This window comes from Eurytemora carolleeae, unplaced genomic scaffold (genome assembly GCF_000591075.1).
Source record: "Eurytemora carolleeae unplaced genomic scaffold, Eaff_2.0 scaffold821, whole genome shotgun sequence".
Classification (NCBI taxonomy): domain Eukaryota; kingdom Metazoa; phylum Arthropoda; class Copepoda; order Calanoida; family Temoridae; genus Eurytemora; species Eurytemora carolleeae.
The window spans coordinates 86,185-158,273 of record NW_019396708.1 but is presented as its reverse complement, the minus strand read 5'-3'; the positions used below and the strand labels follow the sequence as shown (position 1 = coordinate 158,273).

Here is a 72,089-nt window from a genome sequence, read left to right as displayed (position 1 = left end):
AAGTTACCCATGCTCCGTCAAAGGCTGTGTAAAATAAGTTTGCTGCGCCTTAGAAACGCAGTAGGATTGGTTAAGCCTCAAAGCATGATGACTAGAAACAGTCAAAAAATTCCCGCCGAAACATTTGTCAGACGGTTTACTGTACGCTTTTCATGGCGTCCGAGTGTTCCCTCCCTCGCGTACTGTAAAAGTGTTTCCATAAATAACCTCATCACTAAACCTTTTCCTTGAGACAATACTGATTCTTTCAAGTCTCTTTAGTCTTTTAAGATGAACGATCAATGATAGCTGAAATTCATCCTTTCCCAATTTTGAAAATTGGCGAACAACTTCTTTCTCTTTGAATAGCAATATTCAAAACAAAAAAGCATAAGATGCAAGAATTTTCCAATGAAAGAACGCAATGGAATTGAATGTTGGAATGCAGTTGCTTTTTAGGGTTCATACAATAAGTATTTTAGGAACAATGAATGTCTGACAGATGTGCTTTAAGCCAGATCAATCTTTATAGGAGATAATAACTATCTTTATAAGATCTATGATCCAAAAGAACACCCGTGAAAGAAAATCAAAGAAAAATTCCCAAAAAAGTACAATTTACGTTTTTGGTATTTAAAAAATAATCTTAGAGATATTAGATATCACGTAATTTAAAATACACGGGGTAACAAATGTTCAATATCTTAAGATTCAAGACAAGGATGAATGATAGAGATATCAGGAAAAGGGTAGGACGGGGGATGGGAGTGTCCAGAGCTTATTTGAGTGAGAGTGAAGGTTGGAGAGAGGGGATGGTTTTAACATTATTTAAATGCAATTCCACTTCACGGAGCTGAGCAATTATAGATACATCAACTTCATGAATGACACTCTAACCCACCCATAGAAATACCCCATAGAAATACAAGGAGGAAATGGGGGGGGGGCTCAATACTGGAAAGGTATGGACAATTCTTCTTCTGCAATTGTTTTAAATACCCCCCCCCCCCCTCCCCTTATCCTTATCATAGAAGGAGTATTAGTAACTAGCTATATATACTAATACCCAAATATCTATTTATGCAATTGTTTTCATTTTTTTTAAGTTCGTTTTTTAAAAACGGTCGTTTTCAAAACGATCGTTTTTCAAAATGAGCGTTTTTATAAAGCTCATAGTTTCGTTAACGATCGTTAACGACGTCCCTTCGTTAACGATCTTTAATGACGACCCTTTGTTAACAATCGTTAACGACGACCCTTCGTTAACAATTGTTAACGACGACCCTTCGTTAACGAAGAGAGGGAGAGGAAACCGCCCTGAAGAGCATCGGTACTTATCATTGAGCAGTTTGAAAGCAAGCAACAAGAAGTTTTAGCTCCGCCACAACTTTTTACCTTCATATAAGACGGCATTCGATAAAGCTGCATGTACTTTTTTCAAAAACGAAAGTTTTTATAAAGTTCGTCGTTTCGTTAACGATTGTTAACGACAACCCTTTGTTAAAGATCGTTAATGACGCTCCTTCGTTAATGATCTTTAACATATTTATCAACGCAAATTTCTTTTTAAACAATCGTTTTTTCAAAAACGATTGTTTTTCAAAAACATTCGTTTGAAAAAATATAGCCGATCGTTTCTATAAAATCGACCGTTTTCCAAATGACCGCTCTATTCGTTTTCTAACAGTTCAAAACGAGTGGGTCGTTTTTAAAAACAATAGTTTTTCTCTAAAACGAAACGATCATTTTTGAAAACGATCAAAAAACGAAACATAAAACGATCGTTTAACGTTTTCAAAAACGAATAACAACCCTACTTGTGTTATCATGCGGGACAATATGTTTTTGGCCGGGATTTTTACTTTTTTCGTTTGTTTAAAGTTTCAATTCAAGATTTTTAATCACTCGAACGTAGTGAGTGCTTAAAAATATATTAAAAATATCAGCTAGATCAAAATATTTTTTTTCCCTCTTTCATCATTGTTCTTTGACAATTTAACAGGTATCCATTCTCCTTTTGTTCGTTCAACAAATTCAAAGCTCTTTAATTGCAATGCATATAATTTTTTTTCTTTCTCCGTTCTCCTTTTTGTAAATATTTTTTATCATGTTGTAACATTAACTGCTTTTTCTACCCCCCCCCCCTCTCCCTCCCCACCCCCATTCTTATTTCCTTTATTCGGTATGAACAGTGAATCAATGTTTTCGTGTGATGCCTGAATAATTGTTTAGACTGACCTACCCATCGGCATCCTGGCGGCATTTTAGATTCAATAAATTATTTAAAGTATGCACTATCCCACAGTAGCAAGGACTAAACACAGCTACTCTCCAACAGTAGCAAAGACTAAACACATCTATGATTACCATAGTAACAAATACGTCACACTGCTACTATCCCACAGAAGCAAAGACTTAAACACTGCTATTATCCCACAATAGGAAGGACTAAACCTTGTTACTATCCCCCCAGTAGTAATGAGTACACCCAGCTACTATCCCACAGAAAAAGAACTAAACACTGCTACTATTATAGTATATGAATAAAAATCAATAAAGCAATGCACTGAGTTTCTCAAATATTCAACGCGTCGGTTTTTCTTACAATATATTTATATACAAAAGATACAAACTTTAAATCGAACGATACTAATACAAACGAGATATTATGAATCTAATCAGATCTATCAAACAGGAGACATTTTACATTTTCATTTTCATCGTCTCACTTACACAAATTAAATATTGTTAATCAAATTAGTTTCGTCAAATAGGGGAATTCTTCAAGGGAACCTTAATTCAAGGGAGCTGAATCACAACTGTCTGTCCCCCTTCGATTTCGCTCCATCCTAGGATCGCATTTAACCCTAGCTACCACGGGGTTGTTCCGCCCCCTCCCCAACGCTTGGGTCTTCAAGATAACGGAAAATTCGGCGTCGCTTGGGTTATTTATAGAATCCAAATGCAAACTCAAATAAATCCGTTAGGATTCAAAATAGGATTCTAAAGTCCAACCGTAGGGTTAAAGATGGGGGGGGGGGGGAAAGGGGGCATGATTCCCCTTGGTAGCTATGATCTCAGCGATCCAAAACATCCTTGAATTGCTGATCGTAAAAGATCAACAAAACTCGCCCACTGTTACACTATAACATAGCACCAAAAACATAACACTGCTATTATTCCACAATAGAAAGGAAAAAAACACTAATATTATCCCACAGAAGAAAGAACTAAACACTGCTACTGTACCATAGCACCAAATACGTATCACAGCTTCTATCCCACAATAACAAGTACTAAGCCCTAATATTATCCCACAGTGGCAAGGACTGAACAGTAAACACTGCTACTATCCAACAGTATAGCAAGGGCTCAAAATTGCTTCTATCCCACCGGCCGTAGCTTAGCATGGAATTAACACGGTAGCAGTGACCACCGTCGTTATCTATATTTGTGCTTTGCTCGTTTGTCATGTCTGTTTGTTTGTCTATTTGTATCCGATAAACGTTGAAACATCTGAACCGATTAGGCCCTTACAAGATCCCAGGGAAGTTTTATGGATGCTCAGAATTTTAAAAAAAATTGTCTCCAAAAATAAAAAATTTGGTAAAATTTTGAAAAATCCAAGAAAAAACAATATGAATCTGGGAATTTGTTGGTTTTTGTTTTTGTTTTATATTGTACAAAGAAAAGATGCTCACTGAAAGTTAAAAGCCTAGTTTCTAAATATTTCTGTTATATTTTAAAATCATGCAGGCTCTCAATGTTTAAAATTTCGCATGCATACTTTTATGAAACTCATTTTGTTATGATTTACAATAGAAGCAGTTGGTCAAACAGACTTAATACAATACAAAACATATGTTTACATTTGTGTTCTAACCCCTATTTTTATCTTGGGTCAAACCATCATAAAAGGTTAGTTAGGCCAAGTTAGGCCATGCATCTCTTGGTTCAGTAGGCTCGGTAGCAGATNGGTTAAGAATGGAGAGAGAGGAATGGGGTTAAGGTCAAGATATAAACTCATATTTATCTAAACCATGTCAGATTATAGAAGGAGCACACAACAAACATACATATAGCAAAAAATATCAACTTTCAAGGGGTTATTGAATGTTTGTTATTAAGTAGATTTTTTAAATGGTTATGAATATAATGAATTAACAAAATCTTAATTAAATGCACCCTTTTTTGCTCTTTTTCCACTATCGATTTGATAATGTTTTTTTTTACTCACGTCGTCTTTGTTTTTTTACTCACGTCGTCTTTTTTTTTACTCACGTCGTCTTTGTTTGCTTTTTAACAGGTTTTGTGTCTTAGAACCAGCAATTGGAGAAACACCAGAAATTGAAGACCATCTTTGTACAGCAAATAAAATTGAAAAATAATTAATACATATATTATATATATTTTCATATATAGCTGTATGCAACTATTCTATTTAAACTGCCAAGATTTGCCGAGAGATATATGTGTTAGATACATATCTATAGTAATCTATAATTAGGCTCCCCTCCCCTTCCATCACTCCCTTACCCCTCTGACCATGGACCTAAGAATTCCTGGGGCTAAAGACAATCAATTAAGGTTTGCCTCGTGTGTGCCTGGGCCTATATAAATAAATGTATATAATATGTGTGCTAGCCCCCTATCATTGCTGCAGATTAACAAGGGTCAACCAAAATTAATACAAATAAGTAGCAATATGCGTTGTACGAGTTGTACACTACCATAACAATTTATAATTTGAAAAATATCCTTTTGAGTCTTTAATAATTAGTAATAATCAGTTATGTTTTTGGTGAATGATACCGGAATTTATATATATACATACATGATACAAATGTATATTTTACAAAAAAATGTTCTTGACCTTTGCAAAAAAAGGTGTTTTGTAACTTGGTTTAATGTAAAAAAAAAACAACAAGAAATGTGTCCATTTTTGATACTTTCTGCAATTGTATTTTTTAATATTTTGGTGCACCCTATTACAGCTAAAGTTCTACAATTATTAACCAGCCAAGGTCAGTTTAAAATGAACTCAAACATATATAATATATCATTGTTCAACTATGAGGGGTCCATTGTATATGTGTGTCATATCTGCCTATTTAATACAATTATTTACCAGCTAATTTGACGGTGTGTAACCTTTCTAGATCTTGATATTTTTATTATAACCATGGGTATTAAAGTTTTAAAGCTGAAATAAAAACTTTAGTAATAAGTAATAATTTACAAAACTATATTTAAAGAAGTTGCAAATTTTCGTGTGAGAAAGTTCAGTTCCAATTGCCCTAAATATCTCTGTTGAATCTTCGTTTAAAATGATTGTGATCAACATTATTGAGATGTTTATTTTCAGCATTACTCAGTTCTCTTTTTTATCCCCAAGAAAATATTGTCTTGGATTTAAAGATATTATATACTTGAAAAAGATAACTGAGTGTTAGAAGTGTTAGAAATGGGTCAAGTGTTAGTTTTGGAACTAATATCCCCTGTGCTTATCTGTGCATATTATTATATATTTTCATTCCGTAGATATCAAATCAAAGATTGAGAATTGAACAAATTGAAATGCATTGTAATGATTTTAAAAAATGAATGGAAGGCGGCCATTCCATGTTTACGGACGTAAAAACAGCTCCAATGTGTAGTTAGTATATTTTAGTTGCTTCGCTGCATGTTTTGCCAGGGTAAGTGTACATTGCAAATTATAGTAATTTTCTAAAAATCTCGAAAATGCTAGGGAGATTAGCCATCACTCTTACAGTTATATTGTCAGCTAGTTTATCTGTTTTTTTTTTGTTTTCATAGTTTCAATATCTAGATTTCAAATTGAAGATAATCTAACAGAGATTGCTGTAACTTGTTTAAGCTTACCTTGTATTTTAAATACATGTATATTGTATATGCCAATGCATTTTCAAAGCAGGTTAGTTAGGAACGAATCCAATAAAACACAAAACATAATGTAGCTTTAAAGGGAGTGTTCGCGAAAAATGAATGGGGGTATAGGCTTAATGCGATAAAAAAGCGCTTTTGATCGCTACTAATCTTACTTCTATCAGTTGCGTCTGTAAGGAGAAAATTGTTAAAGACGTTTCATACCGAAGAACGCAGCGCCCATACAAATTCGGAAAGATGCAACATTCAACTCGGATCGTAAAAAATCAATTTAATTCCCAACAAATCATTCAGATATTACAAACAATAGTCATCGGTTATTTTTCGACGCATTCATACATAGTTAATATTTCATAATATTTTTGATTTTGTTTTTTAGATTTATTTTCGCTGGCGCTGGATTTTCGAACATTCCTGGAAAATATGAAAATGTCGTCTTCATTATCAAAAATCCTCGAAACAGGAAAAAATGTAACTCTCAGATCATGAAAAATACAAAATATTATGATATATCAACTATTTACGAATGCGTCGAAAAATAATCGATGACTATTGTTTGTAATATCTGAATGATTTGTTGGGAATTAATAAATTTTTACGATCCGAGTTGAATGTTGCATCTTTCCAAATTTGAATAAACACTACGTTCTTCGGTGTGAGTCGTTTTTAACAATTTTCTCCTTATAGACGCAACAGATAGAAGTAAGATTAGTAGCGATCAAAAGCGCTTTTTTATCGCATTAAGCCTATACCCCCTTTCATTTTTCGCGAACACTCCCTTTAATAATAAATCGTTCCCCTAAAAATACCCGGTTCTTTGATGAAACTCTGAAGTTTTCAGATTTGCTTAAACTGGTTTTCTCTGTTGGTTCTTTATCTACCAACCCCAGCAAATATTTATGTTAATTAAACTTTCACTTGATTCAAGATTTCAGGCTGAAGGAGGTTAGAGAAATTGGGGGAAGGGTGGTGCAGTGGTGAGAGGAACCATATACATATTTTATTCATCACTTATATTTGTCTAAAGCAAAATTAATTACATTAATCAATAAAAAAGTTTACAATTTAATAATAGTACTCTTTTCTCTGGATATTGCATTTTATGATTGGCAGTGTTTGCCAAAAAACAGGTGCAATACAAGACTTTTAGCATGAGTTTAGTTTAGTTATTCAGAGGTGGTTTTCAGAAATGGAGTTTTTTGGTTCCAGTCTAGCGTTTTTCGTTTTCTATAAATGTGGAATCATGACAGCACTGCAAGGCTTGATAGATTTTCGCACATTGCTTTGAAACTAACACTGGGTTCGCAGAACTTATGCAGTTTAATTCTTTAGATTTGCTTTATTTGATGGTGAGATATATCCTCTTGAGCCGATTAATATAAATTAATTTAGTGATATATTTATTAAGATTGTTGTGCCTCCAAGTATATGTTTTGTTGGTTTAGTGCAAACTTGCAGCAATTCAAAATATGGTTTGTAGTTTCTTGCCTTCTACCTTGCAATTAAGCGCCTGTCTGTAAGCATAGTTTAAAGAGATCTGATGAAGATTTTCCCCATTGTAGAAGGTTAATTTGTGTTGGCAGGGTGTCCAAACAAGAGTTGAGAAGAAATTTCAGTTTACATTTCTTCAGATTGAACATGTAAGATTTCCAGATCATGTCAGATTTTTATAAGCATTGCCAGGCAGAGAAAATATAAGTAATGTTTGTAGATCCAGACTTTATATTCATCCCGAATAAGAAGTGCATTTATATTAATGAGTTTTGTTTCAAATTCACTCTTGATTTAATCAAATGCATCACTAAGTTTACCAGTTGGAAATACTGCTCTTCTTAAAATATTTTTGGAATTTCAGTTTCACCCATAGTAAAGTATATTTTGCTAGGTAGACCTGATCTGATGGAAAATGATCTACATTTTGCTGGTTTTAACCCTATTCCTGCTGGGGGTGGGGGTCAATTTGATCCCCCCCTGTAGTTTTTTTACATAACTCAGAAAGTATTGGTCTGAGGCTGTTGAAATTTTCTGACTTTTCTTACATACCCAAAGCCCTCCCTTTAGGCCTAAAACCGGGCTTTAATACTAACTGCCTGAGTCCTCAGGCACACTGCCTGAATGACTGCTTTTTCCTGTAACAAACTAAATCTTTGTTTTGACCCACTTCCACTTGTCAGATTTTGATAAAATTTAGCTTTTTGGAAAGCCTTTGACATAAGGAAACGAATTGCACAAGTTTTGCGAAAACAAATTGCAAATTTTTTGCATATTTGAAATGGCATGGTCAAGGGCTTTTCAAAAATGTATAATTTTTCATTTTTTGGACAAATTTTTTTTTGCAAACATTTTTACTTTATAACTGGATTTTGCGATAAAAATTTAATTTTTGTAAATTTGCAAATTTTTTTCCAGATTCTAAAAGTAGAGCACAAGAGCTCTCCGATGATGTATCATTTGTTATATTTGGACATCAAACATGGGATTTAGAGGGGGGAGTCAAATTGACCCCCCCCCCCCCCAGCATATCCTGGTTTTCAAGTACCCCAGGAGAGATAGAATCTCATTCCCATACATTCAATCTTGAATTTTATTTCATTTTGAATTTTTGATGTTTTCTCAGGTCCATTTAGAGGCAGGGAAAGTAAAGTATGTAAAAAAAATGTTAAATTAGTTTTAAATTTGAAATGAAAGAAAACACGTTGAGTCGTAAAGTGTAAGTGCACTGAGAGTGTTGGTTTGAACCTAAACTTTCAGTAACTCATGAGATTGTTTTATGTTGGAATAAAGCTACCCTTAATTGGTGCAAGATTAACAACGGGATGCATGCATGAGCTAGTATTAATAACCTAAGAGAATTTAACCCTTGCTAGCAAGATTTATTGAGATCAAGAAATCAATTTTCTGGTTAAATATTTCTATATATAGATTTCATTCAGATTCTATGTAATTGTATGTAATTGTAAATAGGGGAAGAATTCACACGCGAATTTTTGATTTTAAAACATGCTGCATCAGAATATAATACTGTAAAAGGGTGTCCATGTAATTGTTGATAACTTAAATATTCTGTATTTTCAACAAATATGTTTAATTATTTGCGTGCAGTTTCCACTGTTTTGTTTAATGTATAGAAATACAAATATATACACGATTTTTCCTTTGTAAATATGTCTGGAGATATTTTCAATCAGAACTGAAAGATATAGACTGGAGTACGTATATGTTACGTTCTATCATGCATTCTAACTACGCCAAGGTGCTTGAATTTCTTTTCCAACAATCATATTCCTTGCATTTTTGGTTTCCACCCGCTTTCCCGGTTTCCTTCATGTTTGGTATTCAATATTGATATAAGTAATTGGGATCAGTCTAATATTGGCATAAATCTGTGTTATTGTAGGCGTAAGTATGGGTTTGTGAAATTCCTCTTCTACCATCTTCCCCCTCTCGCTTTTTTTAAACTCAATTTTGAGTTACCTATTAAACATAACTTCATCCTCTTCAACCCTTCCTCTCATCAAACTAATTTTAATGTTTTCCCATCTCTTACAATTTTATACACTACCAGTCCTGACCCCTCCCTTCTATCTACTCAAATGCCCCCCCCCCCCCCCCATCCAATATCTTCCCTTTAATCTTCCCCTCCCACTTCCCAACACACTATCTCAACTGCTCAAAGTTTTGGCCCGCCCTGGCCTGAAGCAGGCAACTCTTGTATTTTAACAAAATTGCTTAAATTTGATTTAATTACATTCACCAGACCCGTCTTCAGTACTGTAGCAAGTTAGTGCATTAAAGTTACTTTTTTTTGTCAGAAATAACAGATTTTAAAAGATGTAATCTAGTTTCGATCGTCATTCGTCCACATTAAAATCGGCATGTTCAAGAATTTCAATACAAAGTTAGAATATTTCAAATTTCTTTTCAAACGCTAGCAAAGGGAAAAATTAATAAACACAATTTATTGTTTACCAAACTCATTTTACTCGGGTTTTGACTTTTGAATAATTTCAAAACAAAGAGATTGCAACAACCTGAACAACCAACTTAAATACCAACTAGTCAACTGTTTCTTAACATGTAATTATGTGCCTCGTGAACCATATCTGTTTCACTATAAAAGTTTACAATGCGCCCAATTATCTCACCAACCCCTATGTGACCAATAAGATTATCTGAGTCGGCAGTAAACACAGATTGTAAGAATAATCCTAAACCGGATTTGCCCAGCTGGAAGCCTGGAACACAAACTTTATGCCAAATATAAACCGTCTGCTTTAATGCACTAAAATATTTAGGAGGGTCCATTCAAGAGTAGGAAGAAAATAGAGTGATTCTTAACCAGATATTACATGCTTTGGATTTGTTTTAGCTTCTATTCAATGTTTCCGTAAACATAAATTGATACAACTGTTTTCCACAAACCAAGAAATATACACTAGGTTCTTGATTATTATTTAAGAAATACAAAATAAGTTTTTCAAATAAGCTATTTAAGATATAAGTTTCAAATAAAAAAATTTCAAAAATAATAGATATATATTCTTCAAGGCAGGAAAATAACTCGTTTGAACTCAATGTATCATCTCTGGTCTCTACTTGATAACCCAAAGGGGCCACAGCCTCACATTATTTCAAAAATGTGTTGCTAGGAAAAATCCTTACTCACCAAAGACCAATACTTCATCTTGGAAAATCGCTTTCTCACGTCAGAACCCTTCTTCATTTATTAATTTTACAAACGCAACAAAAAATAATGTACAAATTTAACTTATAAATTCTTTTGTTTTAAATTTTTACTTTATTTGTGTGTTCACATTTGCCATATGCCGGGGGGTAAAATCTAATATGTTCTAACCTTATTTGTTATCAATATATCTGTTGGGCCAAAAAATATGAAAATGGGATGTGAGGAGGGAGAGGGGGAAGAATTTCTTGTCTGAGTATTAACTCAAAAATTGTATTCGCCTGTCTTATATTAGAAAGGCGGGGATAATTAGGCGGAGATCTGAGGTGGAGGGGTAGAGGGGGGTGGTCTACAAATTATGTGAGGGGAGGCCGGTTCAGAGATGCTTTGTTGCGGGAGGGGGGGGGGGAGGGATTGACATGTATTAAGTTATATAACAGATTTTTCAGAATTTCGTGTGATTTAAAATGCAGGAAGTTAGAGTTAATATAACTGTTACCCATTTTACGGTTATCAATGCATTAATGCGCCTTTCTGTAAAGCGTTGTTAAACTAAGTCAAGACCCAGGTACTTGAAAAAAAATTGTTTCCTGCGTTTGATTTCTAGGTGTTATGTGCAGTGGTCATTTATCTATTTTATATTCACTACGTTTCTAACAAATGTTACGCAATAAGAAATATTTTATCCCTGTAATGTACAAAGTATACGGACATATTTCCCTGGGTCTTATCAGTTTAGATAACTTAAGAGCTTAGACAAGCTTTAACCTACTTTGTTTGGATTTAGTTAAGAAAGTAAATCAAGCTAAAGCATTGTAAAATTTAGGCAGATAATCCAGGGAATAGGATAAACAAATATGAAGAGATGGAAAGATTATGCTTACTAGAATATCGTTTTTAGGAAACCATCTTTGCATCGAAACTAAGTTTCCCATGCAAAAGGCAACCGACTAAAATATATTTGTAACCCAGCTAAGAACATTACTGTGGTTCTAAAGAGTTACCCAAAGGGTTTATGATACTACTTTTATACATAGAAGACTAGATTGGGAACCAAGCTTTGCCTGGAAACTGAACCCTCTCAAGTAAAAACTGTTTAATTGTTAACCCATACTAAAAATATTCCTGTGGTTCTAACGTGTTTCCTAATATTTTGAGGCAAAACGATCAAAGAAGTTCCTGAGTAATGATCGGACACAAAAACAGACTGACAACCGTGACAAACAGAGATAACTACTTTTTATTTTAAGATACGAGTTATCATGATGGTTTTAATATTTAATGTAATAAACCTTGCACATGCATGAAAACAATTAACATATTTACAAGTTGCTGTTTAAAAAAAAACAGACAAAACCAGACAGAATATAGACACAAACTTTGCATAAATAGATAAAGAATAGTAAGATAAGGGATACAATTGGCTGAAACGTAAATAAATTAAATTGAAAGAAAGTGTACGCGCCGAATTTTTAAACAACTAAACCATGGTATAATGGTCTGAAAGGATTAGATTAAGAGGAATTGAAAATAAAAAAACTACCACACCATCGTAAATGAAGTTTATTTTAAAAGTCTGATCTGATCATGAACAGTATGGCTAATCGCGTGTTAATAGAAAAACTTGAGATCAAAAATGTATCGGCACTTGGTATGCCTATACTTTCAGTTTTATTGATTCAAGATGAGTAGACTGCAGGAGAGAAGCTTTAAACTCGAAGGGGAAACGTCAGATACTTTTATATTATGGTTTATGTTTTATAGGGATTTTACGTGCATAAACAATCATACACAGCATACATGATATAAACCATACACAGCATACATGATATAAACCATACACAGCATACATGATATAAACCATAATAGAAAGTTTGAGGGGTGGTTCAGGCAGTCAGGGAGAAAAGAGAGAGAGGATGTATATTTAATTAGATATATAATTTAAAGCTTTCTTTGTGTAAAATCCAACACTTTTTGACACATATATTAGTTAATTGTATAAAGACGACTAAACAATCGAATACAAATGCATGTTTTAGAGCTAAGGATAGCTTTAAAATCCATAGCATAAAGGGTTTCTGTTAGAGGGAAAAATATCTTTTTAAAATCCATGAAAGCTTGATATCACGTTCTTGTTTCTGATAATACTAAAAAAAAATTCCATGAAGAATAAAAAGATATATTCACTTTAATTGTGTTGATTACTTGTAAAAGAAAACATGGAATATTTTCGTGTTCAAAGAATTTCCTCCGAAAAATATTATCTGTGCTGGCTGCACTGGAATATAGTTTAAGATTAGGTAGATTTAGATAGTGAGGTTAGGTGATACAGGATAGATAAAGAAATATACAGAGAGATAGAGGGTATACATACTCAACCATCTTTTATGATTTTAATAATAAAAATATATTTACTAAAAAAAGAATTTATAGATATTCCGATGTGTTACATTATAATTGAATTTTCAAAACCCCATTTGCTCCAAAATTCTGAAAAATATTTGAAATTGTAGAGGTTCTCGTGTTAGGCTCCGACCTGCCTAAAGCATACTGCCCACTTTGGTTTAGTTAGTTTAGTTCAATTCCTACACTGGGTGTTGTAGCAACCTGGATAGCGTGTTAAACCAGACTTTAGAGTTATCAAATCTCATACAAACCAAAAACTCACTTTGATTTTAGCTCAGCATTTGTTTTCAGTTACACTTAATAGTGGGATAAAACTCATGTAGAAAGTGATGCTTTTGAGTGAAATCATTTGTCCCTAGATCCACAAATCCAAAAAGCATAAAAGTGACCTGGGGTTTAAAAAATAACGTGACAAAGTAACAAAAAAGTGACTTTGACGCAGAAGAAATGAGTGGCTGAGCGATGATATCTTCTCTCAAGCATTTTGGTAATTTTTTTTTCTTTTCCATCCTATGACTTGAACTGTACAGTGTACACCCCCTCCCAGTTCCTTCGATCCCTCCCCTCGAGCTCGACAGGGTGCCTCCGACAACAGGAAATGGACATATTGCCCTTCACAGTTTAATTTATAGTCTCATAAATTGGTTTTGCGATCCATGACCACATAAACCTTGTAATGCATTGGGAGGTTTATCAAATAATAATAGAGTTCATAAATATTAGTGTAAAGGATTTGACTATTTGCAACAAACTCTGATTTTCTAATCCCTATACCTTTGGATTCCAACGTCGAAAACTTTTGAAATTTCAAACTTAGACTTTTGTTAGATCAAAAAATATAAGTTTGAAAGGTTTATGACATTGGATTCCAAAGAAATTGGGATTAGAAAATCAGAGTTTGTGGCAAAGAGTCAATACCTTTGTCGATAGATACACTTGATAAATTTATAAGTAAATCAAATAATTCCATTAATAGAATAGAATTAATAAATGTATTCTCATTGTTTTTGAGTTCGTTTACAAAGATGAATACATACATTAAAATCATTGTTACGGTAATTGTGAATAAGAAAAACTTTTTCAAAAAGTTTGTACATTCATTTTTTATATTTAAAAGTTACATAGAACATTAACCGGTATTTCAAAACTCCGAGCATCTCGAAGATAACTCCAAAACTATGCTTAACGTCGTAATTTACTGCAATATCTCAGGAATTTTCTAACAATTTGAAAATCACTATTTCTACGTTGTGTTTAAAAATAATATTGCTGCAAGTAAGCTTTTGGTTCAAACTAGTTTATGCGACTATGTCATATATATTTGCAAAGTCTATGGTTCTAGAGTTCTAAGATTGGTTAATTTTAGCACGAAATAATTTCGGTATATTTTTGTGTAACCCCTAAAAAAAAACATCAATAACGAAAACAAAAATTAAACTAAGTAAAAGTAGATTTGTTAAAAATTAAACAAGATTATTTGGATTGGCATAATGTGCTTTATGGAGTTAAACTTAGAATATCTTCAATCATTAATTGTTATCACTAACCTTACAAAAGAGATATGTAAGACCAAGTCTCCGATAAAGAACAAACAACTCATTTATTTATTTATTTAAAGAATTTGCCCTTGGTTGGGTTTATGAGGGTTCCTATCTTGAGATCTGAATGTTAGCCCAGGTTTAGTCCTGTCTTTCAGACTAGATTCACTGCTTTAATCAATTTATGTTCTGCATCTAGACATGAGACAAAAAATGTATAACCCTCCCCAACCTTGTACTCCCCTGTAGCCTTATCTTCCCCATCTTCTTTAATTTGAAAAGTCTATCTTTAATGCAAGTTGCAATCCTCCACAAAATATAATATATACGTAAACCAAAGGCTTTGTAATAGCAAAACTTTGGTGCAAAAGGAATTGAGTTTTTGCCACAAATTCTGATTTTCTAGCCCCTATATCTTTGTGACCCGATGTCGTAGATCTTAGATTTTTCAAACTATGGCTTCTGTTTGATCAAATAGTTGTAGTTTGAAATATTACAGGTTTACACCATCAAATTGCAAAGCTAGAGGGATTAGAAAATTTGAATTTGTGGCTAAAACTCAATTCCTTTGTAAAAAAATTGCGCTTATTTTTCATTATTTTATTAGGGCATCCTTTTATGTAATGATTGTAAAAGCTGGTGAATAAACTTATCAATAAATTGTGCAATGAGTTTTAGGTTTTAATTTATTCCCTAATCTGTTCGTTAAATTTATTGAACTGGCAGATTTGAAGCTCAGCATTGAGTTAATTTACTTGCTTTGTTTAGAATATACCCTAGCTGGCTGTATGGCCCAGCCCTGGAGTCCGAATATTCCAATTATTAAAAGGGCATTTCAAAATGTTGTGTATGAAATTCTCATTATTTATACAGACAATATCCAGCAAAAAATCATAAAGCTAAAGGCCGGGTGGATATTTTTAAACGCTCTTTTAATAACATGCATTTTCATAGTTTTCTAAAACAAACTTGCTATCGATTTTTTGTTTACTATTTAAGGACGATTATTTTTAATAAATCTTTAGAAGTTTGAAATTACACCTTAAATATAACACATTAAGAAAGCTTCAAACGAATTTGAATTCACCCCGCCCACCCCCCCACCCCCATCCGGCAGTAGGGTCTACTGAGAAGGGTTGAGCTTAAAATAAGATAAACTTTTTGCTGGATTGGATTTCTAAGATCCCTAAAACAGGTCCTCAAGTTTTCAACCATATATATGCTTGAGTGACTAAAAATCTCGAAAGAAGTGAAGGAAAACACCTTTTCCTATTTAACACATTTAACATATCCTCTGCTCGGAACCTCTTTTTTTCGGAACAAAAATGGATTTTGAAATAATATATTTAACAACAAATCATGTTACAATAATTGTTATTGACCTGAATCTAAAATAGTGCAGTAGGGTTTACTGTTACTTCATTCAAACTTTTTTTACCAGGGTTGTTGGAGTTGAGTCTAAACCGGCTCTGGTCAGCTAAGTCTAGTGGGAGGGGGTAGAATTGTAAAGTTTTTTGTCCTAAAATTTCTACGCCTATATTTACATTCAAAGAATAATAGAGGAAGAAATTGAGAAACGGGGAAAGAATGAAAGTTGCTGAAGACCCTGCAGATGGGAGACGAAGTAATTGTAAAACATAAATGTATTTTAGATAAAGAGAAGCACTGTACTGGTGTACGTGTAATTTTTAAAATGACAGTTTACGAATAAAATATAGAAATTTACGCTAACTTATAAAAAGTAAAACTTGAAGATTATTGGGTTTAGAAGCTCGAGGGACAGCAGTAGGTTAAGGTAAACCAACAGGATCTTTTAATTTGTATATAGGTCCTTAATTCGTTAGTTTGTCATGAGCCAAAATAGCTTCACAACATTCGTTGTCCCAGTTCTTTAGATGGGGCTGTTGAACGTAAATGTTTGATGTTGAGATTGATCCTGGGTTAAAATGAGGCGGCGCGTTTTAAGCATTAAAGATTACAATTAACATAATGATGTTTTATATGAATATCCACTTCCCATTTTATCGCCATACATTTATCATATTTAATTTGTCTGAAACCTTAGAATGTATACACTATGCTTCCTTTTCTAAAAAATAAATTGGTCGACATTTCACCAATTTTTATTCGCTTTTGACAATTCTGATAAGAAATAATTATTTTAAATTACATGCTATTCTAGTATTCTATTATATCCTATTCATTTGTTACTTTATAAAAAGAAATAAACATGCCGAAACCATACAAATCCTTCATTAAGGAACGATTTACAAATTTTTTAATGATCATTTAAGTGAAAGATAGGCTTCTTAACATTTAACTTATCTATGACTTTATCACAATTCGTCCTCATCGTTTATTCTTTTAAATCTTTTATCTTCTCATTCTTTCATTTTCTTGAAATAATACCCTTTAACTTCATTAATCCAGCCAGCCTCTTTTTTTCTATATCCCATTTAAGTATCCCCCCCCCCTCGTTCATAAATTTCTTTCCCCTAATATATTATCCCCTCTCTCTCATAACTACTCTTTTTTTAGTCACCCCTCCTCCACCAGCTCCCTTGAGTAGCAGAGGATGCCTAAAAATTTAGAAATTCAGTTTTAATAAAACAATAACAGAAGGGTTTTTGTCTAACTTAATATGGATATATGTAGTAAATGCCCTACTCCAATAAATACTTTTAGACTCGTATCAATCCAGATACAACTCAGTCTAGAACTCCAGGTTCATCACGCAAACCATAGTCAATATTAATCAGGATACAACTCAGTCTGTATTCTCAGGTATCTGTCTTACAAGATACAACTCCATCAGGAACTCCAGTTTCATCACGAATACCAAAGTAAATATCAATCAGGATACAACTTAGTCTGTATTCTCAGGTATCTGTCTTACAAGATACAACTCAATCAGGAACTCAAGGTTCACACAAATACCATAATCACTATTAATCAGGATACCACTCAGTCTTACTGGATACAACTCAATATAATTCTTAATCTATATCCACCGTTTAATAGAGTGATTCAGGACACTTCTTGTTCGATAACCAAGAAGGATTTCTCTCACACTGTAATCACAGTGGAGTATTATTCCAACTGACGTTTATTTTGATTTCTGTGTTACAGGTTAAGTTAATGGACGTAATTACAAGTTTTTCGTAGTTATATACAAGCTTAGTTAAGCTAATCACAATATTGATTTGACGTAGTTAATTTACAGACATAGCTAGGTTAGGTTAATTACAACGCAAGTTTTGGGTAGTTATTTACAAGCACATTTAGATTTACAGACAATGTAATATAACTAGGTGTGTTTAGGTTTACAAATATAGGGTTTGCTACGATATTTGTTAGATATATACTAACAACAATTCAAGAATAGATAAATGAATATATATTTAGATTTGTTACAAAAAAACAGTTCAGAAAAAGTATTTTCCCCTTGCCAAATGTTACCAACCAACTTTCTTTTAGAATTTAAAATGTTTTGTAAAATTAGATAATTTTTGTAATTTTCTTCGTTCATCCATTGTCTTCAACATTTAAACTGAACAGTGCACAGGCAGGCACTGCACATGAATTTAGCATACCGTTAATGCAATGAATACATACACTACTACCTATGCTGTACTTAATTACAGAAAAAGAAACTGTGTTTGTGTACATGAACCTATAGTACTTTATTAAAGTATGCAAACATCTTTATAAGTTTTATCATTTCTATCTAAATGCCGTTTATTTATTTTTGTCTATTTAACCATCTATCTATCTAGTATATTCTATCTACCTGAATCCCTATCTCCCACTCGATCTATTCTAAGTCTCCATATATGAACTGCGCGGTATATTATCATCATATTAAATGCCCCATATATTATTGTTTTATGGATTCATATTCAGAAAAGGAGGGAGGGGGCATCAATGGGTATGTAAAGTATTAAATAATAAGCCAGATTCGAGTCAGATGATTGTATTTTAAGCCAAGCAAATTACCTCGATTGCAGAAGAAAAGATATAGAAAGATTGAGTACAGGTTGGAAGAGGACCTCGTACTGCAATTAAGGATCGAGTGTAAGTGGGGAAATAAGATTGAAAATATAAATGAAAGATGGATAGAACGAAAAATGGACTAGACAGACAGAAAATAGAGGTTATTAAAGCCGGATAGCGAGCGAGCCAATTTGTAAACTTTCAAATAAAACATAATTAAATGTTTCAACTTTAAACAGCTGGTTACAAAGATGAAAGGGGGGACGAGGGAGGTGTAAATTAGGCTTTGTTGTTGTGTTGGTTAGAATGAAAAGAAGTTAATTTGTTGAATTCCTCAAGAATGTTTTATGTTCTCTTCGGTTTCTCACATTTTTCCATTCTCTATACCTTTGTCAGTTTGAATTTAAACATATTTTAAGCGATAAAATAGTCGCTTTTAAGAAAAAAATGTTGCACCCAAATCATTTTATGTAAAAATTATAAAAGATAGACATTTTTGAAATGAGTGTAAAAAAATGCTTCAAACGTTTTTGGGAACTTTAAAAATTACTCATATTACTATTTTGAATATTTTTGAAAAGTTAAAACTTTAGAATTTATAAGTTCTTGGTTCTTAATAAGTTATTCTTAGATTATTATGGCTACAAAAATATCTAAATATCTGCTATATAAGATAGGTTATATTGAATATGTTTCAAGCCAAGTTTACACTTATGTAACCCCTGAACATTGTATATTCAACAATGATGGTTAAAATATTCTAAACCTTCAGCAAAACATTCCGAACAGACCGTCAATCCCCCAGACGTACAATCAGCTATACATTATGAAGGGTAAAAAGATAGATAGTATTAGGTTTTTACAGATAAGATGGCACTACGTAATAAAGGTAAATAAGCATAAAGTTTATTTTTACAGGTTAATTACCATTATAAAGATCTAATAATAAATATGATATAATACTTGCAATGCTGATTAAATAATCATGGACGTATATTTATTGCTAGAGCCAATTTCATTTTCAAACCTTTTGTTGGAGAGTATTTTAGTTTGATAAACTTAATTTTATTCAAATAATACCAACTCAAAATATTTTAAAATTTGTATTCCCTATTTTCCTCATAAATAATTTCCAGATTTACTAAACTGCTAAGTATGAATCGACGACAATAATAAACTTAAAAAACACATTTCTGCATTGCTTCCATTAGAGCTTGAATTAGAACAAGTGAGAGATGAAGGTTCAATAGATAGAAAGTCTTGGCAAGACATTGTAATTACTTAGTTAATTAAAGTAGTTTTTACCTGACTGCCTGCATACCTACCTGTCTGACTGCCTGTCAAATTCTTGTCCACTCTTGTGACTATGTGTTTGTGTTTAATTTCAGCTATGCATAATATCTTGATAAAATAATATTTGTTACATATGTGCAATGTACATAATTGTATGTAGGGTTGTTAATCGTTTTTGTAAACGATCGTTAAACGATCGTTTTTTGTTTCGTTTTCAAAAACAATCGTTTCGTTTTCGGAAAAAACGATCGTTTTGAACTTTTAGAAAACGAATAACGATCGTTTTTAAAAACGATCGTTTTTATTAAAACGATTTGCGACCGTTTTTTATATGATTGTTTTTAAAAAAACGATCGTTTTTGAAACGACCATAACGAAGGTTCGTCGACAACGAAGGGTAGTCGTTAACGATCGTTAACGAAGGGTCGTCGTTAACGATCGTTAACCAAGGGTTGTCGTTAACGATCGTTATCGAAACGACGAGCTTTATAAAAACGGTCGTTTTTGGAAAAAAAATTACATGCAACTTTATTGAATGTCGTCTTACATGAAGTTTAACAGTTGTGGGGAGTTAAAACTTCTTGATATTTTCTTAAAAACTACTCAATGATAAGTACAGATGCCCTCCAGGTGGGTTTCCTCTCTTCGTTAGCGATCGTTAACAAAGGGGTCGTCGTTAACGATCTTTAACGAAGGTTTGTTAACGATCGTTCACGAAACGACGAATTTTATTAAAACGATCGTTTTGAAAAACGAGCGTTTTGAAAAACGAGCGTTTAAAAACGACCATTTTTATAAAACGAACTTTTCAAAAAACGATCGTTTCGTTTTCGATTTTTCGTCGTCGTTTTCATAATGAAATGATCTTTTTTCAAAAAATGAAAACGTTAACATCCATAGGCGTTGGTTTGAATATGTGCGTAAGCCTGCAATGTATTTGATATTGTTTCACATCAGTAATCTATCTTAAGGAGAAATTTTCAATTATCACCTAAAACTAAATAATTCTAAAAAAGATACTGCAGATGATGGAAAAAAACAGACATTCAAAAAAATACATAATGATAAAATGAATCAAAAACGTTTCTTTAGCGCGATTTTTAAAAAATAAATTAATTTTGACAATAGATATAGGGTCTGTACTCTGTAACCGAAACACGTCTTATGAAACATGATTGTTGTGGTGTAATAGTCAATTTTTGTAATTCTAAGAGCACAAGAGTGTGCTAAGAAAAATTTAAAATTTGATTATTATTATTATTATAAATATTTTGTCGAAACAGATAACTTAGGATGTTGATCTTTGTTAACATCTTTTTAACATCTTATTTTATCATATATTTTTAACATCTTATTTTATCAAATATTTTTAACATCTTATTTTATCATATATTTTTATTTAAATGGAAATCTTCTTACTCAAAGGAAGTCGCAGAGATGTCAATCATATATGAAAATTTTAGATGAGGTTACAAAAAAGATCAAATAGATATAGTTTTTAAAATCTTTTTTTTTGTAGATTCGGAGGTTGGTTCTAAACCTGGAGATTGGAGGAATCAGAACAAAAATCCTCAAGATTGGAGGGAGCAGGAATCGCCTCCATTAACCTGGAATGAAGCTCCTATAGGGGTTGGAAGTGGTGGTTCCTCTGGGTTTGATTCAGGAATGTAGATAATTGGTCATATTATAGAAACTCGGCCGTTCTTTCTCCTCTCATCTCACTATTGCCCCCCTCCCTTACCTCATACTCCCTACTTCTAAAGATTTCAAAAGTCAATCTAGTCAGTCCCTATTTATCTTCAAAGTATTCTATTAAATTATATTGATAAATCTAGTATAAATAATCTGTCATGTTTGCATTATATTCAAGATTTTTATTTAAAACAATTATTACTTTGCCGTTAGATTCTGCTCCTAGTTCGATAACCTACCAGTCTAGCCTGTCAACCCGGGCACCTCTATCAGATTTTACGGAACAGGGTGCCCGGCCCAAATCCTCGGGAATGACCAAACTGTCCTCTATCGAGGTTCACAGGGAAGAGTCTGGCTTATTTCCGCTTCGCCCTGCTGGAGGTATCCACCGTAATAGAGATGAGACCAGTTCAAGTTCACTTCGTCCTGTTCATGGTCCTCAACGTAGTACAGATCTATCTGAACATTCAGGAACATCAAGCAATCTATCAATCGATCAAATCCACCAAAACTTTAATTGTTAATTTCATCCAATATGACGGAATTCGTTTAACCTCCACGGAAACAGCATGAGCAGTTTCCTGTTATTAAACAAAATCATGAATGGTAATTTTAATTATTTAACATGTCATCTGTCATTGGTGCTGAACCCCATTACCTAATGACTATGACTGAAAAGAAGGAAACCATATTAATTGTATATTTCTATCCCCCGTTATTATTTAAGTTTAACCTGCCTTCGGCAAACCTTAATGAACCTACTAATATTTTCAAATTAGAAGTGTTCACTACAGTGAACGCTTTAAAAACCAATGCAATGACGACACTTACGTATTCGTTTTATTCAATCTTACAAGACTGTAGTCATGTACATGTACATGCAGCAGTGTATACAGAATATAAATACAGTTTACTTGTGTCTAATATTGTCTTTCATATCTATTAGTATTTATATCCCTAGCTAAAATAGTATTAGTATGTTTTTCAGTACAAAATTAGTGAGTTTTAGAACATTATCCATTGAAAATGAGTATTTTAGGAATATTTAGAGGTTAGACGATATTTAATTTTGTAGGGTCACCAAAACTGCCCATAGTAGCTCATTAGTGCCCTTTCCTAATGTTTTAATACCACCTTTTGGGGCTGTTAAGAATTTGAGGTTTAAGGGGTTGGAGGGAGGTAAGGGGGGGGGGGTGATTTATATAGTTGTTAGATTTTAAATGTTCTCGAGGCAATTTTGTCCACTTTACAGATAGATTTTAAACTGTGTAAAACGTAATCGTTTCATTCAAGAGATCTTAAGTTTGTCATATTGAATACATTCTGAAAATAATTAAAATAAATATATTTTAAAACTAGTAAGATGCATTCTTTAACTGCATTCCAGGCGTGGTGCATTCCAGGCCCATTCAATCAATTAATCGTGTTCTCTTTGTCTGATATATGGCAAGTCAATAAATAAAAGAGGATTAGTGAATCAATTTTTAAAAACAGGTTTATTTTCAGATATTTTATATTTTAAGCTGTCTTACTTTAAGCGTAGATAAACGTAGAATACAACCACAATCTTGAATTGGTGCAGAAATTTCCCCTTTCTCCGAATAAAAAACATAAATACAAAAATTCATTATTTCTCAGATAGGGAGTTGCATAAAATGTGTAGCACTCTTTGATTAAAGGATCATATAGATTTCATTGCCACTTAATCCTGCAATTCAAACCTTGGGTTTAAGAAATAAACATGATCTGAATGAAACAAAGTCTAACTGCTTGATGTTGAGTGTAGGAGGGTTAAGTGATGCCGGATACCACTCCCTTGTTCCATCAAGATCACCGACTGTATCCTACAATCCGTCATCATCACCCTCATCATATCCTAGGTCTCCGTCTACATCATTCAGTACTTCTTCATTTGACACTTCTTCAACAGGAGGTATGGTATCATGTTATCTTTACTTTTCTTTGTAAAACTAATTTTTCAGCCTTTAAAAAAATATTTAAATCTTCATAACTTGCATTTTCATTTGGGATTTAGTAACTTGCAAGTAGCGATTTCTAAAAAAGTGCTCTGAACATTTTTAGAGAAAATCATTAGCAAGTTATAGAAAGAACAAAGAAGACATTTATTTCACAGTTTTCTGTTTCTTTCTGTAAAAGTGTGCACAGTAATAAAGTGAAAAATCTCAATTCAAAGGAACTGAGTTTTAGCCACAAACTCAAATATTCTTATCTCTATATCTTGGCAACCCAATGTCGCAAACTTTAGATATTTCAAACTATTATTTCTGTTAGATCAAATAATCTAAGTTTGAAATATCAAAGGATTAAACCCACTGGTTGCAGAGATATAGAAATTAGAAAATTTGAGGTTGTTGCAAAAACTCAATTCCTTTTTAGTCAAAGTCCATCATGATTCATGTGTTGGAATTTTTCTTACGAAATAGCTCTGCACAAACCTGATCGAAAATAATTCAAAAGTCAGAATTTAATTTCAAATCAATCAAATCTGGGCGGGAGGCAATAACTCAAAGACGTTTGATCATCTTACTTGTTTTACCATCTAGATTATAGGGATATTTGACAGTCTTGCTTTAAATCATCCGGTTCCGTTAGATTTGATTGACAAAACTGTGCATGATGTATAATTTTCAAGATCTTCCCAATACTTTTCAAATATTTACACAATCCTGATACTGATAAGATTTTCTTTCTCTCTTCCCCTTCAATATAGCTTTTTAAAAGAAAATAACAGCTATACCAGATTAAGTTTGTAAATTGTAATACTTTGAATTTTAATTTGGAACACAAGATCTGACTTCATGCAAGGTTCTTAAATCGTGAGATTTCTCCTGGTCTAAATCTAGACATATGTCAAAACATGAGCTGTAGGGAGCACAATTTAAAAACAGTTACAAAACAGATTCAAACGTTAAACATAGACCAAATTAAAAATCTAACACAAATATTTGTTTTAAGTTATAACATCTCCCCCCCCCTCTCAAGTTGTACATCTCATTTCCTATCTTGCCAACTTAACATTATGTTAGCTTCTTCTTACCTTGCCTGGCCTACTGCTAGAGCTGCCAAACCTCATTTGCCCCCAGTATATAATTTACAGTATATAATCTCAACACAAAACGCCATTATCTATTTAATTCCATTCACATTTGATTCAAACTTCAAGTCACGGGAGAGCAGAGCTTGGCAGAACAACTCAAGTCATGCCCGTATCAAGATTTATATCAAATACAACTAGCGTCTGGATCTAAATGTTTCGTTGATTAATTGATTTTATTTATGTGCAGGGAAGACGAGCTCTGCGGTTTGGAACGTACGCGCAACACGTGATACTTGTCCCTCTAGCCTCAGCCCGAGGCATCCCCGCTCTTATAGACGATCCACAACACCCCTTATCAACAAGAACAAGTTAATAAAAAAGTGTCAGTTTGACAAGCTACCAGATGGCCTGGTGGTTAAGATTATCTCATATTTAACCTCAGTCGATATCATCAATATTTCTCGGACTTGTAAACGCTTGTATTTCCTATCCTGGGAGCCAGACCTTTGGACAAGTTTAACTTTGACCTCAGCCAATATTGAGACAGACCGAGCTATCAAATCCATTTTGGAGATATTATCACGAAACTCTGGGTTAAGCTCTGTTCGTAGCGTGTGCTTGAACGGGTCAACACGACTGACCGACCGAGGGCTTGGTGTATTGGCCCGGCGGGCCGGCCTCCTCAGACAGCTTGAGGTTCAGTATTGTCCTGGAGTTACAAATGGTGGACTTCTTGATCTTGTTTCTAGGTGCCCTCACCTCGTGCATCTAGATATTACAGGTTAGAATTTAGTCAAAGGAACTGAGTTTTTGCCACAAACTATGATTTTCCAATCTCTATATCTTTGTAACCCAATGTAGTAGACCTTAGATATTTCAAACTATTTAAACTTATAGATAAATTAATCCAAGTTTGAAATATCAAAGGTTTACACCATCAGGTTTCAAAGATATTGGGATCAGAAGATTTGAGTTTGTGGCAAAAACTCAATTCCTTTACAATAGCAAATAAATCATACTGTACGTAAATTCAGGTTCTTTTAACCAAAACAGATACAAAGGAACTGAATACTGATTACTTCAACTTTCCAATATTGATATATACAAGTTTACAACTTTTTAAACTTAAAGGTCTAGGACATCAGATTAACCCTATCTCAGCTGGGTTACTTGAAAACCAGGATATGCTGGGGGGGGGGGTCAATTTGATGCCCCCCCCCCTCTAAATCCCATGTTTGATGTCCAAATATGACAAATGATACATCATTAGAAAGCTCTTGTCTTCTACTTTTAGAATCTGCAAAAAAATTAGCAAATTTGCAAAAATTGAATTTTTTATCGCAAAATCCAGTTATATAGTAAAATGTTTGCAAACAAAATTTGTCCAAAAAAATAAAAAATTATACATTTCTGAAAAGCCCTTGACCATGCCATTTCAAATATGCAAAAATTTTTGCAAAATTTTAAATAGCCTGATTTTTAATCAAGAAAAACTAGAAATGTGCAAATTTCCTTTGACTGGTCGTTTGCAAAAAATTTGCAATTTTTTTCGCAAAACTTGTGCAATTTGTTTCCTTATGTCAAAGACTTTCCAAAAAGCTAAATTTTATCAAAATCTGACAAGTGGAAGTGGGTCAAAACAAAGATTTAGTTTGTTACAGGAAAAAGCAGTCATTCAGGCAGTGTGCCTGAGGACTCAGGCAGTTAGTATTAAAGCCCGGTTTAGGCCTAAAGGGAGGGCTTTGGCTATGTAGGAAAAGTCAGAAAATTTCAACAGCCTCAGACCAATACTTTTTGAGTTATGTAAAAAAAAACTACAGGGGGGGGTCAAATTGACCCCCCCCCCAGCAGGAACAGGGTTAAGTGATTAGAAAACTTGAGTTTGTGACAAGTAGTATTTATTTTCTTTTTCTTTGTATGCTTACATTAATTCAGAGAAGTATTCAACCGTTTTTATCGGTTGATTTTTAATTAAATAACAACCTCTAACTATTTTTTTTTCATCCCTTAAGTTCAGGCAAATTTATTGAGTTAAAAATCGCATTTTCCTTGTTTGTCCAGTTAGGACATTTTTTCTGCACACCTTAACTTTCAAGAAAAGAAATCCCCCATCTCTTACTGTTCATGGAGTTCAAGTAGAGAAATGTGAGAATACGAGAACTAAGATTTAATTATGATAAACATTGAATCGGTTTAATCTACAACCCTAGATACCAATCTGTTTACGAGACTCATGCTCCCCCCCCTCTCCCCTTGCCCTCCCAACACTACCCAATCTCACTGAAATGAGTATTAGGAGGAGGTAATTTAATAAGAGCATGTTAGATAACTTTAAGCCTAGAGATATCTATTGTGTGATGCATCAAGAAGGGCTTAGGATAAGGCTGGATTATGGAGTATTCAAAATGCAAGACCAAGTCTCACAGCTCGATAGAATAACACAACGAAAGGGGGCAGGGGGGTAGAGTTAATGTCAAATTTGTTTAAATAATAATTATTTACAACTGGGATACAATAGGGATGTTAAGGGAATTTTTATGGTTAAGTAAAAATTTTAATTTCCCGAAAAAATAGTTGTACACAATTTTATCGTCTTTTGAGATTAAAATGCGCGAATTTTTCCCCGAAAACTTTACAGATCGGGTGGTTATTTTACATAAATGTCCCAATTGGGACATTAAGTAACCTAACCTCCCACTGTTGGGGAATCATAGGTTAGTAATGTTGGTAAAAAGGCGGTAAAATATTTTAAGGATTAGAAACTTCAACGCAAAAAAAGAGACGTCGTATTTTAGAAAAGTCAACATAACATGACATTTTAAAACATTTTTTAGCAGACCTTTTATGCAATTTTTACAAGACAACAGAATAAATGTAAATGTAGATTAACTTTCCTTTATGATTAAGTAGATCAATTGATATTTCGTAAAATACTCTCTGTATCCAATTTAAGTGGTTCAGTGTATCGTGAAGCTTATCATGAAGAATTAATGGAATACATAATTTGTTCTTGACCTGTAGAAAGGAAGTATAATTGCGCGTGTTAGGGACAGGAAGATTTAAAAGATTACACAAAGGATTGATTCAATGAAAAGGGGTGGGGGCCTGGGGGGGGAAGCTATTCCCACGATTGTAAAAGTTTAAAATGTCATCAACTGCAATAAATATATAACTACATAAACCATTTTTCAGTTTCAGTTGTTGTAAGTAGACAAAATCTTAGACCCCTGATTCTCATATAGGAAACATAAAACATTAAGATGGATCTAGGTTTGAAAATATGAAACTTATAACATCTATACAGTCACCAGCTTCTCAAAGAACAGTTAATTTTTGAACAATCATGCCTAGAATTTTATCTCCCTCGGACGGATCTATTTACTATAACTTCCCTACAGAACATTTAAAATCAATGCCATCTGGTGTTGTCTATTTTAAAATCATGTAAGAATATAGAATGATTGACTCTGCAGTATCATTCTATGTACGTGGGTAACCCTATACAATTTACATCATGCATTGTGCACAACTGCATCGTAAACAGAAAAATTAATCGTTATAAAATCATAATGTGCTGATAAGAAAAATCCTAAACAAAACAATTTTAAATATTGTCAGCTAATCTCTTTATCTATCTATTGGTAATCAAGAGATAAAATTCTGATTATACTGCTAAATGATCAATTATCATTATTTATCTTATATGAACTTGCAGAAACTGTTGCGTGATCTAAATCCCAAGCATTTAACTAGATAAATATATAATTTCAATAAATTATAGATTTAGAGCTTTGAAAAATAATGATAAACATTTAAAATTATTATTATTGGTTTACAACATTTAATCTTAGATAATATTCGCACATTTTTTTTGAAAAGATTGAAACGTAATAAAATTAATTAAATCATAAATATGTCGATATTTTCCCGTTTCCCATTTAATCCAACAATCTAGTACTGGTCGATTTGTAATTCAAATATGGTTCATAGTTAGTTTTTGCAAGCACTCTCTTTAGGAACTTATTATTCTGGATTCTTTACATTTTAAAGCTTATACTAATATTGATTTTCTCTGTTATTTAAAGTGTTTAATGCATGGAATATATATCTTTAAAGTATATCCTTTAAAGCTTATACTAATATTGATCTTCTCTGTTATTTAAAGTGTTTAATGCATGCAATATATCTTTAAAGTATATCCTTTAAAGCTTATACTAATATTGATTTTCTCTGTTATATAAAGTGTTTAGTGTATGGAATATATATCTTTAAAATATATTCTTTAAAGCTTATACCAATATTGATTTTCTCTGTTATATAAAGTGTTTAATGCATGCAATATATATCTTTAAAGTATATCCTTTAAAGCTTATACCAATATTGATTTTCTCTGTTATTTAAAGTGTTTAATGCATGCAATATATATCTTTAAAGTATATCCTTTCACATTGTTAGACTCTGTCGAGCAAATCAATCACAGCTTTGTTTTTAACATTTATTTTAAAATTCAAATTTAAATATTTTAGATTTTTTTTTAAAAGAGCAGTGAATGTTTTCTCTGACTATTGTATCTTTTTTTCCTTTTAGACAAAAAAATATTACACAACAATTGCCCAGAGCTGCAACTCTCTGTTTTTGCAATTTTTATTTTTCAAAATATTCTTCAATTTAATATCTTGGGCCATATTGATTGGATTGTAGTGATTCTGTATTAAATAATTTCTAGTTTGTATTTTATAATTGTGGTATGAAATTGATTTAATGTGAATGTTGGTTGGTGAGATAATGGTTTGTACTTGCTATATGTTTCTGAGTGCACTTTACAGTGAAAGTCTCATCCATTAATAGAACTAAATGTAAGTCTATTGTCTAAATTGACCTTTGGTCCCTAACTTTCCGGTTGTGAAGACAGCTTGAAATATTTATCATTCTCACATCCCCTTCATTTTTTATCTAGGAATTCTTTCCTTTTACAAGCATGGGAAAGAATTTAAAAAACTACATTTTTTGAACGTTTACAACTTCCTTTCTTCAATCCTCATCGAGAAAAAATGTTCTTTAAGGACATCAAACTTTAATGTAAATCTAAGAAATATTAAAATCCGTGATTGCAATTTTGCATGCACGCTTGCATGATCCTAAGGTTTCCGCGTTGTTGGGCTTTTAAAGAATTACACGATTATATGGCTTCCGATATATACAAAGTTGTTGGTTCTTAAGTTGAAGAACAAGAAACCTTAAAGGTTTATGGTTTTGAAATATGGGTTCCTACAATTTGTTTTAAGGATTTAAGATGAAATTCAAGTTTTTTTTATTTTCGGTGTTTTTGTTCTACGGCTTTATTAGTTTCAGGATTTTTTGTATTTTTCAACTCAAACATTCTATGGTTCTTGAGTACCTACCTAGAGGGGTTTGAAGGAGAAAGTGAGAGCTGAATACTGAGTACTGATTTATTATTATGCTCAAATTCATTCAAATCTTTTCATGGGGGATGGGGGGTGGTTAAAGAGGTTATTAGAATGGTTGAGGGAGAAGGTTTGATTGGGCTTTTTGTAGGCCATTACTTTTTAAGTTGTTTTCATCGACCTGAAATGTGTAAACTCCAGAAAAAAATCTTTCTTTACGCTGAAACATTTTACTGTCGGGTGCTTAACTTTTTGCATCTAACTTTCGGACATACTTAGACATTTTAAGAAGATTCTGGAATATAAATGAATGTGAAAAGTTTAAAGCGGATGGTTTATAGAGCTTATCCTAGAGAAATATTAACATTTTAAAACTTTTACGTCATTCTTTAAAGATTCATAACATCGAAGAAAGAGACATGGTGAATATTTCACGTGAAAATTAAAAAAAGAGGGGCGGGGGGTAAGGTCACTATTTTGTTTGTCGGCGTGGTCTTGTATGTACTAGGGTGTTTTTACAGCATGTATTTCTTTTCAAATTCTTTGGCAGCCAGGCTTGTCTCACATACTTTTTTTTTCTCATCATACAATGATAAGACATGCCTTCATAACATGTGATTTTAAAAAACATGTATTCAAACATCGACTAACGATATGAAATGTTGATTGTAAGAAGTGAATGAAAGAAACTAAATTATCTTTTCAATACGGTCCAAGTACGCAGCTATACCGTGCACCCTTGAGCGGTCAAACTCGTGACAGTATTTTAAACTATGTGCTTCAGTATATATTTACAATTTACAGAAAAATATTATAGTAATTCTGGCTCTTTTTCTAAATATCATCAGTTCCTGATTCAATATTCAACTTCAATATTTCCTTGATATAAGAGAGACCGTCCTTGCTAACAAGAGATCAGCTAGGGTGTCCGTGTAACCTTGAATAAATGTAATTTGTATAATTTGTTTATCTAGGCATTACTTGCAAGTTTTGTAGCTATTCATGAACTAACCTCGAAACTGTGAGCCATGACATTTTGCTTTTTACTTTCTTCTGTATTCATGCAAATAAACAGATATTTAAACAAAATATTTTTGAATGATGCTACTACATATCGTTGATATATTTAAGAGTTTTATCTATAAATTGTTAAAACTTTATAATTTTATTAAATTTCGTTGATTCAAATTGTATCAAGATTACCCTTGTAAATTGTAATGACGTTTGAAAAAGAAACTATTAATCAATAAATCAACCCATCTAATCTTATCCAAGTTAAAAGTTCTGAAAAGTGGCTGAGATTTTCTTTACTGAACATATTCATCTATATATAAATTTGGCTTGTCTGTTTGTTTGTTTGTCTGTCTGTTTGTATCCAATAAACGTCAAAACGGCTGAACCGATCGGGCCCAAATTTTTTGTGGGACATCTAGGGACCCCAGGGAAGGTTTATGAATGATCAAAATTTCAAATATTTGTCTCCATCAAAATTCGATCTTCATTAAATTTTTGAAAATTTTGAAAATCCACGAAATTTTTTGTGAAAATCCGCGAATTATTTTTGTTTTGTTTTACGATGTACACAAAGAGAACATGTTCACAATTAATTTAGAAGATGGGCGCGAAGCGCCCTCTAAGGCTAGTTTAAATATATTTTCTTTACATTCCTGTACAGTACATCATTCATTCTTAAATACCAAGCTCATTACTTTTTGTACCCCATGAAACCTCCCCTCCCTCTCTCCTCGGCGAATCTAAATTGCATTTACCCTCATTTCCCCACCCCTTTCTACCCGGCATCATACAAGTTCCTGGTAATTTGGACTTTTTTCTTTGCCCCCCCCTCCGTCCCTCCCTCCCTCCCCCTGCACAGTGGGGTATTAAGGGGGGTCAGCAAAAATGAGTTTGTAAGTTGTTTAAATGTTATGTTTAAGATACGAATTTCGACCGAAAACCCGCTATTTCATTGAAAACTTTTAAAATAGGATTTTTCAACAAGCTACTCTGACTAAATCAAGGGTTTGGCGTGCTGCCGAACCCTCTAAATCTTTTCTATATGGATGTTTGAATATTTTTAGATTCTTCCGAAACCGCTGTGCTTTCTTGTATTTCGAAATAGCTCGCTGTAACAAAGACGACATCCAAATATATTGCGGGTTTACAGGATCCATTCAAGGATAGATATATGAACGGGAAAAGTAATTATAAATTGAAATCATTATACACCAATGCAAGCTTTAATGATATAATGTTTGTAAATGAAAAGATTATCAGAATATATTCATTTTGAGATATTCTCACCATGAAACACAAGACAAATGCATTTTAAGAGGAATATTGTGACAAAAACCAGTCACCCCCCCCCCTGACCCACTAAAATACCCCACCGTGCCCCACCCTTACCAATAAGCCTGTCTAAAACACCGGTATGTAAATGAAAATATGGTTCAATATTATTCCTGCGCACTGAGCGCCAACCTTCTGCCAAAACAGAAATGGATACATTGATTGATCGAAGATAGAAGAAGTGGAGGGGGTGGGGTGGGGAAGGGGATAAAGGCCAACCACATCAATCTCGAGTCCGAACCACATTCTCCTCATTTTCTCGTCCGAACCACCTCGGAATCCTCGTCCTTTGATTATTTTGTGTTAAAAAGTTTCCAATTCTTAAAGATAAAACTATTTTTTAAAAATCTGGCCACGTTAGGGCATAAAATATGGATGGACTAAAATATTGCAATGATTATATCATGTTGGAATCTTCAAACCCATGAGAATGATGTCAAACTTTATTTAGGTAAAATTTAAATCTCTTCTGCCTCCGTAATGGCTAACCTTCGTGATATGAAAAAAATAGCAAAATATTCGGCATACCTCTGCCTATAATTTTCCCCATGGAACCACCCGGAAAAATTCTATGGTTTTCACTAGTTAACAAAAAAGATTGAAGTTCTATAAACTTGGAATTATTTGCGGCATTACACCAGGAATATCTGAAAATGCGCGTAAAAAAGGTGAACATTTTTAAAGACATTAAACTTGAAATCTTTAATTCAATTGAAACTTTTTTTTCGATTTACAAAAATTTGATATTTCATTTATGCCCTAACGTGGCCCGATTCTTTAAAAATAGTTTTATCTGATTAGACACTTTATAAAAATAATATTGAAAGGACGAGGATTTCGAGGTGGTTCGGACGAGAAACTGAGGAGAATGTGGTTCGTACTAAAGATTGATGTGGTTGGCCTTCCTCCCCTCGGTGGGGTAAAGGGCAAAAATACCTGCACCTAGGATGGAAAGGCAAACTTGAGAATTTTAATTGCTTTGTTTTCTGCCAAAAACTTCAATACTAATCTATAAATAAATTTGGCTTGTCTGTCTGTTTGTTTTGGTGTTTGTCTGTCTGTTTGTATCCAATAAACGTCAAAACGGCTGAACCGATCGGGCCCAATTTTTTTGTGGGACACGTGACCACAGGGAAGGTTTATGAATGATCAAAATTTCAAATATTTGTCTCCATCAAAATTCGATCTTCATTAAATTTTTGAAAATTTTGAAAATCCACGAAATTTTTTGTGAAAATCCGCGAATTATTTTTGTTTTGTTTTACGATGTACACAAAGAGAACATATTCAAAATTAATTTAGAAGATGGGCGCGAAGCGCCCTCTAAGGCTAGTGAGGGAAAACAGATAGGAGGAAGATCAAAAGTATAAAAGTAAAAAAGGATTTTAAAATAAGTATTGGTTGTTTATTTAAATTCACATATTGGTAAATCGTAATCAAAGGGAGTCTCTTGAATTTCATGCTTTTTACAACATAAATTGCAAGCATAAACTTTATGCGGTTGGTAATTTGTTCATACTTGGTTCAACTTTTTAACACCCTGTGGCATATTTTTGCTTTGCATAGTTAGTTATACAACCAAATGTAACTGTAGAAGAACTTAACGCATAAAGGGTTATGTTTTTTACAGTGCTCTGTTTGTATCATGAATATTGTTTTAATTAAAAAGAATTATTGAATTTAAAACGAACACTACATTTCCTAAAATAACATCAAATTTAAAACAGTTGTGATATGAAGGATTTGATATAGCATGAAATCTTTTTTGAAATTTAAACCCTACAATTAGTTTGGACCGAACATGCCTGAGGTGTTTAAGAAATCTTCTACCTCTATCTTTCATGTGTATATTCTTGGGCGTACCGCAACGTAGTAGAGTAGAACCATTGCTGTTTCGCCCCACCCTAAAATACCAATGTATCACTTTATCAAGTATCAATATCATTCTAAGCCAACTTTAGGCCTAAATACTTTCTATATAAGACGATAGAGAGGCTTTGGTCGTTGCTTACATTTGTTCGTGTATTTATTTTATCTGTAAAATTCGTTTGTGGGTTTTGCTGGTATGGAATTCAAACCCTTAACATATATAAATATAAATAGGAATGAAATTACCATGCAATCGACCGGTATTACATTGCTCAATGCACATTGAATTATCTTCATTATTCCTCTACATTTTCTTTCACACCTCAATATNCCCCTCTCCTAGCTCTCTTATCCCACCTTTTTTTCTCTCTCCTCTTTGATTAGACAGTATAATCTAAGAGTAATTTCTGATTGTAAATTGTGTTCCAGAAAACACAAGGCAATTAAAAACTATACTTTTTAAATATTTGGGTGATATTTAGAAAAAGGATTTTACAATGTGTTTTAGGTGAGTTCATCAAAAAAGATATTTCTAGACTCTAGTGTTGAATATTTTAAATTTAAAATATATTCTAAGACAGCCTTTAATGCAAAAAAAACGCGACGAATTTGATTGGATATTGCATGATATAAATAGATTAGAGTGAAGGTAACCCTCTCAATATACACAGGTAGAGGTTAATGCTCCTCGGCACTCTATGGACCAGGGGCCGTGTAACAATTAAAAAATTGTGAACTGTTTTCTCGTGTTGACTGAGAGTTATTAGCTATTTATTTTTCAAAAATGTCTCTCAGTTTTTTTGAAACAATATAAATACAATTTTAGTAATTTTAAATGTGCAATTATCAATTACAGATTGTGAATTAATTTTGTTATCGGAACCGTAAATTAAGAAGCAAAATATGTTTCTGCAACCTTAAACTTAATTTAGTTGGTTAGAGAACTAAGGTTATTAAAAAATAGTTTCAAAGGTTTGAAAATATTGTGAAAGCCCCCATTGTAAAAAGTAATGAATAGTGTAGCGGAAACAAATATTGACTACAGTGAGACCCATAAAACTGTAGAATAAGAAGACGAATAACTAAAGCTGTGACAAAAAAAACATAGCAATTTTACGGTGTACACATAACTTAATAAGCTAGCTCATTTTCAAGCATACTGGTAAAACTACTTGCTTAATTCCATCATAAAGTACAAAAAAATAATGATTAAATGTCGTCTTCCAATAACATAATTGTATGGGTCTCGCTGTAACTGTTTCACTTGATTCTTTCCTAAACCTCCGAAGAATCAGTTGTATTTGCAAATATATCTGGACTTTGAACAAATGTATTGTAGGGTTTAGGCTTGAGCCTTCAAGCACAGCAGTATTTCATTTAATGGCAACCAGAGACAAAGAAGGGATGGAAGAATAAAAGGTGTTGGACATGGAGGAAAGGTAGCCAGACAGCCAAGAGATAAAAGGTTGATCAGAGAGGATAAAGCTTTGGCAGTCTAGCTAGAGCTCCAGAAACATAACAAGTTTAAGGAAGGATGCAGGAAGGAAGGAAGAGATCCATTAAGAGACCTGAGGAGAGAATAAGGGTTGGAGTGGGACAATAAAAGAGGCAAGGAGGGGAAAAAATTACAGTGCAAATTTTGTCTATAAAGGAAAAATTAAATCGATTCTAAGAATGCAGCTAGAGCTAATTTTGGTTGGTTCTTCTGGATCTAATTTAAAGGTATAGGTTTCACTTTAGTGGCAGAGATAAAACAAGTAACAAGATCATCAAGATTTATAATGATTATAAATTATAATATCTTGGATTTCAATTAATTTAACGGCAACAGCAAAAACTAAGGCGGGAGTGGGGAGGTAAAGAAGGGGGGTGAAGGGAGGAGGAGGGTCAGTTCGTGAAGGATATAAAAAGGGGCTTAACAGCTGGAAGTCTGCAGAAGAACGACAGGGGGTCTCTATATCACCACATCCCTTGAATTTAAGTAGCTACGCACTCAGGAATCCGAACTCTTTAAATGGAGGAATACGCGATCGAAAGGGAGGGAGTCAAACTTACTCAAAGCAAGATTTAAAAGAAAAACCCGGTTATTTCAATGCCTCAATTTATATTTGTGGTGGTATGAAAAACTTGTACTAGACAATAAGAGATAATTTTTAAAATGTTGGGTTTTAGGAAATCCACTAAATTTTTAAGTTAATTATTTTATCTATGAAAAACTTTTACAAACATCTCAACTCGTATTTGGTAATTTTTAAATTTTAATAATTATATCATAAATAACAGATAATCAAGAAAAAGACTTATTTGCGTATCATAATCTGCAAGCATAGTCGGTATTATTGTACCAAGTACATGTATACATGTTACAGTATAGTACATGCACCCCTTGACAAAAGAAAAATTAAGAGGCAGTTAAAATTGTCATTTTTGCAAAACGTGAGATAATTTATTGCCATTGTGCAATTCAGGAACATGAAACTAAGAAGTTAACCCTCTGTGATATAGACAATAATAAAAATACGCAGATAAATCCAACAATATTTTAATTATTTTATTTTAGGATGTCCTATGGTGACCACAGTAAGTTTACCGGTGCATCCCTCGAAGCCTAGACCAAGCCTAGCCCTTGAGTATCTGGATCTAAGTGACTGTAACGGTGTGGACGATACCAGTGTTCGTTTAGCGGTAGAGAACTGTCCTCAAATACAATATCTTTTTTTGAGAAGATGCAGTAATCTTACAGGTACTTGATTCATGTATGTAAATTAATATTTTAAAATTTTTAAAGACAATTAATGAAAATATCCCCAAAATATTTTACATACGTTCTAAGTTTAAGAATAAGATTACTGTGGATTAAAATTCAGTGTATTTTATCTATGAATATTTCAGATACCAGCCTAAAGTATGTTGCTTCATACTGCCTAATGCTGAGAGAGCTCAGTATATCTGATTGCTCTAGGAAAGTCGGCCATATTGAAACTAAGTTGATTCTGTTTTAATTTAGATATCATAATGAAATTTTGGAATTAAATTGGAATTTTCTGATTAGGAAATCAAAATAGTTTGAAGTTATCTATTTTTACCTACAGAGTGTCTAATATACATGGATTTTAAGTGACGACTTCTATATCATCTTTGTTTCGCGAGGCTCCTTTAATAGTATTCCAGATAAAACATTTAACAGTGAAGACAGCTAGTCTCAGTAATCCAAAAGTTGTCTCCCAATTTTGCATCTTCACAATTGACTTTTTAAGGTCCAGATTCCAATTCATAAAAGAACAGCAAAATTTTTAAATATTTAATATATCCGTCAATTTCAAAATACAAGAAAGTTTAAAAAGCGCCTGAGACGTGATGAATTTGTCATTCATAATTTAACAGAAAGCGAAAACGATTTTCATGTCGTCTTTTAATTTCCAGGTTTTTTGGGACACCAGCTAGAAAAAAATATAATTTCTGATCGATCAAGATGTAAAGGGTACCATTGTGCATCAGACATGAATAGAGGGTCACTTAAAATTACGTCTTAGAAAAAGATTTCTTTCGTAAAGTTAAAATATTTGCCGAATTTTCCAGGATTACTGATTCTGGTTTAGCAGAACTAGCAAAGCTTGGTCCCAGTTTAAGGTAATGAAAGTTTCTAACATTTCAATAAATATCCAAAATTCAAATCAGATCATATCAGGTTGTTAAGAAGTCCTTTTATTCCCCCCCCAAACTGTAGAATATTCATTAACGAACAACATATTTTTAACTAAAAATATAAACGAATGAATATGTTCATTCGATTTACGTTTGCGCTGCGCGTGTAATTTTTCTTCTTCAATCTTAATCTTTATTCTTCAGATACTTGTCTGTGGCGAAATGTCACCAATTGACCGACACTGGGGTTAAACAGTTGGTCCGACACTGCTATAAACTTAGGTAAATATTTTGAAAACTGTGATGACGAAATCCAGAGTGATAATGCTTAAAAACAATGTTGATAACAATAATTACTGAAATAATAATACTAAAACAATAATATTAATAATAGTAATAATAATCATTAAGATACCTGAACCTGCGAGGATGTGAGCGTATCTCCGACCTCGCTGTGGAGGCAATGTCCAAGTCCTGCTCGAGACTACGTTCCCTCGACATTGGGAAGTGCGACGTAACTGACCTTGGTCTCCGGGACTTGTCGGTCAACTGTCCCAACCTAAAGAAGCTGAGTGTCCGCGGTTGCGAGATGGTAACTGATCAAGGATTGATCAATATAGCATATTACTGCAGGGGATTACAGCAGCTTAATATACAGGTAACAAATTAAATTAAAGTAAAATTACAAGCACATTGTTACTTCTTCATTCTAAAATTATCTTCCTACTTATTCAATTTAACTTCAATTTTGAAATAATATCTGGGGTATACTTAATATGTAATGTATTAACAATATCTATGTATCTAGGATGTAATGGGAGTTACAGTAGAAGGTTACAGAAACGTAAAGAAGTATTGCAGAAAGTGTATTATTGAACATACAAACCCTGGTCTAGGCTAGTTGCACAAAATAAACATTGATGAATGGTGAAAAAGTTACAAAGCGAAAAACAGTTCTGACGCTAAAAAATGTGAACCTGAAAAGATGTAAAATTTGGGATCCGTGAAAAAAAGTTCAAAAAGCTGCCATAATTATCTGCAAACTATAAAATGCAAGTTTTCCGCACGGTCTGTGATTTGTTTAAATATTTGCATAAGATTATATATTCATCTAGTCAGTGTATTTAAAATAAATAAATTTTACAACATCTCATTAAAGTAAATAGTTTTTCTACCAACTTTTTCTCCTGATAGGTTTGTTTAATTCTGATTGTAAACAATTATTCGCAGATTTGAACGCCAGCAAAAACAGATTGGTAAATATTAATGAACTCATCAATCCAAATGAAAACAACAAATTGATTGCTTTACAGTAGTCCTCAGTGAATGAATAGCTGACTTTTTTTTTATCCACATATTAAACTAAACAGGAAAAATATAGTCGGTTTAAACTAGGGTTTTAAATCAAGAAATTTTGCACGAAAATCGTGCAATAATTGCGCAAAGGATTATTTTAGAGTAAAAATTGCACGAAATTTCAAATAATTGCAATTGTGCAATGGTTCGCAAAAGCTATTGCGGCAAATAACTAAAGAATTTTGTATTTCTTTATGTCGAGCTCTATTTCGTTATATTTCGGGAAACAAATCCAGAAAAAAAATGAATGAAATTAAACCAATGAGAGCCCACACCTCCATCCGATCCCCCCCCCCCCCCATCTTCTAAAGTTTTTTAATGTTGTATTTGGGACTGGTTCAGAAAAGTCCCTTAGATACACAGAGGGATCTAGATATACAACCCGAGCCGTAGCGTAGACATAAGTCTCCTGCACATTACCGCTCTGGGTCCTGTGCTACATACAGTGCACAGGATATTCTTTAGTTACAGTGAGTCCCCTTGAAGATGAGTAGATTGGTATGGATGATGAGGAACCCAGCGTACCTTGGAAGTCATGAGGATGAAGATGAGAGGGAGATTGATTCTCTGGACTTAGCCCCAGTGGAGAGTAGTTCAGCTCCCATTGTTACAGTTCCAGCAGAGGACGAGGATGCAGCTGAGGACGGGAACACTGATCATTCTACAGAAGATGAAGGTAGAATTCATGCACCTGGACCATCAGGCTCAGTGGCCCTTGCTCAGGTAGAAGATGGAGTTAAACTGCTTGCTGTGGACAGGAGCTCCAAGGATGAGGACACCCTCCAGCCTCTCAAGGATCATACTGAGAAATCACTTCGGTCCTTTGATTCGTGGGTGAACAGAATGGAGCCTCCATGGAACCTTTGGTCAAAGGAACTAGATATACCAGACACCACCTAGGAAGATGTCATCATACGCCTCTATAGGCAGATCCATGATCTGGAGGTGTTCATAGAGAACCGGTGGAGGAACTACCCCTGGGAGCACCACAAGGACAAGGTGTCGATGAATGGACTCGAAGACACATTGGTAATGATCTTTAAGATTAAGCGTCTTGATGCTGAGTTCCTGAGGGATCCCATCCATGACCAAACTCATGATCCTAGATAGGATCATAGTTATTAACACTTGGCTAATATAACAGAATGATTTGTTAAGTATGTATATTTGATATGAATAAAATGTGCATAAACAAGTTAAACGTTATATGATTTTATTGGGGATACATAAGGTATACTTATAGGCTAGAGCAATTTAGGATCAACCGAACATATTGTGTTTATTAGTTATTTAGTAAGTGTTAAGAAAATACCATATTAACACCATTTATTAATTTTTTTTCAAGAATTCCCTCCCCCAGGGACATTTTTGAAATGTGTTGTTTAATTAGAAAATTTGGGTAATATTTTAATTATGACTTTGGTTTGGAACAAATCTCAAATATACAATTGAAGACAACATAATTTCTATCCACCCTTCATGTTTAAACTGGCATGTCCTATAAACAAAACCAAAAACGAATTCTTTTAAGTTTTTACTAAACAAATTATTTAAGGGTAACTTGACGGTAACTTGAAATAACGTCAATATGTTTAAACACACATTTTCTTATCTTTTTTTTAGGTCTTTCAACGTGTTTAATTTCGTATTCATGCGCAATGCAATGCAAAATTATAACTTAATTTCATACTAATCCGAAATTTCGTGCATACAAAAAAATTTATTTCTAATGAATGCGCAATTTTGTGCAAAACTGGTTTCGTATTGATACGCGTAACGCAAATGATGCGAAACTTCGAGCAAAATTGCGAAACTACACTTTAAAGATATGTACATTAATTGGTAAAACTAAGCTAAAAGCTTATAACTTCACAACTGTTTACTTTTAAATTCATAAAATGCTTTCTGTAACTGAATGAAAATTCCGGAAATGTAAACATGAAAAATCAGATTGTTTAATCAATTATGCATGAAAAAATTCAACGCCAAACTTCAACATATTTTAAACTCGTGAGGCTGCAGCTGCGACTTCATTTTTATCCAGTATCGACCACTGGACAAATTTTATGATTATTTTTACCAAAGAAAAAAAAAGAGAATTTCGTTCCGACCGGTCTTTTTCCATAGTATTTTGAATAATGTATTTCCTAAGATTACATAGAAAGAGAAAAGTCGTTGACAACTACTGCAGATACAAGTTGAATTGAACCGAGTTTTAATAATCTAAATTCGTATGTAAATGAAAAGCAGTCCCTTTATGCCTGAGTAAAAACCCCCAGATAATCATCGGTGGTTTTGTTCATTTCAACCATAGCCCTATATTCCTGTTTATAAGTCAAAAACTAGTCGTCTGAGGCTGTTCATACCATTTAATTACTTTTAAAAGCTTTAACACTAAATGCCTTAAGTCCTGAACCCAAAAGGCTGCAAAACGGGTTTTTTACCTGATTTTTTATTTTGACCCATGCTTAGTTTAAGGCCCCATCACTAATGATATCGATGTATTACATATGAGATCCATGTACAAAATTGATAATAGGGGGAGGGGAAGGGGAGGCCCGGGGGAGGGCTAACATTGTGCTCTAGGAAATTACCAATGGTTTTTGTTCACATAAGGGTTCTGATTTTGAGAATTTTTTTTCTGTTAAAAAACTTATTCTTTCGCCTAAATTTTGTATTTCTCTCTTAGTATGTATCTGCTGCTCATAAATATTATGGGCCCACCCCTGCGGCTCAACTTGATTAAAATCTAATTTCATCCAAACTTCCGAATTTGGCTACCAGCACCCTTCCCCCCCCCCCTAGGCTCCTCCCCCAACCCGGAACTTTCATGTGCCATCCACTATCTGCATAATATTACAGAAATATTCGTAAACTGACGCGTTGCATCTGGCATTTGCGTCGCGTGCCCGACGTTAAGGTCTCCTATAGGTTATATATCTAATACGGGATGTGACATGACACCTGCGGAATTACAACATGCCAAGAAACTGTTTATTTTTCACCTTTCAACCCACAGGGTATATAGGACCCCACGGTGGTATGATGGGAAGGGGGGGGGGAGGTACCAGCAAGGTCAACTTTTTCAAATTTATTCTTATTTTTATTCTGTGGTTGACGCTTATTTTAATACTTTCTATTCAAGCATTTATTTCTAAAACCAGCTCTTATTCACTGCTTAAGCATATTATCTTCAAATGAATGGAAATGTATTCGGGTAAAATTGGTAAATAAACTAAAATATTAAGAACTTTATATAGTATTTTTTAAGGGGGTGTCGCGTGCAACGCCTTGGCCTTTAATTTTACCTGAAAATAACTCATCTTTACTTTTGTGTAACCCTTGACAGTTTACATGTACCTTTTATAACTATGAAACGCTTTTTTCTGGATTTAGTTTTAAAAGTGATTGTCAAACTGATCTATTTTTGCTTGAAGGATTGCAACTTTGGATCACTGTGCACATCTTACCCAGTATATTTTAAAACAAGAAATAAAAATATATTTAGACGAAGATTATTTTCCTTTAAATTGAAGGCGTCTCTTTGATTATGTTTATGTGTCTTTCTGTATGAAAGCCTGGTAGAAATCAAAACTAAAAGTCGTCTTTATTGTATTCATTAAAAAACGACGCAAGTATGAGGCGTAAAAAAGAGTGTATCTCAAAAAACATGGGAGTCAACACTAGAATGTAAAATCGTCTTTGTTCCGAGCGACTTTCGTTTAAATGAATCTAAAAATTCTAGTAATCTATATACTAAACAAAAGTGACCACGTCCAGCATTTTGATCTCCAATAATCAAATTTGGCTTTACCATGCACCGCCTTTTTTTCAAAAAATCTCAACATGATATAACGTTTTAACGATACATAAACAATTTTCACTTTTTAAAACGTTTTTTTACAATATTTTTTTCATTTATTTTTTAAATAATTTTTGGTATGAGGCATAGTTGACAATTTCAAATGTTCATCTTTTTCTTCTTTCTCCATCTGCACGTCTGCAGTTTAACTCTCTTTTTCTTGCTTTCCTTTGCCCGGCCATTTATGGTGCTGGTTTTGAAAGAATGTTAAAGAGTCACTGTCTTTGCGCCATTATAAGATGTCTCCTTCTCCCTTTTTGGTTTTGTTTTGCTTAATCGTAATTGCAGACTCTGCACATTTTATCTACTTGCATGTTCTAGGTCACCATTCCTAGCACTTCAAGTTAGTTTCTATTTGCAGCGATGGAGCAATAGCTTCACTGCTATGAACCGCACATTTTTACTTTCCTATACAAGTAGGGATGTTAACGTTTTCATTTTTTTGAAAAACGATGGTTGCGTTATGAAAACGACGATGAAAAATAAAAAAACAAAACAATCGTTTTAAAACACGATCGTTTTTTATAAAGTTCGTTTTTTAAAAATGGTCGTTTTTCAAACGATCGTTAACGGAGAGAGAAAAACGGACATGAAGGGCATCTGTATTTATCATTGAGTAGTTTTTAAGAAAATATCAAGAAGTTTTAGCTCCCCCACAACTTTATAACTTCATGTAAGACAACATTCAATTAAGTTGCATGTCATTTTTTTCAAAAACGATTGTTTTACCAAAAGCGACCGTTTTTATAAATTTCGTCGTTTCGTTAAAGATCGTTAACGACAACACTTCGTTAAAGATCGTAAATGACTACCCTTTGTTAACGATTGTTAACATAAATGTCAATAATTTTTTTTTCAAAAGCGATCGTTTTTTAAAAAATCGTATAAAAAATGGTCACAGATCGTTTTTTATAAAACGATCGTTATTAGTTTTCTAAAAGTTTAAAACGAGTGGGTTGCGTTTAAAAACTATCGTTTTTTTCCAAAAACGAAACGTTCGTTTTTGAAAACAATTGAAAAACGAAACAAAAAACGATCGTTTAACGATCGTTTTCATAAACGATTAACAACCCTATATACAAGGAGGTTTGCTATTCCAACAAAGGATAATCAGGTGACCCGCTCAGAGGTAATTTTGTTGTAGGATTGTAGAGTCTCTTTTGCTGCTTGTGAGAAGGTTAGATGGTAGGAAGAGGAGAGTGGAAATGAGGATAAGGGTTTGTAGGAGTGGCGTATCAAGAATGTTTCATTAAAAACACTCCATTTGTCCATGTGTTTTACTGCTTCCCAGTCAAGTAAAAATCCTTAGGAAAAATTGCATTTAGTGTGTACCTCTGCGTGCATGAATCCGGAGTTGCCCCTTTTTATTTGCTGTGGAGCTGGAACAGGACCCTTCCAGAAAGGACTCTGATCTCTAAGTGGAGTAAATATAAAACCGGTTTAGTATTAGTACCCCGACCGTTGGTACCGAAGTACAATTAAGAAACGAGGATAGCCAATTGAGCACAGGGCTCAGAGCCACTTGGCCTTCCCTCCCTCCTATGCGTTCACTGCAATTAGTGCAGAGAGCTTTCTTCGCTGAGCTCAGCTCTCCTAGGTTGTAGGAATGCAGCTGCCTTTTAAAACTTTTATTGAGATCAAAACTGTTTTTTCTAAATTTCACAAATTCCTAAATACATGCAGAACTATTGCAGCTTTAAATAAAGATAGACACATTTTATATCATTTTACAGGTGCATCATGAAAAATCTTTAGCCAAAGGCAAATGAGCATTAACTAAAAAAAAACATAGCAGTGTTTATAAAATACTTTAATGAGCATTAATTAAAAAAAACATAGCAGTTTTTATAAAATACTTTAATTTTTGCTTTTATTGTAAGCTACGAGTTGTCGCGAAAGGTCGCTTTTAGGCGTAAAAAAGCACAAAATCAAGTACAGGGTTACCCAAAAATAATGAGACTCGAAACTCTAAAAATATGACGTTTTGAAGCTTGATTTTTGGTTTCTGCATTCAATTGAGTCGTTAATGGTTTACGAAATGATTAAGCACAGAAATACGCCAGTATTAGGCTGCAATGAACGCTGAGTACAAGAAAACGGACTAAACAAATTTCGTACAATCGTCTCTGAAGTCTCATCCTTTGTGGGTAACCCTGTACTTCACAAAACATTCATGCACTGAAAATTTTCTCTGGCTTAATATATACTTGGGGATTTCCTGGCATTTGTAAATTATGAGTTCCGTCTCCATTTGTTTAAACCTAAGAATTATGTACTCCATCGTCCTGTTACCCTCTTACAACCAGTCATCAATTTAAATCTGGGAGGGAGAAAACAAAGAACAATCCAGTTAAACAATATAAGAAAATAACTATTACAAACAAACAAGAAAAACTACAGACAAATTTTTTTAAAAATAAAATTATTTTGTAAATAATATTTTACTCTTACAGACTAATAAAGTGGCGAATGTCCTGACTCCAGCAATTTCCCGCCATTACAAGGGGACATTAGTTCCAAAACTAACACTTGGTCCATTTCTAACACTGAGTGTTAGAAATGGGCACAAATTGAAAGACTGGGTTTTTGGGATCCCAGCCCATATCCAGAGTAAAAGTCAATAATAAAAACTATAACCAACATTCTATTTAACAATAATTCCCAATTTTAAACTTTTTTAAAATCAAAATCATAATAGGAGTTCTTTTTAAAATTAAAACGTATGACGTTTTCAAAACAATGTCAGAACTCACTTTCATAACTTACAAAATAAATCACTGAAAACAAAAATCATCTTATGAAGACTAAATTAACTTCTGAATTATTTCTAGAATCTAAGTTTCCACATTCCCGCATTTCAAGTTAAATCTATAATGTCTGAACAAAATAACAAAAGAATAGTAATATTTAAATTTCTCAATTTTCAAATTATAACAATTTCGTTTTATTTTCTATATTTTGTTTATATTTACCTTATTGGTTTTGATCCATAAGTGCGTAAATGCTTGAACATTATCAATGACATTAGCTGAAATCCAGTAATTGTTTAAAATAGGGATATATTGGAAAATGAGATTTAGTATCATCAAAAAATAATTCTCATATCTAATTCTTAGTTTTGAATTGACAGTTCTTGCTTCAATATATAGGTTTGGTCATTTTCAATAAATATATGCCGTAATTTTGTTCTACTCTGCTTGGATTTAAAGATGTATACTCTTGAAAAAGATAACTTTGCAAATTTGGCCCATTTCTAACACTGTTAGAAATGGGCCAAGTGTTAGTTTTGGAACTTATATCCCCTGCATTAACCAGTGTTCGTGATTTAAACTCCCGCGTTTTTATCGAATCCATGCAAGTCGTCGTCTGAAATTAAACCACAATTAGCTTTGTTGAAAATTCAATTTGTTCTAATGATTTCATAAGAAAGAATATACACTCGTTTATAAATCATTCTGATGCATTCTAAAATATATTTTAGTATTGTTATTATCCTCCATTACTCATGGACATGTATATTAACTAATCTAAATGACTAAACAAAACACGTAATACTTATTGTGAGTTCTAAGAGAAATACTATTACGCAACTATGCAGTAAAGGTTATAATCATGGTTAATAGGACGTATTTACTCAATTCATATATTTCAATGGCCATAACAAAGGTTTGTCTGCCTAGGGTATAGTTAATGTACATGTTATAATTATTTACAACTTTTTTACAGGGAATTAAGGAAATTTTACTTTACCAAAGGATTCAAAGATTATTTTACCTACACACATCAAGAGCGTAGCAACTCAGCGAGGGAACCCGTGGTTAGGTAAAAATTTTAATTTCCCAAAAAGTAGTTGTAAACAATTGTATCGTCTCGCATCTCGATTTTTTTACTAAAACTTCGCAGAGCGGGTAGTTGTTTTATTTATTGTACCAAAGGACGTCAAGTACCTTAACGTCCCACTGTTTGGAAATTCATTGGTCAATAATGTTGGTCAAAAGACGATAAAAAGACTAACATTTTTCTGGAAAACGTTGTATGATGTTATGCAACATTTCTACAAGATTAACAGTGAAGATGAACAACTGTAATGTGTTTGTAAACGGGAATTTCTTATTTTACTAAGTACAATAGTATAGCAAGAGAGGGGGAAGGCACGCCCGCACCCGTAGGTCTTCCTTTCCGCAATTAAATCGCAAACATGGATTTGTGGCTTGGCGCTTATCCCGCACAGTGGGATATTAGGAGGGGGGGGGGGTCCGCCAAAATGAGTTTATTCCTTAAACCTCTTATTTATTTTAGAGAAGTCCCTATGTTGTTTAAATGTATTTTGACCGAAAACCCACTATTTCATTGAAAACTCTAAAATAGGATTTTTCAACACGCCATACACTGACTAAATCAAGTTTTTGGCATGCTGCCGACGACCCTAAATATTTTCTAAATGGCTTCTAGAATCTATTTATATATTTAGACTATCCCAAAACCGATGTGTTTTCTTGTACTTTTGTTATAAAATATATGTTTCTCTTGCGAAATAGCTCACTGTAACAAAGACGACATCTAAATATATTGCGGGATTACAGGATCCATTCAAGGATAAATATATGAACGGGAAAAGTAATTATAAATTGAAATCATTATAAATCAATGCTAGCTACAATTGATACAATGTTTGTAGATGAAAAGATTATCAGAGTATATTCATTTTGTTCATTCTCATCATGAAACACAAGCCAAATGCATTTTAAGAAGAGTTTTGTGACAAAAACCATGACCCCTAAAATACCTCACCGTGACTCGTATTGCTTTCTGTCCGCACCCATAAATGCTTATTTTAGAGGAATGTGCAGATTTAATTTAAGATTTTAAAACGTGTCTATCATAACCTGAACCAATTAATCATATTGTGTTGGTAATATAAGTAAACATCCCATGCCAGGACGTCTTTGAAAGATTTTTGCTCTACTTCAATTTCCAAAATTTATCTAAATAAATTGAAATATTTATAAAGAAATCCAGGTAGATGCGAAAATTATGCCAAAAATTTAATAAAAATATCACAATTTTAAGTGACTGTAAGCGTAATTTTTACTGAAGATGGCAACTGAGCGCTATTATTTGGCCGCTAAGTGTCTCTCGATATTTTAAGAAATATACTTGTATGACACCCAGCGGCCAAATAATTGTTTTCTGAAGTACATCTATATATAAATTTGGCTTGTCTGTCTGTTTGAGTGTTTGTCTGTCTGTTTGTGTTCAATAAACGTCAAAACGGCTGAACCGATCGGGCCCAAATTTTTTACCACAGGGAAGGTTTATGAATGATAAAAATTCAAAGGTTTTTAATTTTGTAAAAAATTTAAATTCTTGAAAATCCGCGAATTTTTTTTTAAAAATCCGCAAAATGTTTTTCTTCTTATCCGATACTGCATGCAGCATAATTGAGGTTTGAGCATCTTTGTATGAAGCATCATCTGCACTTTGGATTTTTATAAACCTGTTGGAAATCACTATTCAGTTATGAAATTATTTGTGTGAAAACATAACATATAAAAACTAAAGAACTGCTCTCTGATTGATTAGAACTTAAGAAAAATAAATAAGTTAGAAAAGATTCCTTGATTCGTATGTTTATTGGAATTCAAAAAGGAAAAGAATTATAAAGAAGGATGTAGGTAAAACTTAAAAAGACATAATCTAATTCATTACAACTTAAAGGTCTTTTTCTAGTTTTAGATAAGTATGTGCACATCTTTAGAGATACAATAAATTTAGCTTTGGACTTAAAAAATTTCTTAGATTGTCAGATTATCAGAAACGGATTAAAGCCTTAGGATTCCCCCACAGCTGAACTTTTACTTCTCCCCCTTCCTCTTATAATTTGATTTTATTATTGTGAATTTAAGTTATAAAAGGTTTCCCCACCTTGTGCCTTGCTTTAGTGTTAATTATACAGCCGATCTACCAGTTCCATTTCATACTTTCTGTTGGATATTGTTTATACCAAAAAATGGAATACTAGGAAAAGCTAATTTTAAACGTAATTTACGGCGGTTGAGTCTGCAGTTGAAATCGTCAGAGACCCCTTGTCCTTGTTTTTTCCTTTTTTAAGAGAGTCACTCATATCATCCCATCACTTGATTTACTGGACACCTCTCATTTCAATTTCAGGACCTTTGATGAATTAATGATGTAATATCGGTGTTTACGAAGTGCTAATGCGGTCTATACAGTTAGATATGATAAGATATTGGTGGAGTGGGTTGTATCAGATGAACTATGAGTGGTCTCCAATGCTCAATGAATCATGAAAGCTCTCCATTGCATTGTGAGTGGTAACCATTAAATTATGAATTTTGATTGGTTTATAATGCTGATGAGTGGCTCCAATGGTATGGAGTTGTATCTAATGATAATGAGTGGTTGTTTGTGATTTGAGTGGTCTTCTGTTAAACATGAGTGGTCTCTGATGATTATATGAGTGGTTTCTAAAGAATCTGAATGGTCTCTTATGATTAGAAGTGGTCTTCACTCTTCAATGATTATACTTGGTCTTATATGATTAGGAGTGTTTTCTCATTAAATATGGAGAATATGGAAGTCAGGGGTTTACGATGAATTAGAATTTTTACGCGACTCCAATTTGATGATGATTTTTAAAAACTGTATTATGGACTGGAGTTTAAACTTTTAAGTTTACAAAATGAAGAAAAAAGAAAACATGAACACGAAAAGCTTTTGACATTTGATATTTAAAAGTAAAAGTTAGTTTAGCATTTTTCCTAAATCATGACGAATGCCGACAGTTGTATTTAGTTTGAAGTTAAATAACAGTGCAGATATTTTATTGTTGTAATTTCGACTGAAAATATAATTGTTATTTTATTTTCATATAAATGCATTTTAAAGTGAAAGTTTAAACTTAATAATAAATTCATTTTATCAGTTTGAGTAATAACACAAAGTAAGTATTAAATCAAAATAAGAAATAACTCAAACTGAATTAGTTTAGTTTAATATGATAATTATGCCTGAATTTGTTTACCATAATGTATTTCATTGACAATTTTTTATTTGCTGAAGGTAGCGTTTGCTGTTTTTCGGGTCAAAAATTAAAAATTGGATTTAGTTTAGTTTTAGTTTTAACCCTATTCCTGCTGGGGGGGGGGGTCAAATTTGCCCCCCCCGTAGTTTTTTTTACATAACTCAAAAAGTATTGGTCTGAGGCTGTTGAAATTTTCTGACTTTTTTTACATACCCAAAGCCCTCCCTTTAGGCCTAAAACCGGGCTTTAATACTAACTGCCTGAGTCCTCAGGCACACTGCCTGAATGACTGCTTTTGCCTGTAACAAACTAAATCTTTGTTTTGACCCACTTACACTTGTCAGATTTTGATAAAATTTAGCTTTTTGGAAAGCCTATGACATAAGGAAACGGATTGCACAAGTTTTGCGGAAAAAAATTGCAAATTTTTTGCAAAAAACCTGTCAAAGGAAATTTGCACATTTTTAGTTTTTCTTGATTAAAAATCAAGTTATTTAAAATTTTGCAAAAATTTTTGCATATTTGAAATGGCATGGTCAAGGGCTTTTCAAAAATGTATAATTTTTCATTTTTTGGACAAATTTTTTTTTGCAAACATTTTTACTATAAAACTGGATTTTGCGATAAAAAATTCAATTTTCGCAAATTTGCAATTTTTTTTGCAGATTCTAAAAGTAGAGCACAAGAGCTTTCTAATGATGTATCATTTGTCATATTTGGACATAAAACATGGGATTTAGAGGGGGGGGGGGTCAAATTGACCCCCCCCCAGCGTATCCTGGTTTTCAAGTACCCCAGCAGGGATAGGGTTAACAATCCAAAAAACGAAATAATTGTTTTCGGATCTGCATTCCTTTACGTTATTTTTGAGAAACCAGATACTTTGTTTATGACATTACCGTGATTGATAAAATGCATGCATATGCAATAAAATAACCATTTTCAACTAAATAAAAATTTTCAAAATTGAAATGATTAATTTGATTGAATAAAGTTGCATTTTTTATTTTTAAATTTCAAACCAAAATTTCTATCAAGCAAAAATTTTTAGAGAGAATCTTGAATGGAGCCAAGTAGACGATTTCCTAACTGGAATCGAGAACTTGATGTGTTCCTTTCAAAACCAGGCAGGATTTTTTAGAATTCAGTGTTATTTTAAACTTGAATGCATTTTTGGTGGGATAAAAATCAATGTAGCATGAGGGAACAGTGTATTAAAAAGGTAAAAGTTATTGTTTGGTTTCATCTCATTAAAAACATATTAAAATGGAAAAATTAGATATTAACAAAAAAAACTTCTTTCTATAACTATAACAATAACTATAACCCGTTTTATTGATTTAACAAGTATGATTAATATTTGATTAAAACATCTCAACAGATTAATATAAATTGTCATAACATACTTAATTGAAATGATTATGTCTGTTTATTATTAACAAGTTAACCTTCAGAAAAGAAAAAAGAAAAATAATAGTAATTACTTAGAAAACTATTAAAGCTCACAGAAACTTGGATCCCAAGAGTATAATTTAGGTTTATATGGATATTAATAAATCTTTATTATTTTACTTAAGCTACTCACTGAAACAAGATATTTGTAATGCACGTATAACGTTATCGCGCAAGGAAATTTGATTCCGCGCAATTCCGTGATAATTGTCTCAAGAAATTGATATAAAATTGTGTCAAAATTGTACGAAAATTTATATATATATATATAAAAGTAGTAGGTTTACACAGATCATATTTAGCAAATACGCAACCAATCTGAAAACGATTGTATCCCACAGGAGCCTGAGAATCTTGGGTTTGCTCCTATTTCAAATTTTGTAATTGTTATTTAGCATTTTTAATAGATATATTTGATAATATTATTACATATAGTCCGCATAGTCCATATTACGTCACCAGAACTTCATCCAATGCAGTGCAGTATACTGATCATGTGATTTCCGTCCGTGACCAGTATAATTCACTCTCATTGGTGGAAGTTTTTGTGACATAATACGGACTTTTAAATAATATTATTAACTATATCTATTAAAAATGCAAAATGAAAATTAAAAAATTATAATGGGAGCAAACCTGAGACTGTCAGAAATCTGTGGGATATAATCGTTTTCAGATTGTTTGCATATTTGCTGAATATGATCTTTTATACAAAATTTCTTACATAGAGATTTTCGTATAATTTTTACACAGTTTTACATCAATTTCTCGATATAGGAACATCAGATAGATGTTGAATATGTATCTTTCAACGCCTGAGATTTTCAGGTTTCAGCCTATACCACCTTTCATTTATCCTTTACAGTCCCTTTCAATGGGATTATAATGTGATTTTAATGATCGGCAATAATAGCAGTATTCTTAATTAGAACTATCTTAGAGTAAACAAATTACATTTTTATGTAAAGGCGGGAAACAATATAAAAAAGTCGTAAACTTTTAAACTCGCGCAACCTCTCATCATATTTCTAAGACCATTTCTAACAAGTTTCCATTCCAACCCCCCCCCCTCCCAAAAAAAAAAATCTGTCTACCATTTATTTAATCAGCAACTAGAATAGAATCAATAGGATTTAATTTTCAAAACACTCTAGTATAACATTGCAAGGTTATATTGTTCAATTTTTTAAATCATTAGAAATTTATAATTTTCAGTTATTTCAAAGTCTAATGTTTTTTTTCTAGGCCCCATGCTTCTTTTAGAAAAAGATAAAAATTAAAAAGGTTTTAATTTTATTTATGAAAAAGCGAGCTGTGGAATGTAACGATTAATTTTTTTTAAATTTCAAACAAAAAATTGATGTTGACTGGGCTAATTAAGTATGGAGGTGCCCATATTTGTTTTTATGTCATACTTTATACGCAAATGAAAATAAAAGTAAAAATCAAAAATCTAAAACGTCCAGGAAATCCATTTTCGACTTTTACTCAAAAAAGTGGTTGTAAAACAGTATGAGACCTATAAAGAAAAAAAAATACTTTAAAGTGAGTGTTCCCGAAAAATGAAAGGGGGTATTGACTTAATGCGATAAAAAAGCGCTTTTGATCGCTACTAATCTTACTTCTATCTGATGCGTCGATAAGGAGAAAATTTTTAAAGATGTCTCATACCGAATAGCTTAGCGCCCATACAAATTCAGAAAATTGCAACATACTACTTAGACTGCAAAAAATCAATTTAATTTCAAACAAATCATTCAGATATTACAACCTATAGTCATCGATTATCTTTCGCCACATTTGTATATATTTGATATTTCATACTAGTTTTGATTTTGTTTTTTTAAAATAATATTTAGAATACAACTTGTTTTCGAAAATTCCTGGAAAATGTGAAAATGTCGTCTTCATTACCAAAAATCCTCGAAACAGGAATAAATGTTTTTATAAGTAACTCTCAGATCATAACAATTAAAACATATTATGAAAAATCAACTATATATAAATATGGCGAAAGATAATCGATGACTATAGGTTGTAATATCTGAATGATTTGTTTGAAATTAAATTGATTTTTTACGGTCTAAGTCGTATGTTGCAATTTTCTCAATTTGTATGGACGCCATGTTATTCGGTATGAGACGTCTTTAACAATTTTCTCCTTATAGACGCAACAGAAAGAAGTAAGATTAGTAGCGATCAAAAGTGCTTTTTTATCGCATTAAGCCTATACCCCCTTTCATTTTTCGCGAACACTCCCTTTAAAGGAACTGAAATATGAAGCTTTTAAATGGTCGAAAAATTCTATATATTTTTACCACAAAGTTTTTTTTTTAAATCCTCTGTATATACCGTATTTATTCATTTCTTTAAAAAATCCATTATTTTAATATTTTGGATAAAATAAATCTTATATCAATTAATAAACAATCATTAGTGTTTATTATTACAATGATTGATCCAAGTTAAAAAAAATAAACCAAATATATTTAGGTTCTTCTACAAGTTGTTTTAAAAACAAAAAACCTTCAGCAAAGAAATGTAGGGCATCAGGAAAATATTGATCTAATTTTTTGTAAAAAGACAACCTTGAAATAATGTTTTAGTTTGTGGTTAAACATGTGTAATGTGAAGGATAAGGTAGAGGAATCATCTTCTATAAAACTAAGTCAGTCGTTTACATGAATCACACAAAAGAGTATTCAGAGCTGAAAACTTTATTATGATTAATGCTTAAACTCCTGGTTTTACTAAACCCGAGATTATTTTAATACGCATTCGATATCCAAGAAAGAAGTATAAAATTCAACTAATCAGCGTATCATGTTAAGATGTACTCTTTAACTTTTGAAAAACCGTTTTTTTCTGGTGTCATATCAATTGAACTAAACATCGATTAAATAAATATAAGTTTTGGACTATTGTTTGTTAATACTTGTTTAAAATGATGATAGTCCTAAAATGTGATAAAGCATATTTTTTAATAGGGTCATATTAACATGATTAAATCTATATTTGCTTAAATGCTCTAAAAGCCGGCTTATGAACAGACAGCTGACTTTAATTCCATCGGATATTAGTTCAATCTATATAACATTGTATCTGTAATTGTTATCAGACGTAAGTTTGAAACAGTAGGGATATCCAAAAAAGAGGATTAAGAATAAAATCAAAAGAGTGTACATTGGATAATCAGTTTAAGCCACCGTGATTAAGGATATCTCATTCTAAAGTTTTCAGCTCCGATCAAATAAAACAAAGCCGTATAAACAAAAGAAATAATCACTTTGCTCACACTCTAATTTATCTTTATATCTTTGCAACCTGATGGTATTTCAATCATCGACTATTAGATCCAGCATAATTTGTTGTTTAAAATATAAAAGGGCTAGAACACCAGGTTTTTCAGTATCTGGATATGTTTTGCTTTGCTACATTGCTACTTTTGATGTTAATTATTTTATTTTTCCACTGACAATATTGATTGTAGAGATTAAGCAACCTAACATTAGTAAGGCTCCTTCAAATCCGAATCCACCACTTCAAGGTAACTTCTTTAACATTATTTGAATTCCTATAGACTGGAAAGGATAGCTTGGATAGATAGACTATGGATAGCGTGGAACTGTAGAGAACACCTCCCCCCCTCTGCTTCCTATAAGTGATCCAAAGTCAATTTATGGAATGTATGAAGGTACATTATAATCCTAAACCATAAGAATGGTTTACTGTAATTTTACTTGAAGACTTATTTCTTCTATATATACTTTGCTTGTTTTGGGTGTTTGTCTATATGTTTGTATCCAATAAACGCCAAAACGGCTGAACCGATCGGGTCCATAAAAAGCTTTAAGGCCAATTTCGTTTTTCTGAGTTTAATGAGAAAATGGTGACAAAAAGCAACATTTAAACACTGAGATCTAAGTAAAAGGACACGAGGTGTTTTTTTTTATTTAGAGATACTGGTTGGTATATAAAAATGCATAGCGGTATGGAGTAGAGGCGCAAAAATCCTCGGTCTTGACAGGATTAAGAGAACCCTATATTTCATTATATTTTTTTGTGTTTTTGAACTATTTCTAAACAGACGTATGGGACAAACCATATTTTTAAAATTCCAGAAATGGGGAATACATTATTATATATGGCATGTTCCATGGTCATTGTTTTTAGCATTCATCCAGTTTAAAGTCATATTTACTAATGAATGTCGCATGGAACAAAGACAATTTAAAAGACGCAATTTAATTCTGATTTTTCTTTGGAATTTCTTGTAAGTACATAATAGAACATTGTTTTTATGTTAAACAATTTGCTTTACAGAGACAGAAGTGGGCGTATCAGAGGAAGTTTATGAAATTAAGGTAAAAAAGATTATATAAGAGCATTCTTTATTTTAACACTTTTTTTTCAGCAATCCATGTTTACTGGTAAAGTACCCTACAACTACACATTTTTAGAGGTAAGATGAAAACTGACCTTCAAAGGATTGAGAATGACAAAAATAAATCTTTAGATCGTTATTTTAAAAGCCTTTATGTCATTCAAGTCTTTGTGGGTAGTGCTGCGGTAGAATTTAATGACAAAAATCTCCCCGAAAATCTTGCCGACAGAATTCCCCCCCCCCTCAAAATCTCCCCGAAAATCTTGCCGACAAAATTCCCCCCCCCTCAAAAAATTCCTTTTAACTATCTTCTCTATATAATAACACAAGAAGACATTAGTATATATGTTGCCTATAGCCGGCCAAACGGCTGGACCGAATGGGCTGAGTTTTTTTGAGAGAACCCCGGGGCATCCCAAGGTTAACATTGGGTAAAATAAAAAATTTTTTTTTTTCAACATTATAAATTTATTTTTATTCCACGGGCAACGTCGGGCACATAGTATATAATATAAATACATTTTTTTTAAAGCTTTGTTATGCTAAAATTTATTTTTTATTTTTCATGTCTAAAAATGAACAGATAGTATTGGAGGCCCGCATAAAAGATCTGTATTCAGAAATAAATGTGACCGAGTCCGTATCCCGGTATCGTAGAAAAAGCATTGAAATGCCTAATTAAAAAAAATAATACAATCTCTTCTACTAAAGTTTATTTCATGAAAATGGTAAAAAATTATTCTGGTTTTCAACAAGAAAAGGTTAACAGCGGTGAAAAGTATTTTATCGAGCATGTTTTGTTTGTTTACACTTCACAGTTCAGTTCTCCTTTTTGGCATTACCATACTAAGTCAAAAATCATTTGCAAAGACTATTTTGAAGACGACATTAATTTTTTTTCTTATTTTTTGCTATTATTGTTAATTCTTAAATATAAACTTATTTAGAAAAAGTAAAAAAATGAGGGTCTTTAAGAAATGAAACCGTTTTTAAAGTGTCAGGTGGTTTCCCCGAATGCTTTCAGGATTAAAAAATAGTAACGATATTTATTAAGGTTTCAATGCTCATTCACAAATTTTGCCAGCTACTGGAACGAAGGAAAGAAAAGTTTTTGGAATTTTTGCATTCTTTTTTGTTCGTTTTTTGGGATGTAAGTTCATCGCTTCCATTAAAGCTTCTTTAGTTTCGTAATAGTTTTGATTTTCAATGTATTTCCAAATTTTCAGAATGTTTTTAAATGTCAAGATTATTTCTTGATTTTTTAAAAATGTTTTCAGATTTCCATGATATTCCATAATGTTCCAAGATTTTAATAACATATCTAGATTTTCATAAAAATTTCAGATTTCCAGAATAATTTCAAATTTCCATATTTCTAAAAAAAAATTTCTTGATTCCCCGTACTTTTAATCATTGTTTTGATTTTTTAAATAAATTTTTTATTCAGTAAGAAATTACTAAAAGTCAAGAATTATTCAAAAACTTTTGATTTTAGATATAATTATTCTCAGCGCAATGTAATCGAGAATACAACAGGCTAGATAATATCAATTAATTCTCACGTACGCAATTAAGAAACGAATAGCAAAGAAATTCTGTCAACTTAAATAATTAATAATATTCATTTAAAAACATTCAAGATAGTGTCTTAACATATAGAAATCACACAAAGTAAAAACGACGGAGAAAGTTCAAATAGTGAAGACGATATAATGACTTCGAGAACGGAAGACGACATAAGTGATATAGAATTTGAGAATTCAATAAACATCTCTAAAACAACCAGGTTTATAAAACAGAAGCAGGTCGTCTCGCTAAACATGACCGTTAAGAGACAGCCTTCGATCTCTATCTAAGGACAAAAAAAGAATACACAGTTTATGATAGCTTTTTTAGTGGTGTTCCACTACATATTCTAAAAGCTTATGAGTCGTTTATCTTTTTGTTACAAATTTGCACTTAGTTACTTATTAAAGTCGATCTTTAAGTCGTCTCTAAAATGTCAAGTTTAATGGGAAACCCTGCATTAAAAAAAATCATATTTATTTACAGTAAATATTATTTTAATGTTTACCATGTCGATAAACGCACTTTTAACAGCTACCCAGGAAATTGTTTTCAATACACACTTTATATCTTCATTTTTTATCCGTAATCTGCATCACTGTGGAAGTTTGTTTTTAAAAACTTAAAATAAACAAAAAGAATTAGGAATTTCCGGTTAAATTCCACATCAAAGGAATCGGGTCTTTGCAACGAGCAACTCCAATAAAGACTTGGAAAACGTCAAATATAGTTGTGACTCCATAGCTATTCCATATTGCATCAATAATTAAAAGAATTAATTATATACAACAAGAGTACATTTTGTGGAACATAATCTATACTTTATCTTTCTTTCTTCAATTCTAAAATTAAATGAGGGGTTAACTTTCTAACATTTTAATGTCAATGTTCAGTACCAGGGACCTAACGGACCTAAGGAAAGAGGAAGAGGGACTGAGGAATAGACTTTAAAAAACATTTACATATACTTGAAATTAAGAATGTTATGGCTTTTCAATGCAATCTATTCATATAAAAAATAATCTTTTTACTGCCAATGATTTTTTTTACTTTATAAACAATGTTATTCTGCAAACAAAAAATTAAATTTTTTTTGAAAATCTTTATAGCTATGGATTTAGGGAATTAGAGGAAAGGTTTGCCTTGGTCAAAGCAGAGTACAGGTAGGGAGTAAGAGGGAAAAAGGAAACAAAAGAAAAAGATAAGTATGGAGCAAAGTTAATGATAAAAGATATAGTGTCGTAAAGCGCGTAATCAAGTGGAAAGTTGAATTAGTAAATATATCTATGTGACTTGACGATTTTCATAACAATCAATTATAATTCGCTAACACTGTTTCCTCATTGGCTACTTATATTTCTGTTCGCTTCTGATTGGTTAAAGATAACAACTGTTCAACAGTGTAAATACATCTATATTTCACGGGGACAATGTGGACCTTTTCAATGTGAAACAGACATTTGTAATAAAAGTTAAAAGTAATGATCAACTCAAAACAAAGTCAAACATTTTTATTACGAAGGTTCATATTCACAAAGGAATTGAGTCTTTGCCACAAACTATGATTTCTTAATCCATATATTTTTGCAGTCCAATGCCGTAGACCTTAGAAATTTTAAACTAATAATTCTGTTAGATCAAATAATATATGTTTAAAATATAAAATATCTGCACCATCAGATTGCTAAGTATAGGAATTTTTGACAGAGAGCCAATTCCTTCACTAAAATGTATTACACCCTTGTGCATCAACTAAAAATCTTTCCTCGATTAAATCTCACTTTTTAATTTTCTTACATTTATAGTTTTTTTTTCTAGTCGAGCTGAGATGTTGAAAACTAAACTTAGATTGGTAAATATAACCTAACATTCTTCGACAACGTAGCAATTTGCATTTATCTTATAACCCTATCACGATGGGGGGGGGAGTTTTCAACCCCCCCCCCCGAGGTTTCTTCTGAATGACTTAAAAATGGCTTAAATTAGAATTTCTTCACTTTTTCAACATCATAGTTGTGAACAAATTTTGCAAAAAAATTTTTTTTTGAAAATCCCCACCTATATTAGACAAAAATGTCCCAATCGGCATAGGGTTAAACTCTCTATCAGTCAATCAGCAAATTAATCAATTTGATCATCCTATAAGCATAGGCCTAATTTTGATTTTATAGCACGTTTGTAAAACAACTTCTTAATTATACAATTCAACACAAACGTTATTCATAAAAACACACTGAATTCAAATTAGCCAATTATTAAATGCATCAATTTCTTTAATCAGGCAATTGATCTGTTCTTCTTGAATCACCCAACAATCTGTAATTTTTGTTATCATGTTTCTTAACTAAAGTTTAAAGATGCTATTTAGACAATATCTGGTAAGGAGTGTAGCTTACAACTGGATGAAGAAACTATAACGAGGTGAGCAATTAAAAAAATGAATAACATTTCAAACCCTGGAACCAGATTTAATGAAAAGGCTTAGTCCAAAGGAATTCAACTATTCTTGCTGTTCATAAAATCTGGTCCCAGAATTAAGAATAATATATTTCTGCTAAAAACTCAACCTATTCAGTTTTTTTTATGATCTTTTATATTTACAAAACATAGGAATGATGCCGTTCAGAAAGCCAGAATAGAGGATTTTAATTCATTTTGTGATTCTGTTATTCAAAGTTTTTCAACTTGCGTTATATGTGATTGTAATTTGTTAAATGATCGTGATAATAATTTCTGTAAATGTGATGCAGGAAAATGATAAATATATTTATCTTATGGTTACTTTATGAAATTTAAGTCTAGGTGTATGCAAATTAACGATTGAAAAAAAAATAACGGAAGAAAACAGTTGTGAATGGTTATATTAAATAGTTACGTTTTTTCGTATTTTATTAATGATTTATTCATTCATATTTTTATTCAACTACAAAACATGAGATATTACAAATAAGCAATCACAATTTACTGTGCAGTTTGGACCCTCCTAACCAAAGACTTTGCTAATTAAAGATAGCGCATCAGAAAATCGACGCAAAGGAACTGAGGTTTTTTTTCACAAACTCAAATTGTCTAATTCCTATATCCGTACAATCTGATGATGTAAACCTTTAATATTTCAAATTTAGATTATTTTGTCTTACAGAATTCATAGTGTGAAATATCAAAGGTCTACGACAGTGGGTAGCAAAGATATAGAGATTAGAAAAGTAGAGTTTGTGAGAAAAACTCAGTTCCTCTGACGCATTTTCTCGGGTACCAAAAGATAGTAACTAATGTCGTCTTCTCCAGAAAAATATATATTTACCCTGTTGACGTTTCATAATGTCGTCTTTTGTAATGTATTAAATAGTTATTAAAAACAAAACAAGGGGAATCCACTTAAGTTTTTCTATCTTGAAATATTTATTTTGTCCATAGTCCATAACAGTGACAAGTGGAAAAACAATGAACATAATTTACAGAATTTATCACTTTTTAAGATGAAATAACCACGATATCTTCCTTATTGTTACCCAGATAAATGTTTAAATGGTACCGTTGTTGATAGGAACTTTAATGGCCAACTTGAAATTACATCTGTTAGTCCCTTAGAACATTTACTTTTGGTTTGAAGTATATAAAGTGCTTATAATGTCTCATATCTTTTATGCAATTGTAACCTTGTACTTTTTAACAGTAATAAATTATCTCATTAATTTTTCATTCAAGATTGAATTCTCTCTCTACCTGATTTAAATGAATTATTGAAAAATATAACGTCATAATATTTTTTTAAGAGTGTAATAGTTTTTTTCACACTCTGGGATCTTTCAGCGTGAGGAATTCATATGGTCCAATTAAAGAGCCTTCATCCAAACTTTTTTTTGGTATTGTAAACGCAGACTCTCCTATTCTTTGTTGGCTTGGCAGTTGGGTTTCATACATGGTTATACTTAGCTAGGCAGTGGCACCGACAAACCTGAATTTATCAGAATTATTCATTGAATTTGTATACATAAAACTCCGGAATTTGAAGACGAAATTTAGACAATCTGCATGTTCACTGCTCAATTACGGTATTTTATGTTCATTGAACTATTTAATCAAAAATATGAGTCATAAAGTCGTCTTTATATTCCCCAGATTTATTTTCACCAATGTATTTCTTTAATCCACCTTCTTAAAATCCTCCGATAATTCATGTCTCAAACCTTCTGTTATTCACACGATATACAGTTAGGTTTTTCGCATTTATACCTCTCATAATTCTCAAGATGAATATTGATTACTCTTTGTTTAAATATTTTTGCAGATTTAGTTTCTTTAAGGTCAATTTCAATTTCATTCCACAATTGCTCAGAACTTTGTGTTTTCATTATTAATTTATTTCCGACAATGTCCTTTAAACATTTTAATGATTGAAAATTACAAAAAGAAAAAACTAAGACTGCCATCCTTCGCCGAGCGTTTCTGTTTTTTGGGAAATATCGGAAGTTGGAATGAATCATACGAAAAATCGTTTTTTAAAGTAAGCAATTAGCCATAGAAATTATTTTATGGTTTTTAAATTGCGCAATAAAAAGAAAAAGTGAAGACGCTTTAAGTTTGCAAAAACGAGCCCAATATTTTCCACATCTCGCTAGCTTCTCTAATATTTTAAGGAAGAGTATACTAAATACGCTTTATTCTAAATTCTGAACGTTTAAATTATTACAAATTTTCTATTGTCATCGACTCTGGAAAGTTACAGTTAATATACACAGGTAGAGGCCAGAGAGAAATATACTGTTATATATAATCCGTGTCAAGCAGTACAGTGGAGAGCTAGATGTAAACATACATTTAAATGATGTCTTTGTATATAATATTATTCCAAAGTTAAAGAAATGAATTTAATTTGTTATTCGATTTTCTCCTGGTTTTTCAGGTAACGTTAAGTCAATTTTTACATTCAGTGATACCAGAAAACTTTGAAAACAGAAGATGACTATTAAACTCATATTATTACAGTGAAACCCTTACTAACGAATACATCGGAAGAATTTATCAAATGTCGTCTTGACAATTTTTCAATGAGTTTTATACTGAATTACGTAAATTTCAGTATTTGCGAAAATAAATAAATAGCCATGAATATGCGGGAACAGTTTTAAAGAGTTCCATATAATCATTTAATTAAAAAACTAAATATCTGCAACATTCCATTATCGGAAAGTGAAGAATACGACATTAGATGAATTCTTTTTGATGTATTCGTTATTAAGGGTTTCACTGTAGCTCAATGGAAATACGTTACAGCAATTGTGCAGTATACACAGGACCCTTTTACTTGATAAGTTGATTTTCAAGATACTGGTAAAAACGATTTGCTTTTTAACAACATCAAATGCACACAAGATTTCAAAGTTTTATGGGTTTCACTGTAGTTCAAACAAAGTCATGATGATCTTCTTGGAATTATAATTACTTTTTTCTAATTTAGATTTTTTAAATCAGAAAAGAACTACTGCAAACTTAAAAAAGAAAATAATCTGCTTTGTAAATCATTGAAATTGATTTTATATTTATAAAGTTGTAATCTCTGTTTATTTGCTTGTTTTTTGTATGTCCAATCATTCATTACTCATATCATGAACATTGACCGATTTGACTCAAATTTGTATCTTGGGAACTCGGGAGAACCACTGGAATGTTTAAAAATTCTTAGTTAACTTTAAGTTAACTTTAATAGAAAAAGATTAGTTTCCAGGTAACGCTGGGTTACCAAGCTAGTATAAGAATAAAAAATTAAACTACAAAATTAAGTGAGAGTCGACTTAAAGGTATAGTCTTTTTTTCTTCGAAACCTTCTTTCTTCATTTTTGAAAATCATTGAAAAAAAACATTAGTTATATATACGCATTCTTTATCCAAAAATGAGATTTAAATAAGTTATTCAACCTAAGTTTAGAATTACACTTGGTCAACATATTTCTCAGCTGGATTTTCTAAATGCTCTGGACAATCAACTTAAAGAAGTAAGTACTTATTAAGCATGTTTATTCAGACAAAATCAAACCAAAATAAATATTTATTTACAAACTCTAAAGGATCTTGTGAAAAAAGCATTCTTATTTAAATATTTAAATATAGATTTAAATATTCTTTTATTGATTAGTCTAACAGTTCCTTATTTTAGCTTTTGGTGAGGGACCAATTGTTTTGGGATAATGATTTAGCCGTCGGTGTAAAAACAAGTTCAGAATTTTCAACACTTTATTCTAGTATGTACGTATAGTTTAATTTTTTTCTTAATGAATAATTTTTCTCTAAAAAGTGAGTTTTCAAATTATACGTTTGCGTATCTTTTTAAAAGCATTTCCATTGAATCAACTCAGGCATCTATGAGCAGATCAACCAAAGAAATCAAGTCTTTGCCACATATGCAAATTTTCTAATCCCAAATGTCATTCAAAGTATACATTCTGTTAGATAAAATAGTCCAAGTTTGAAATATTAAAGGGTTACATCCATCAGCCTGCAAAAATATAAGGATTAGAAAATCAGAGTTTGTGACAAAGAGGCATTACTTAGGAATATATTAATTCAATTTTATTTTTAAATGCATCAGTTTTGTTGCCAGTTTAAAAATTGTTATAAATGACTACTAAAATACTTAAAAGTTAAATAGGTAGTTTATCTACTTACTCTTTTACATCAATAAAGAAAGCATGATCCGTATTAGACTTTTTTTTAAATCCCAATCATATATCTGATATTTAATAATAATAAACAGTTTTTTAGAGTAGAAAAGGGAGAACTACCACATGCTCTAAAGAATAAAAATATAAGAAAAATCAGAGATATTCCTGTAATGTACCAACGGTAAACTATTATTTGTCGTTATTTGTATTCCTTGTTAAATTTTATATAACTAAAGAACATCAATTTTTATTGTAACCAAAATTATATTTTTAAATAATTATTTTAACCCTATTCCTGTTGTACTGCTTTTGCCTGTAACAAACTAAATCTTTGTTTTGACCCACTTTCACTTGTCAGATTTTGATAAAATTTAGCTTTTTGGAAAGCCTATGCCATAAGGAAACGGATTGCACAAGTTTTGCGAAAAAAAAATTGCAAATTTTTTGCAAACACCCTGTCAAAGAAAATTTTCACATTTTTAGTTTTTCTTGATTAAAAATCAGGTTTTTAAAATTTTGCAAAAATTTTTGCATATTTGAAATTGCATGGTCGAGGGCTTTTCAAAAATGTATAATTTTTCATTTTTTGGACAAAATTTTTTTTGCAAACATTTTTACTATATAGCTGGATTTTGCGATAAAAAATTTAATTTTTGCAAATTTGCAAATTTTTTTGCATATTCTAAAAGTAGAGCACAAGAGCTTTCTAATGATGTATCATTTGTCATATTTGGACATAAAACATGGGATTTAGAGGGGAGGGGGTCAAATTGACCCCCCCCCCAGCATATCCTGGTTTTCAAGTACCCCAGCAGGGATAGGGTTAAGTATTGTATTATGAGCCCAATAGTCTTAATTGTGTTATTAGATTATTTAAAAACGGCTAGAAACACAAATGTAAAAATAAATATGTCTATGTCAGCGAAAAAGCGACAATCTGTTTTCTGAGGGAGTTCAAAGTACGCAATTTTAACAAAAAATGTTAAACTATTAATCTTAACAAATGTTGAGTCATGGTTGGAATCAATCATCCATATGAAAGAACTCTGCCGGGTGTTTACAAAAAATAAAACTTTTTTTTTGTAAAAACCACAAACGAATGAAAAGACTTTTAAAATTGAAATTTGTGATTTTATGATAAAATTGTTAAATGATTTATATGTTTGCATTTTTTTGTGAACATTCTGTGTTCTGTTTGTGCATTTTTTACTTATAGGTTCAAAGTTAAAACCATGCCTTAAAACTTTGGAGTATCTTTAAAATATGCTACCAGCAGTTGTAGCCAACCCTTGAATAGCTCCAGAGTTCCAAACCAACTCTGTACTACCAAAAAAGAGATTTTATTAATATTCTAAAGTCTAGATAGAAACCTCAGTTTTCGGACTAAGGCATCTTTCACTTAGAAGCCTACATTGAACAACTGAACAGCTGTCCAGATCCCGAATTCTATTTTAAAAAGCTTCTAGCAGCTTCCTTCAGCAACACCCTTCAATAGTCCTGAACCAGAAAGCTCCGGGCTTTAGAGTTCATCTATACCAGCTTCTAGCAGCTCCCCTACAGCAGCAACCTTCAACAGTCCTAAACCAGAGAAGCTCCGGATTCATCTATACCAGCTTCTAGCAGCTCCCCTACAGCAGCAGCCTTCAACAGTCCTGAACCAGAGAAGCTCCGGGTTCTAGGATTCATCTATACCAGCAGTTGAGCAGCTCCCTTACAGCAATTTAATAATAAATTTAATAACGCTTCAATATATTCCGTAATAAGTTTTCAATAAACATTTTAATTTTACATACATCATTTAATTAGACAAAAGATCTAATAGTTTATAACATTTTATTTATAAACACAATGTGTCATGCTTTATCTTTATCAGTATGAAATAAATATGTCTGCAAATATTTGAATAAATATTTCTTTACAAACAAACAAAGGAATTGAGTCATTGCCATGAACTCTGATTTTTTTAAATCCCTTTATCTCTACAACCAATGTTGTAAACCCTAGATATTTCAAACTATAAATTCTGATGGATCAAATAATCAAAGTTTGAAATATCAAAGGATTACTCAATCTGGTTTTAAAGATATAGGTATTGGAAAATTGGGATTTGTGGCAAAGACTCAATTCCTTTAAGTGTAGGAAAGGAGCTGGGGTCGTAAAATCATGAAAATTAAGTTTTGGTGATTAAACTGAATCTCTTTTTTTTGGTTGTTTTTCTTCTATACTAGCCAATGAGTTCTTAAAAATCAATTCATCATGTGTTTAGCAAATATCTTAATTATTTGAAGGGATGAAGTAGAATCTTGTACAAATGCAGCTAGTACAGCTATCATCAGTGGATCAAAAGGTATTTTATTTAGCAAACATGCTTTTTTCATTTTATTTCATCAAGAATCCAAATAATGGTATATGTGATATTAAAAATTGAATACTGAATATATAAGCATTTCTTGTGCTTTACCTAGTCTTTTATTAAGCATTAGATTTTGCCGCATTTGCCGCCGGGGTTTTAACTTTGGTCCTGAATGTAAACAACAACATTAACAATAATAACAACAACAACAACAACCTGAACATCAACGCGGTGGATTCTAGCAACATCGTTGCAAACTTCAATACCAATAATGCAAATCAGGCAAGTTTTATTACAAACTCAAAGATATTGTTAAATAACCTTAACAATGAGGTAAAGGAATTGAGTCTTTTTAACAAACTCTTATTTTCTAATCTCTATGCCTTTGTAACCCAATGTTGTAGACTTTAGATATTTCAAACTATGCATTCTGTTAGATCATATAATCCAAGTTTGAAATATCATAGATTTTCACCACCAGGTTGCAAAGAAATAGGGATTACAAATTTAGATTTTGCAGCAAAGACTCAAATCCTTTTTGTCAGGGTGTCAGGACTGTTTTGTTATAGGATATTGGCCTGATTTAACGCAAGCTAAATTCAAATAATTAGAAAAAAAAACAATATAATTTGATTACTCTTAAAAAATAAAAAGTCAATGCACCAAGCTTTCATAGGTAAGCAAATAGAATCTTTAAAGAACTACATGATATCCCTGGCTTCTTCAGAGAGTTAAATTCAAATAACTTACTCTCTTGGAAAAATGATAGTGCTATTTTTTGTATTAAAACCTGCAGCTTAAATTGTTCAAACAGAACCTATGGAATATTTCTGAAACTAATTGAAGTGATCAAACCAATGAAAGGATTCGAAGGGTTTAGTTATCAGCATAGTGAGAGATTAAGAAGCCAATTAGTTCGATTAACATACTTATCAAGAAACAGTAAACTGTACTGTACTGTACTGTACTGTACTGTATTGTGCAGTTCGATTAACATACTGATCAAGAAACAGTAAACCCTAAATTTATTTGAAATTGGTAAAGATTGGAAACAACGCAAAATGTTCAAGCTTTTGATTTGTTTGCATTTTATCATAGTTGAAATTTTTTTTTGACAACTTATAATCCAGTTTTAACATTTTTATGCCTTTTTAACGTCAGAACATCTATGAAAGTAAATCAACTGGACAATGAATTATTTTAAATAAACCATATTTCTATATGATCAACAATCAATTAAAGGTAAATATTATGCCTGCTGGAAAAAGAAAGAAACGAAGTGTTGTGTTTGCTTCAGCAATGGCTCTTATAAAAATTATCAAGGTATAATGTTTTAAAAACAGCATCTACATATTTGGCTTGTCTGTCTCTGTATTCAAATATTTATCTCAATGTATTATGGCTGTAATAAAAAACACATAAAAGTAAGTTAATGAATAACAAGAAGTTGAAGATTAGGTTTGCACAAAAAAGAAGTTTAGCTAGTCCAACAAGTTCAAGTTATTCTTTAATGCGACCTATGTCTACATTTTTCTAGCTTGGGTTCGATTGTGCAGATTCAGATGCAATATCTAAAAGGTTGCAAAGCGATGGCCTCATCGATGACATATTTTACTGGTACAGTAAATAACTAAAAGCATTCTCATATGATACATATATTTATGTAACATTCTTATAAGATATTATTTATATTTATACAGTGTGTCACAAAAATAATGAAAATGAGGGTCTCATTTAAAAACGGATTTTCAAGATTAAGGCAATTCGTAATATTTGTGTAGAAATAAGATTCAATGCGCGCGTCCAGTTTTAGGCTTGTATAATTTAGAATACAAATTTTAGGGTCCTAAGGTTTCCAACTTGAGTAAGGTATTAGGTATAATATAAGTTTTGTATTTAATATTTAAAACAGTCATAATTAAAGTGTTCAATATTGGCAGCAAATAAACCTCCGTTGGTCCTGGATCTTACATTAAAAATTAGCCAAAGGTGAAAATCAAATGATTCATATCCAATGTACCTTCTACGAAAAGCTTAAATGAATATTCAGAAGTTTTTGCTATGGAAGACTATTTTTCCCCACCTAAATTAAACTCTCAAGTTGGAAACTTTAAGAGCCTGTTGAATTGTCATTTTTAGCTCTAAACGCCTAAGAATGCATGGAGATTGAAAATATTAAATCAGAAATGACGTATATTTTAGATATTACCTCAATCTTGAAAATCTTATTCTAAACTAGTCGGTAAACCCAATTATCTCTTTTATATACGTAATTGGCATCAAAAATGTTGACTTTCAGCCCATCTTTAAAATTCATTAAAAGAGCCTGTATTATTGTATACCCTTTATTCCCGTTTTTTTGGGACAGCCTGTGTAGATATTATATGAATAATTGGCATAATCAATATAGGAATTGAGCCAACCGCCCAAAGGTGTGTCTAGATCTAAAAAACAACACCGTAAATAAATCAGAATGGTTTACACAATACTGAATGGACGATTAAATATCGGAGAAATAAGTAAAAAAAAAGTTTTATGATGTACCTCATTTTCTTATTTCAAGCTGAAAATAGACTCAAATGCCATTTTTTAATACATAAAAATAAAATTAAACTAGCCAAACTGTTTTTAAACTATTTCTAACTCACTTATTCTTCAATTTTCTATGAAATGGCTTAAAATTTAAATCAGCATTTATCCAAAAATTAAAGTGTAACATGATATTTAAGAATCAAACCTTTCAGTCAGAATTGTCTGGAAGATTTTGAAATTTTTTAAAATGTAACCTTTTATCAAGCCTTAACCCTATTCCCGCTGGGGGGGGGTCAATTTGACCCCCCCCTGTAGTTTTTTTTACATAACTCAAAAAGTATTGGTCTGAGGCTGTTGAAATTTTCTGACTTTTCTTACATACCCAAAGCCCTCCCTTTAGGCCTAAAACCGGGCTTTAATACTAACTGCCTGAGTCCTCAGGCACACTGCCTGAATGACTGCTCTTGCCTGTAGCAAACTAAATCTTTGTTTTGACCCACTTTCACTTGTCAGATTTTGATAAAATTTAGCTTTTTGGAAAGCCTATGACATAAGGAAACGGATTGCACAAGTTTTGCGGAAAAAAATTGCAAATTTTTTGCAAACAACCTGTGAAAGGAAATTTGCACATTTTTAGTTTTTCTTGATTAAAAATCAGGTTATTTGAAATTTTGCAAAATTTTTTGCATATTTGAAATGGCATGGTCAAGGGCTTTTCAAAAATGTATAATTTGTTTATTTTTTGGAAAAATTTTTTTTTGCAAACATTTTTACTATAAAACTGGATTTTGCGATAAAAAATTCAATTTTCGCAAATTTGCAAATTTTTTTGCAGATTCTAAAAGTAGAGCACAAGAGCTTTCTAATGATGTATCATTTGTCATATTTGGACATAAAACATGGGATTTAGAGGGGGGGGTCAAATTGACCCCCCCCCAGCGTATCCTGGTTTTCAAGTACCCCAGCGGAGATAGGGAAGCCGGCTTTGGTGGGTTGTTGGCTAATTTCGAAAATAAAAGACATACATCGATTATCCTAAGTTTAATAATGTATATTATATATTTAGGATCTTTAAAAGAAACGAGACCTTGGGCACCAAAAATTCAGTGTGAATTTTTATGGCTGGTCATGTATTGCGTATTATTGGAACTAGAATTATTTAGTTGTTACCATGTCAAGGGAAAAGTCCAACATATGTTAGGTTTAACAGTTGGGGTTCTGAAAAGTGAGCTATTTTTTTCAGGTAGAAACCTCTCACCTCAAAATGGAGCTTTAAGAATATTATAGCATTCCTCACCAAAGAATGCTATAATAATATATCATATTGTTACATATCTCGAACATTACTAACTGTAATTCTAGCTATGAAAGAATAGCCAAATTATATTGCAAAAATAAATGCCTTTTTCGTTTATAACTAGTAATAATATATGTAAAATGTTGTAAAACTAACTATGTTTACGAAAATAAAAATAATTTTGTCTAAAAAAGAAATGGAGCTTTATTTATTATTATCTGACTAGTAAGTTGAGATAAAAGAATAAAACTGTGCATAAAGCCTTCAATTGTGGTCATTCACACAGATCTAAAAGAACATTTTGGCCTCCAGAAACGCAGAAAATATGGGAAAATACAACATTTTTCACACTAATTCAATTATTTTAGCATAATCAGATATCTGATATCCAGTTTGACCTTTCTAGTATAAGGCCCACTATATAGGATTTAATCAAGGGGTCCTTCTTTATTACTGTATGTTCTACGCTCTAGCAGTCTTTGCCTTCAAAATTTGAATGACCTCTGGAGGCAATCAAATGATGGTTTGTTGGTGTTCTTATTCCATTCCGAGGCCTCTTGTTTAAATTAGATGATACTGATGGTAGTTGACCTCAGGATAGAAAATCTAAAACCAAGAAACTGGGTTATATTATTTATATTTTACCATTTAAATCTGTTCACATTTTACCTTATTAAATCCCGCTCCTTTCATAAGGTGAACGGATTCCAGGGCGAGAAAAATGTATACTTCTCACATTTTAGAATAATACCAAACATAATGTTTCATAATCATTATGGCGGTTTGGTAAACTCAAGCCATAAGCTAACATACGCATGATCAAGTTATTATAATTAAGTGTATTCTTCTGTATGTTTTCGTTTTATTTTGTGCTTTTTTTAGAACATAAGATAATATATATCCCCTTCTAACCCTAATCTTCTTCATGTCTACAATATTCTTCCAATATATAACGAGATGAGAGACGATTTCCATTAGACTAAATGTGCATAGATGTTCCCCATAGCGAAGTTGTTATAAGTCATTTTCCTTTTTTAATTCACTTCAATCCATGTTTATACGACCCAAACTTTTTTGTGGAAAGAATCATGGAAGAAATTGAGTTCTTGTAATAAACCCAAATTTTCTAAACCCTATATCTTTGCAATCTGATGGTGTAAACTATTGATTTTTAAACTTAGCTTATTTCATCTGGCAAAATTCATAGGTTGAAAAATGTAAATTTTACGACATTGGGTCGCAAAAAAAACAGAGTTTGTGGTTAACACTTATTGTCTTTTCCTAAAAGAACACTCATTTTCATTTTAAAGCACAAAAAAATCTTTTTCCATTTCTCATTTTTCCTATTTTATGTTTAATTCTTTCAAGCAGTAACAGTGTATGAAGACATTTTTAATTTTCTCAGCAGGCTTTACAGACATTAGAAAATCTAATTTTAAGCTAATTATCCTCCAGTAGGGTCATTCTTAATTCTTTAAAATGTATAAACTGGGTCTGCGTACATATAGAAATATTTCTGAATAATCTAAATTTTCTGAAGAAAATTCTTGAAAACCTTCTTTGAAATTATCAAATGTATTTTCCCTTGCAACAGCAGGGTACTAGACTATAATCTACTAAAAGTCATTTGTCAGAAAGCATTAAAACAGAATAATAACGTTAATTTAACATTTTTGCATTTCAAGTCAGTAAATACATAAAAAATAGATTATCAAGTAATTGATAATCTATTCAATTCAATTCGAATAAAAGAATGTTATTCATT

At 32.2% G+C, this 72,089-nt stretch overlaps 2 protein-coding genes and 1 long non-coding RNA gene across 4 annotated transcripts; all 3 read left to right on the top strand.

The window, feature by feature from the left end:
- The first annotated feature begins 13,143 nt into the window (after positions 1–13,143).
- Positions 13,144–38,965, top strand: LOC111707643 (F-box/LRR-repeat protein 7). The gene is made up of 11 exons (XM_023480776.1): positions 13,144–13,463; positions 21,320–21,463; positions 21,706–21,963; positions 23,279–23,425; positions 24,798–25,331; positions 36,731–36,913; positions 37,063–37,132; positions 37,750–37,800; positions 38,020–38,097; positions 38,227–38,473; positions 38,624–38,965. The coding sequence occupies exons 1-11, from the start codon at positions 13,439–13,441 to the stop codon at positions 38,714–38,716; spliced, it is 1,830 nt and encodes a 609-aa protein (XP_023336544.1). The 5' UTR covers positions 13,144–13,438; the 3' UTR covers positions 38,717–38,965.
- Positions 38,966–48,439: 9,474 nt separating this feature from the next.
- LOC111707640 (uncharacterized) lies at positions 48,440–60,261 on the top strand. 2 transcript variants are annotated; one of them, XM_023480773.1, is made up of 14 exons: positions 48,440–48,479; positions 51,130–51,205; positions 54,024–54,083; positions 55,021–55,077; positions 55,854–55,894; positions 55,945–55,992; positions 56,969–57,012; positions 57,410–57,450; positions 57,574–57,700; positions 58,374–58,418; positions 58,602–58,643; positions 59,299–59,332; positions 59,849–59,901; positions 60,091–60,261. In XM_023480773.1, the coding sequence occupies exons 2-14, from the start codon at positions 51,142–51,144 to the stop codon at positions 60,236–60,238; spliced, it is 804 nt and encodes a 267-aa protein (XP_023336541.1). In that variant the 5' UTR covers positions 48,440–48,479; positions 51,130–51,141; the 3' UTR covers positions 60,239–60,261. The 2 variants fall into 2 exon arrangements, with proteins under 2 accessions (XP_023336541.1, XP_023336542.1); XM_023480774.1 differs by lacking the exons at positions 48,440–48,479; positions 51,130–51,205; positions 54,024–54,083; positions 55,021–55,077 and adding an exon at positions 55,084–55,224.
- Positions 60,262–67,633: 7,372 nt separating this feature from the next.
- Positions 67,634–70,425, top strand: LOC111707641 (uncharacterized). The gene is made up of 3 exons (XR_002766489.1): positions 67,634–67,818; positions 68,033–68,112; positions 70,094–70,425. It is a non-coding gene; the product is annotated as an uncharacterized LOC111707641 (long non-coding RNA).
- Positions 70,426–72,089: the final 1,664 nt, after the last annotated feature.

Excerpts from the sequence above, each read along its gene's own strand:
- LOC111707640 (XM_023480773.1), top strand. The coding sequence starts at position 51,142 with ATGGAGCCAAGTAGACGATTTCCTAACTGGAATCGAGAACTTGATGTG. Across the intron at positions 54,084-55,020 it reads AAAGAAATGTAGGGCATCAG|AGATTAAGCAACCTAACATT; the intron begins GAAAATATTGAT and ends TATTGATTGTAG. Across the intron at positions 58,644-59,298 it reads TTGGTCAAAGCAGAGTACAG|TCGAGCTGAGATGTTGAAAA; the intron begins GTAGGGAGTAAG and ends TTTTTTTTCTAG.
- LOC111707643 (XM_023480776.1), top strand. The coding sequence starts at position 13,439 with ATGATATCTTCTCTCAAGCATTTTG. Across the intron at positions 23,426-24,797 it reads TGACACTTCTTCAACAGGAG|GGAAGACGAGCTCTGCGGTT; the intron begins GTATGGTATCAT and ends ATTTATGTGCAG. Across the intron at positions 37,133-37,749 it reads AGTATATCTGATTGCTCTAG|GATTACTGATTCTGGTTTAG; the intron begins GAAAGTCGGCCA and ends CGAATTTTCCAG.